Source organism: Humulus lupulus, chromosome 2 (genome assembly GCF_963169125.1).
Source record: "Humulus lupulus chromosome 2, drHumLupu1.1, whole genome shotgun sequence".
NCBI lineage: Eukaryota > Viridiplantae > Streptophyta > Magnoliopsida > Rosales > Cannabaceae > Humulus > Humulus lupulus.
Window position 1 is genome coordinate 12,109,725 of NC_084794.1, and position 72,089 is coordinate 12,181,813.

Sequence of the window (72,089 nt, forward strand, 5' to 3'; positions counted from 1 at the left end):
GAGAGACCCTTAGCTTTTGGGACATGAGCAGGAAGATGCAATTCTTGAAGCCATTGTAGCCATATTGTCTCCATTATTTTAGCTGGTTTATAACATCATGGTATATATATAAAAATATATTTTTTTCTATATAATAAGTGTGTAGATAAGGAAATTTTTTAGTTTTAATAGTTTTTTTATTTTTTTTAATATTAACTTTAACGGAATATTATTATATTTAACCGAATATTCTTATATTTAACTGTAGTTTGTAAACACTTAAATTTAAATAAAATAAAATAAGTAATTAAAAAATTAAAATATAATATTTTGAGATATTTTACAATGATAATTATTTAAAAATAATAAATAATTAAAATATGATATTTTTCAAATATTTTACAATGATAAATAATTAAAATATGATATTTTTGAGATATTTTACAATAATTATTTAAAAATAATAAAATTATACGTTTTATAACTTAAATAAAATTTAATTAAACTTAAACTCACTTATTATAATAATATCATATTGAACATATAATATAATCTACTGTGAATTAGCAACAAATTATTTTTAAAAAAAAACTAGGAAGAAACTTAAATTTAAAATCCAAAGTATAATATTTAATATTATATTAAACATATAATATATAATTTCTTGTTGTCACTCCCAAATTCAAAAATTAGAACAAACATAAACTTAAACAAAAATAAATAAATTATTTAATTAAAATTTGATATTTATTTCAAAATTTATATGACATTAATATAAATTTAATAAAGATAATTAATTAATTATACAAATAAAATAAAATTATTTATATGACATTGCAAGTTCCTTTTATCTAGTATATATATAGAGAGATAGATAGATTTAAGCAGCTACGACATGGACACTTGAATCGCGCAAACGGCCGTTGATATCTAAAGATTTTTAGAAAATATCTCTATTTAGTTATTGAGAAAATATCTAAAGCTATTTCAATTAAAAAAAAAAGTTATCTCAAATTCAAAATTCGAATCAGTCCCGAAAAACCCTTATAATATGTATTTGTATAGCTTAAATATTTGGTCACAAGCTGCAACATCCATACATATAGATCATCATGGTTAGGTCTACCAAGAGAAGAAGGCAAAAGTCAAACAACAGTGAAGAAGAAAAAGCATGTACAGAAACGGCTGCATTCAGATTCATGTCTATTGTTCCAGACGAACTACTCCTCCAAATATTAATACGTCTCACTACTCTCCGATTTCTGATCCGATGCACCCCCGTTTGCAAGAGTTGGTATCGTCTAATCGATCATCAATTTATTTGCAATTTTGTTAAATTTCTCAACCACAGACCACGACATGTAAATGTAAATGTAAATGAAGAAGATGGTGCTTATCAGATTATGCCATATACTATTTTGTTCACAAAGGTAACATTTGACAGCAGCCCAACATTTCATGAATTATTTTCCAAGGAATCAAAATATATTCATGAAAAGAAAAATACTTACGAAATTTATTTAAGTTACTTGCCATGGGGTAAATCTGTTATTCGGGCCACATCCTATGATTTGTTGCTGGTGTCACCGAAATCGAAATGGAACTTGTTTTGCATCTGCAATCTGATTACAAGAAAATGTATCCAACTACCTGCTCTTAGTCCCATGCACTTCTACATTCTAGGCCATTGTGGATTTTTGGCTAAGCCTAAGCCGAACAATGTCGGACATTATGATAGGACTACCAATATTGATGAGCAATACACTTACAAGGTTGTCTTGTTTGAACGATATTATAACAGCTTTAAAGTCTTAATCTTCTGTTCGGACATTGGAATATGGACCAGTTATCACTCGGCATATTTGCCTATCTTTTCCAGTATACCATATCCATACATTGAACACTCAGTCTCAAGTAATGTAAATGGAATGATATATTGGATTTTAGGAGAAAGAAACGTTGTCAAAGGAATATTGGCATGCAATCCATTCAGTGACGCTGCAGATCCAAAACAACTTCGTTTCATAGAGTTTCCAGTAGATTTTGTTGGTCATCAACGGAAGGTTTATAAGGAGAAAATTCGCATTGGAATTGTTCGAGGGCGGCTTCGGCTGTCGTTGGTTCAGAAGGAGGGAGTTAACTATTTTTCTTTGAGAATTTGGGAGATGAATAATGATGAGAGAATCAGTTCTGATGGTGAAATATGGCGTTTGGTGCATGAAGTTAGACTCAGGAAAACATCAAAAATGGATAAGACAATAACTGTGCATGCTTTCCATCCAAACAATCCAGATGTTATTTTCTTGTCACGAAACTTTAACTTGTACAGATATGAAGTCAGAGAAGACAAGTTTGAAATGGATAGTAGATTCCCAGCAGTCGATTATGAAACTAGTAAACAAGAAAATCTCTATAAATACATGCGTGTCTTCACTCTTCTTCACCCTCCATCTTCGATTCCATATCCTCCACATCCTTGGTCTATTAGTATTAATTAAAGCTAAGAAGCATGAAGACTTTTTTTTCTTTACTTAATTTATGTTAAATTTTCATTTATTTGTTATGATGTAAATACTATTAGTTCATATTTTTTTTCTTCTTGTTTTTTTGTTTTTGTTTTGTTACCTGGCTACTCTATTTCGAATTTCAGTAAAAAGTGTTCTTTTTTTAGTTTCATATTAAATAATTTCGATTTATTTATTATTATATCTCCCCCTTAGATACTTTTGGACCCATTGAAGGTCAAATGTTGAATAGATATAGAAAAAAATAAAGATATTTATGTGGAAAGTGAAATTCCTTATTTTAAAATTAGCAAGTGATTAGAAATAAACAACTTAATTAATTGTGAAATACTGATTAAGTTGTTTAAAGTGATTCTAGATACGAGTGTTAAGACAGAAATATACAAAAACAAGTAAAAATCAACACACGAGAATTTTTACTTGCTTTATAAATCATTTCGAATAACCTACCTCTATGAGGCCACGTCCAGAGAATAAATCAATTAGTAAATAAATAATGTGTACAAAAGCATTGACTTAAACAATGTATGACTCTCTCTTAAACTATTACCGTTGTTGTACTCTTCTCTACGTATGTGGCTTTGATGAAATGCTGATTTTGTTGAAATCCCTTGAAAGGATAGTGAGTGCTTTCTTCCTCCCAAGATGAGACTCTGATGAATCTTCTCCCAAAGATCCTTAGAAACACGTTCACAAGACATACCACCTATTACAAAGACTAAGATAGATAAATGGGCAAGTGCACTTGACACACACAAAAAAATTAAGGTGAACAACTTAATCTGTACAAAAAAACACTCCTAAAAAATAACAACAAGTGTTTACAAAAACAAAATGGAGGAAAAACAAAATGGAGGAAGTGATTTTTCCGAAGGCCTTGGCAAGGTCAGCTCTTCTAAAATCTTGCAATTAATACAAGGATATTTGCAAATTTTTTTTATTGAAAAAATCTGTCAGCCAGCACCAGGTTGATTCTCTTTCGACGAAACAGGAACCTGCTCAGTCAACATGATCATGAGTCTTAACTGGCTATAACGAATTTGGTCATTTAACTCAATATATGAAAATACTCAGTCAGAATAAATCAAATAAATTATCCTTATCACAAGATAAAATATTTGACTTTCCAAGAGCTCTTGCTATCTATTTATAGCTGTTTGTATGTTATGAAGAACCTCTCTTGCAATGTGGAGCAATAAACCTCTCTTGCAATGTGGAGCAATAAAGAAATGATTTGCAAATTTTCTTTGATTTAGAAAATTTGCTAGCCAAATTAATTTTTTGTCAACAGAAAACGAAACAGTTGAGTCAGCAAGGACATCATACTTATTTGGCAGAACGAACTTGATCATTTCTTTTGACCATGTTCATTTTTGAAAACTTCCTTATTCTTGGATCAACATAATTTCTGAAAATATTATCACAAGATAATTTAAATGCATTATTTTACCAATAAATATTAATTGTGATAAATATGGTAAACATATTTTATTCACACTAAAACAAGCTGAATCAAGTGACAATTATATCGTGAATCAATAAGAATATGCAACTAATTTTTCTCAATTACTTTAAAATATTTTGTCTGAAATAAAGTTAGTCAATAAAGATTTTTACTATTTTTTTCTTTATATTTTCTCTGCATTGTTTAGATATTATTTTTTTATTCATTAAAATAATTGAAAAAGAGAAATAAATAAAGAAAAAAAGAAAATAATAAAATATAATTAAAATGGAGAAAAAAAAGAAGAATAAATAATAAAATAATTTTGTTGGGGAGAAAGATTGAAAAACCCGAAATACAGTAAATGTAGGAAGTGATGCATTGGAAATTGAAATAAGAAACCAAAGTAATCGTTATTTTAGTTTGATATTTTGATTGCTTCAATATAATATATGTTCAGAAAATATTTTAAATACTTTTAAATTTTAAATTTTAAATTCAAAATTAGATATTTTATGTCAAAAAAATAAAAATAAAACCGTTATAATACCTTTATAAAGAGGTGTCGTTAAACTATTGGTGAATTAATATATATGAGGAATATTAAGCAATATATAAGGAATGGTCAGCAGCACAATAGCTAATAACTAAGGCATTCATATACTTGTAGATCATGATGGTTAGGTCTAGCGAGAGAATGAAAAGGCAAAAGACAAAAAACAGTGAAGAAGAAGAAGCATGTACAGAAACGTCGGCTGCGTTCAGATTCATGTCTACTGTTCCAGACCATTTACTCTTCGAAATATTAAAACGTCTCACTGATCTCCGATCTCTGATCCGATGCACCAGCGTCTGCAAAAGTTGGTATTCTCTAATCGATCATCAATTTATTTGCAATTTTGTTAAATTTCTCAACCACAGACCACGACATGTAAATGCAAATGAAGAAGATGGTGCTTATCAGATTATGCCATATACTATTTTGTTTAGAAACATAAGATATGGTTATAATATAACATTCTATGAATTATTTTCCGAGGAATCAAAAATCATTCATGAAAATCAGAGAATTAATAGTCCTGAAAGTTTGAGAGCGTATGATATTCTGGGCACATTCCATGATTTTTTGCTGGTGTCACAGCCGAAGGAGAACCGGAACGAGAAACTGTTTTGCATCTGCAATCTGCTTACAAAAAAGTGGATCCAATTACCTGTTGCTCCCGTGCACCCAAACACCATTCTCCTCGGTTCTGGATTTGTGGCTAAGCCAAACATGGAACATGGATATCATTGTGATGAACAATACACTTACAAGGTTGTCTTATTGGAACGAGATCAGATTAACAATGATTTTAGAGCTATAACCTTCTGTTCGGAAATCGGAGAATGGACTACTTCAAGGTTGTTCTCCTTGTCGGTTTTGGCCGCCTTTCGTATGATAGGAGATCCATTCCTTGAAAACTCAGTTGCAAGTAATAATGGAATCATATATTGGCTGCTGCAATCAGAAAGAAACACTATAGGAATAGTGGCATACGATCCATTCAGTAGTGCAGATCTGAAACCATTTTGTTTCATACAGTTTCCCATAGGTTTTTTTGGTCATCGAGGGAAGGTTTGTAACGAGAGAGTTTGCATTGGAATTGTTCGAGGGCGGCTACGGCTGTCGCTGGTTCAGAATGAGGGACTTAGCTATTTTTCTTTGAGAATTTGGGAGTTGAGTTATGATCAATTATGGCGTTTGGTGCATGAAGTTAGACTCAGAAAAACAACAAAGATGGACAAAACAGCTGTGCTTGCTTTCCATCCCAACAATCCAGATGCTATTTTCTTGTCACGAAATTATAATATATACAGATATGAAGTCAGAGAAAACAAGTATAAAAAGCATGGTAGATTCCCATTTTATTTAAAAAATCTCTGTAGTTACGTGCGTGTCTTCACTCTTCTGCACCCTCCATCTTCCATTCCAAATCCTCCACCGTCTTGGTATATCCATTAAAGCTCACAACATCAAGAATCTCTTCTCTCCGATCTTTTACTTCATTTTTTTCATCATGTCACTGCTATTATGTGTTCATTTTTCCTTCTAGTTTGTTACTTGGCTACTCTATTTAGTTAATTAAGTCTTCTTGTTTTAGTTTCATATTAATTAAATAATTTCGATTCATTTATTATTATATCTTTCTCTTAGGTAGCCTTGATTAATTTTTTTATTTTCTTTGGAAGATAATAGAAAATTTGATTGAGAGGGTATAATAAGTCTAATTGCTTATAAAGATAATTCAAATGACCAACTTAAGTTAATTAACCCGTATACAATGTTTGTTATCAAAGGCATATCAACCCCAACAATAGCTAAAGACCTATAAAACATGAAAAATCCACCATCATTGATAGACTTGATTTGTTAGCAGCACTCACTTGTTGCTTACTTTATAGCATCAATTAATTTATTATATTTTTATAAATTTTATTTAGAAAATATATTAATTTATTTTTACTATGTTTTTAATTGTCATCTAAATTTTAAAATAAACATTGTCACGTATTATAAATTAAGATGTTTAATATAATATATGACCTGAACATATTAAAGAAAAGGAAATTTTCCAAAATTCCACCCATATTTTATTTACTAATACATCGTTATATATATCTTATTCCATATACCCATTTATAAATATTAAATGTCTTGATCTAAAAAATCTCTCTCTTTCCCTTTCTGTCTCTACTTAAGCGGCCACTTTTTTTTACCTATCTTTTTCTCACTCTTTTCTATTATTTTCTTTAACTTCAAAAAAAAATTTCCAACCACATTCCATTAGAGATATTCTAAGATATAAAAAAAAATGCTATTTTAAAAAAATGGAAATTTTTGGGAAGTGAGATTTTTCTATTTTTTCCAATTCTGCTAGTAATTATTTTGGATTTCAGTATATGATACTGACGTGGCACTAATATTTGTGTAAATAATTTGGTTAAATGTATTTTTGTAAATACTTTGAATTCTAGGTATATAAATGTAAACTTCTCTAAAAAAAATGTATCAATTTATTTTTATTATATTTTTTTAATTATTAAATAAATTTAAATAAATAAACAATGTCATATTATAAAAGAAAATATATAATATAATGTATGACATGAACATATTAAAAAAATTAAACAAAAACATTATCTATGGTATAAAAAAAAGTTGCACATTTGTTATAATATATCACTTAATTAATTTCGTTAGAATTAAAAATTTTTATGAAATAATCAAATTTTTATTCCATGTCCAAATTTTTATTAGATAAAATCAGTCATATATTTTTAATTTTAAATGAAATAATTTGTATTATATTTAAAAGTCACTATAATTTTTTGTAGAAAGAATGATCATATCAGTAAATAGCTGTATTTGTTGATTTTTGGGGATATTATATATTCCAAGCCTAAGTGTGACTTTTCCTCCTAGTCATTTAGTTCTCATAGCACTACCAATAGCTCATATATTCTATCGTTTAAAATATATCACAAAAACCTCAATTTCTTTATTTTACATCAGATTTTGACAGTACACAATATAATAGTTTCTTTATATTTTTCTTTACATTATTTAAATATCATATCTTTAAATATTTTTTATTAATTAAAATAAGAACATAGAATAGAAAGAGAAAGATAAATAATAAAAATAATAATTAGAGAGAGAAAGAAAGAAAAAGAAATAAAATAATGAAAAAATGTTTAAAGGAGGTTTCAATCCCAACAGCTCCTCTAAAAATGAGAATTCTCTATAATTATAGAGAAAATTGTTAAACTTACAATCCAATAACTCATTTAAACTAATTTTCTAAAATAGAGTTTCTTTATATTCTTTATTTTCTTCTCTACATTTATAGATTTTTAAGAGCTCCTTTAAATATTTTTTTCTATTTTTTATTCATTTTCTTTTCTTTCTCTTTCCAAATTTATTAGTTTTTTTATTATTTTAATTATTGAAAAGGTTTGAGGATATAATATTTAGATGATGTCAATAAATATATAGAGAAGCTGATATCTAGTATATTGTAAAATTTTGATGTAAAATAGAGAAGTATGGTTTTAGTGATGTATTTTAAATGATAAAGTAGATAAGCTGCTGGGAATGCTCTTAGGGCTTGTTACACCCAGATTTCGAGAATGGGAATCTTGATCTCGAAATCCAGGTTCATAAGGTGTAAACTCGAAATAAGTAAATGTCATTATGTGGTCCATCGGTCAGAGACCTCGTGAGCTCGAATAGTATGTAGCCTCGAAGGTGTTTTGAGCCTATAAAGTGAACTCGCAACTCACAATAAGTAAGGGTTCAAACACTTGTATAAGTTTCTTGATGCATCTCTTGCCCTCAAACAAGATGGTTCGAGCTCGAGAGGTGGTGATGGCTTCGTCAATGGTTACTTGTTGGGAGCATAGGCGAAGTGAGATGATGAGCTCGTGATAGACAAATGGCCTCGAAGGCACATGGATCTAGTGTCTAAGCTAGTCGGCTATGTGTGAACGTACTTATTGTTGCAAATTCCCTATGTTTAAGGAGTATGATGTAATTAGTAATTCAATCCCACATTTTATGGGATATTACCACGTACGTAGCAAATAATGCATTTATTGGCGTTATATTATTTGATTTACAGAATATCTTCCCAAAATATATGGGAACTAATTTTGAAACCCTCTCTATAAATGGAGATGTAAACTTCATTTGTGGGGGACCGAAATATTGATATTTGGAGAGAAAAGTCTGGGCAATTATTCTCTGAAAGTTTCTAGAAAACTCCAAAAAGCTAATAATATAGACTCGTAGACTAGGCAAATTTTAACTGTTGAACCACGTAAAAAGATCTTGTTTTCATTCTTTTCATTCACTTCGTCTGGTATATTCTTGTTTAATTGCTCTTCTTTCTTAAGTTGACGAAAAACGGCGCAACAGTTTGGTGCTTTCATTGAGAGTCATTAAACAGTGCATGAGTTGTTTAGTCAGAGAGCCTCTCGGATCAGCAATGGCCGCGGCAAACAACCCCAATATACCTGAGGAGGAAATTCCTCATGATGAAGAGTACCTCCGACGGCTTGGAAAGCATCCTATGGCGGATCTCGATCCCAACAAAAGGAGTGGCTCATCCAACTCCCGGGGACCACCTGCTCCCAGGGCCAACGAGGACATGTATTATAATCCCGAGAGATACGTTCCAATTGTGGAACTTGAGAATCAAAAATTGCGCAAACAGTTAGCAGAAGCTACAAAACGCAATGAAGAGCTAGCCAGACTAGCTGCTGAAGCACAAACGCCTCCTCGAGACACTCAGGCCCTACCTCGTAGGTCTAGGGGACGTCCTTGTAAGAATGCGGCCACCAGGAGGGTGGAACAAGCACCGCCACAAACATCCCATCCTACTCAGCCGAGACCCAGGAGGGGCAACCAAGCTAAGGCTACTGCCAACTCGACTGCAGGGGCACAAACGGGAATGGGGGATAACCGAGCCCCCTCAGTGACTCAAACCCCAAATCCTGGTGCCGTGCAGAACATCCCGAAACCTGATCGGGAAAATTCGGGACCATCTAGGCCCCACAATGGGAGGCAGCCAACATCTCCTATAAGACACCCACCATCGCCAATAAGGCATCCCTCGCCAGTCTAGAGGGTTCTGCGGCCTATCCACCAAGATAGGGATCGACGGGCTAGCCGCGGACAAGGAAATGGAGGAGAAGCTGCACGAGATCGCAAGGCTCCACAACCTGCGAGAAGCCAAATGTCACGATCACAAACTGTTGAAACGAGGAGACCGGCAGGAAACCCATCTCGTAATAACCGAGCAACGAGTTATGTCAGTGAAAGCTCGGATTACACTAGGTCCGTGAGTATATACCACACAGAGCCAAGAAATGTCAGGAATCGAGGGGATCACCCTGATCTACGGGAACACTTAAACCATAATCGGGAGCATGATAATCCCCTGAACCCAGATCTGCGAGATCATCTGAACGGTCGCAAGCAGCCAGTTTACAATCCTACACCGAGATAGGGAGCTGGAGTTGTTATCAACGATAACCAGCCCCCTCAGGTCCAGGCCAGGCCTCTTATAGATCCAGTCCAAGAAAGGATTGAACAGTTGGAGAGAGCATTTAGGCTCTTGCAAAATGAGCGTAGCCGGGAAAGGGATGAAGAGTTCGATGAAGAACTCGAGTCGTTTGCCCTGCATATCTCCAACACTCCCTTTCCTCAAGGGTTTAGGACTCCTCATGTCCCGCCATTTGATGGAAATTCAAATCCCTATAGCCATCTGAGCACGTTCAACACAATTATGCGAGCCAGCAATGTAGGCTACGAGCTCAGATGTATGCTGTTCCCAGCCACTCTCACAGGACCAGCAAAAAAATGGTTCGAAAAGTTCAAAAGACATTCGATCGCATCTTGGGATCAATTGTCAAGAGATTTCAAGAAACAATTTAAAGCTATGGTCGACATTAGGCCCAAGGCTTCAGCCTTAACCAATGTCCAACATCAACCAAACGAGTCACTAAAAGGTTACCTCACAAGGTTTAACCTAGAAGTGGCTCGAGCTCGAGATGTCGATGATAGTGGTTATTTAATGGTCGTCCGAGCCGGTGTAGGTGCCTATTTGAACCATTTTACAAAACACAGGGTTCAAAAAATAATTTGTCAAAACACAAGGTCCAAACAAGTAATGAGTCAAAGCACATGGTCTAAAAAGGTATAAACCATATTATAATTATAGAGTACATTTATCCTTGTGCCGAAATTCGTACATGCTATATTTTATGACAAATTTGACATGTGGCAAATTTAGTATAGTTTTTGTCACACTATTTGAAGCAGCTTTTCTTATATGGATAAAAAAACGTTAAAATATTGAAATAATCCCTTATTTGGCACTTCATTATAGATGATTTAGTGTAACCGACATAGTAAATTACATTTTGAAAGGTAACCAAAGAAAAAAGTTACGAAAAGGTAAGTAAAATTAATAAATAATGTTTTAATTAGTAACCAACAGATAACTAAAATAGTTTAAATGGTAACAAAAAAATTACATATCGTCGGTGAATATTGGTGTTTGTGTTGCCGAGATTCATGGAAAATATGTCATATATGAAATGGTTGCCAAAAAAAAGAGATTTTAGGAGCTTGAATTATGTAGAGCATTTTTCTTATTTTGTCGTCCCACAATTTGTTGATTCGGTTGGGAAATGGCAGCTTGGAATGTTGTTTCTCTTTTTAGCTTATGAGCGGGCAAAGATAGAGGTAATAGTTTGGGTATGTAATTATTTAGTTTTTGGCATTTAGATTCATTACTTTTGTAATAAAAAATTGAGCAACAGTTTTGTAAAAAAAAAACTTATATATTGTGCATAATTATGTAAAAAAATAATGGTATATTTTATTAATATATAATTTTATGTGTTGGCATTTTAGTTTGATTACTTGAATTTTACTAAAAAGGTAACATTAGCCCAATTTGGCAAGATAAAAGAAAGCTGAATTTGGCAAAAAAAATTTGAAAAATTTAGGCCTCATCGGTAGTGTATTTGAATACATTTTTATTATTTTGAAAACTTAAAACTTGTGGACCCCACAAGAATACATAATTGGTAACTTATTTTTGGAAACTAAATCCAAAACAATATTTAGATTTTGTGTTGTAAAATTGAAAACAACCAAATCACGTTTTTTAATGTATCCAATATTTGACTCTGATTGGTAGTGATCTATCTGATTATTTATTTGACCACTGATTTGATGAAGGTTTTGTCTTCATTATAATTTCAATATATATTTTTAATGAAGATTATCTATATTTCATTATGAGTTTCTCTGATTTGTAATTATGTGCATTTTTGGTTGTAGAAGTTGTAAAATATTTGATTAGTTATAGTTCAGCATAAAAATTTGGGCATTTAGTTAATTAAAAAAATGTAACTTTAATTTAGAAAAAAAAAATCAAAATTAATAACAATGCAATATTATTATTAATTTAATCAATGCACTGTTATTAAATTTTAATTTATCAATATAATTAAATTTTACTTAATTAAATATAAAATAAATCAAAATTTAATATTATACAACTTATGTATATAAAATATATAAAATTAAAATAATATTCAGATTCAGCTGAACCAATCATATATTCAGTTTCTGTTATATTTTCAAATTTAATATCAATCACAGATTCAGTTTTTTAAAACTCAAAAACAGTTTACTGACATTGAACCAATCACATTTTCAGAAACACGTTTTTAGTCACTAAATTCAGATTTTCATTTCAGAATCTCACTTTTCAAAAATACAGTTTTCTAATCGCGAACCAATCAGACCCTTGCAAACTGTTTTTTTCATCTTAATTCCAATAATAACTGAGTTATTTTATTTATAGTTGTACCTTTATTTTATACCATTTTTAAACTTAGTCGGTCTTATTTCCACTTTCTTATCTGTCTATCCACCGTACATTTAAAGTTTATCAAGGTTTTTTTAATGGTTGTTTGCTTTCTCTCTTCTCCTTAATTTCAAAAATCTTTTCCGATCACATCACTAGTCGGTTGGGCTCAAGAGTGATACCATCGTGATCTATTCTTCAAGTTGATTATTTTGATATGTGAGAAGCATATTTTTTTTCATCGTCGTCGAAGAATATGACCAGAATAACCAACAAATAACTAAATTTTAAACGTAAACAAAATTTAATATTCCAAAATTTGTATTTTTATTTTACATTTAAAAGATATCATAGGGTGTCTTAAACAACATTAAAGATATTTTAGAAACATTTTAAGTAACTTTTTTAAAATAGATTCTTTAAGATATTGTTTGGTAACTTCTAAATAAAACATAAGAAGACTCTTTTTGGTAACTCACTAAGTTTGTTGGTTGCTTTAAATTTGTAGCATACCCAAGTCATACATCAAAAGGTAACTAATTGGTATCTTAAATGATTCTAAAAGCAACGAAAATGTAGCTTTTAAAAGTAAGTATGCAGTATATTAAATAGTACCATTTTAAAATAAGTTATTCATGGTAACTTTGAATTTTATGAGTAACTTTTTATTCTATATGATAATTAATTTCTAAAATAGACTTGAAGGTAACGTAAAAGTATATTAAATAATAAGACATGTAAATTACATGAGTGGCTAAAAAGTCTATTAAAAGTTTTCATTTAAAAATTACCGTGTAGTATAATAAATTAATTTTTATTAATAAACTATATAGTAATTTATTATGCTATATGACAACTCATTAGTTTTTAAAATAAGCTTGAAGGTTACAAAAATGTATCTTAAATAATAAGATATCATAATATAACCTAAAAATAGCTAATTGATATATTAAGATATCTACAAATATGTTTTGGAGGTAACCAAAAGGTGTTGAAATAATATGATATTAAATTGAGAGGACACTCTCTTTCTCGAGCTTTCATGGGTTACAAGATCGAATAATGCATCCAACTTACTCTATTGACAGTCCAGCCAGATGAAGAATCCAGGAAATCAAGATCAGCTTTACTTTAAGGGGCTCTTGAATCTCATGTCATCAAAAGTAGGGCGACGAACAAGGCTTAAGGGTTATTGAAGCACCTTTCTCTTCTTCACTCAAAGAGGCAATGCACTGTTTGAATGGTACTTGATTCATAAAGGATGAATATTTTGGTTAGAAGTTATACGGACTTTATAAAAGGATAAAACTTTTAATAAAATAAAAAGTGATCAATCAGTATTTTATAGGTATAGTAAGCAATCAAAATGTAACTTTTTACAACCTAAAAAAAATTTTAAAAAAATTGAGAAGCGGTATAGTATTTTATAAAAAATAACTTTTTTTTTGTTGCTAGTTGGTATCAAAACTATAGTATTTGTATGAGCATTTTATTTCTTCTTTGTTTCATTTTTGTATGAAACTAAAAAAGACATTATTGTTTGACTTGTAAAAACCTTTTATCTCTTTTTTTTTCCTTCTGAAATGCTAAATCAATCTATAAGATGCTTTATAAACATAGCTGGCATGAGAAAGAAATGGTCATGGATATTTAGACAATAAACCTTTAAAATCATAAAGGAAACAAGTGAAGTTTGAGGATGTCATCTTTTCTTTTGTTGCTAGTTATTACCAAAACTATAGCTTTGTTTGAACATTTTTCTTTTATTTGTTTTTCATCTATGTAGGAAACTAAAAAAGACACATTGTATGTATGAACCTTCTTTGTATGAACATAAAACCATAAAACCTTCTTTTTTTCATGCTGTATCAAAATTATAGCTTTGTATGAACATTTTTCTTTCTTGTTTTCTTTTCTGTCTTTGTAAGAACTCAAAAAGATCTCATGGGGATTCCGAGAATTGAACTCGGGACCTTTCGCTCCCTAAGCGAGCATCCTACCACTGGACTAAATCCCCGAATTTACATTTTCTATGAACCAAAACTCTTATGAACTGTGACAAAAATTGTTCAGTTTGGGACCACATGAAAAAAAAAATGCAGTATAGTTCTCTTCTGTAAATAGGCCGCATGCAATACTACAAGTTGTTTTTGTTTGAGTGTGTAGATATTTCAAATTTCATAACTCTAACAACTGTTTGTATTTTGTACTCTTCTCGGAGAACAAAACAACACTATGCAAGTTTCATGTATTGGCTGTGAAGCATACAATCAAACAGATTATGGACAAGTGAGAGTGGCCATTCAAACACATTATGATTAAGGATGGCCGGGCCTTAAGTCTTTCCCGTGAGTTTGATTTTGTGCTGTCACAAGAGAGAGAAATTATTTTCTGTCTATAAGACTGTAACCCAAGTTAACACTTTAATCATTTGAAGACGTACGATATTAAGTTAATAAGCCTCTCTAAATTAACAACTTATTAATAATCTTACTGTAATTTAGACAAAAAGGATAACTATGCAAACAGATTAAGAATTCTAAAGACATACAATTCACCAAGAGTACTACTTTAGGAGCGTGTAAATACAAATATATTTTTAGTGTACGTATATTACTCTAATAAGTAATAGTGAAGTGATGTGATCAAGGAATGAGCCACACACATACAGGGGAAGTGGCCTTGAAATTTAAAAAAGAAAATTGTATGTTGTATTTTTTACAATAATTCCCAATTTTTTAAAAAAAATATGTAATTGGTCCTCTTTAAATTTTTTTTTTTGCATTTTGGTCCCCTAAGTTCCTGACTTCGTTCCTGCTCGTGATTGAATATTTATTTATTATTATTAAGGTTTGTAATATAGAACGAAGTATTTTAGTATTAATTAAATTAGAAGAGTGTAAATTTATATTGAAGTAAATAAGAGAGTATCAAAATGTTATAATCCCTTTCAAATATTCTATCCAAAAAATACTTGTAATGTGAATGAGACACAATTGTATACATACACTTTAATTTATTTACTATTTTTATTATTTTAGAGCTACTACTAATGGTTTTATTAGTTTTCATGCTTTTTTTATATATACACCTTTATATAAATATTCTTATAAAATTTTAAATAATAAATTATGTTTAATAACTCCCTCCTAATCCATTTATCAGATATAATTATGGGTTATTAGGGATGGCAACAGGAGGGTATGGGTAGGGTATGCTTTGTTAGGGAGAGTGAGATGACACCACCACAATATTTAGAATCTACACAAAATTATGCTCGACAGAGACCAAAGAAAAATTGAGTTAGATGGTGCAAACCCTAGTTGTAGAACAATTTTCTTCAACATTGATGATCCTTCAAAATCCTTGTTGAACCCACCACTTTGAACTTCTTCTTATTCAATGCAAAAACACAACCAAAGACTTATACATGATTTACATCGCTGTCCTAAGTTGTAGAACAATCTTCTTCAACATTGATGTTCCTTCAAAATCCTTGTTGAACCCACCACTTTGAACTTCTTCTTATTCAATGCAAAAACACAACCAAAGGCTTATACATGATTTCCATTGCTGTCCTAATTCTCTATTTCCCAGCCACCATTGATGCTTGAGGCATTTTCTAAGAGAAAATGAGAATTGAGATAAAAACAAGCCTTAAACTCACACAAAGCACTTTCTTATGAGTTTCTTGAAAGCTAGAACGAGAAAGGGTTAGAGAGAGATTCAATCTTCCAAAACTCTATTAGGACCCTTTTATAGTGTAGACATCGTCATTAGGTCTAACCAATAGGATTAGAGATATATAACTCGTCCTTTGGAGCTTAAATTACGTGTTCGTACAGACATGTCAGACGATACGCCGCCTGCATGCTGGCGATGTATCGCCTGCCAGGCAATATGTCGCCTACTAGCAGGCGATGTATCGCCTACTGGGCTTTTGAGTCCATTTGCATTCATGCGATGCAATGCCTCTTAAGGGGGCGACGCATCACCACCCCCTCTCACTTTTGACTCCTCCAATGGTCCTAAAATTGTTCCAAATGCTACCAAATTTTGTGGGGATCCTTAGATACCTCCATGTATCACTATGGAACTAATAACACGGTTTTTAAGTGTTATGATTGGTTAAATACAAAAATAAGTGTTAAAATACAAGCAAGGTATAAACACTTAGTAAATTTCACATAGTGAAGGTGTGAAATTTGAGCTTCAATTGTAGGCACTTTAAAAATGTGTTTTGGGTCAAAGTGATGCATGGAAGTATCTAAGGGTTCCCAAAACTTTTTTTAGCATTTGGAGTAATTTTTGGACCTTTGGCAGTGTTAAAAAACAGCGAGGGTGGTGAAGTGGCGACGCATCGTCTGATGCTTAGGGTTTCAAGAAACCCTAACAGGTGATGCATCGCCTGCATGCAGGCGACACGTCACCTACTGTAGTACGTACAAGTTACGTGAAATGCTCTTAATGATGTGTTTTAAAAGTCTAATCCTATTGGTTAGACCTAATGACGGTGCCTACTCTATATAAGGGTCAAAATAGTGTTTTGGAAGACTTGATCACTGTCTCTAATCTCTCTTTACCTTCTCTCTATCTCTCTAGCTCCAAGAATATCTAGTTTTCTCCAAGAACTCTCAAAGAAAGTGCGTGACTTTGAGATTTAAGGCTTGTTAAATCTCAATCCTCATTTCCTTTTAGAAAAGGCCTCAAGCATCCATGGTGGCTAGGAAATAGAGTATTAGGACAGTGTTTTGCAATGTGTATAAGCCTTGGTTTTGTATTTTTTCTTTGTTCAAAGGGTTTGCTCAAGGTGGTGGTTTTGCCTAGGATTTTTTAAGCTTCATCAAAGTTGAAGAAGATCATTGATCTACTTGGGTTTGCAAGTTCTTTCTCAATCTTTATTTAGTCTCTATCAATTCAATTTTTGAGTAGAATCTAATTTTTGAGGTGGTGTTATATCACTCTCCCCCAACATTAAGTGCCTACAATTGAAACTCAAATTTCACATAAACACTATTTGAAATTCACTTAGTGTTTTATACCTAACTCGTATAACAACACTTCTTCTTTGTATTTAACCAATCATAACATTCTCTCACTTGGTTAAATGCAAGCCTCAACCTCTAGCTCAAACAGTTTTTGTGCATAAAGTAAAGTGTCTTTCAGCTTGAACTTTACCTTAGTGAAAATACCACAAAGTCTTATCAAAATCATTAGCAACTTAAAAGTTTGAACCAAGTATTCCTTGTGATAAAACCAGTGATATTTCGCACACCTTTACTTGATATTTTGTTTTCCCCCTTTCTCGCTTAGCACTCGTATGGTTGTATGCTTATCCTTTCATCAACTTTCCAAGGAGAAACTCCAACTCCAATGAGAGGCGGCACCACCTCTAAGTTTACATAGGTGAAGTTCTTACAACATCTTTTCTATCTTTAGAGATGCTTGTTGCACTCAACAGAACTTCATTAAAAGTTATTGGCTTAACCCTTACTCGTTGGCAACCAACACTAATCATCTCGGATGGAACTCACCAAAGTTTTAGTGTTGAAATCATTCACTTATCAATGACGTATTCTTACCCATTGAACTATTTCCCTTGTTGTTCACAAGTTTGGAGTTGGGTTTCCATCATTTGTTAATCAATTATTCTTGGAGTTTCAATCTCATCCCTTTTGAAGTGGAACTTACTAACCTATTCGCAAGAGGTTTTGTAAATGGATCTGGTAAGTTCTCACTTGTCTTAACATATGAGATCGATATGATTCCATCTTGAATCAATTCTCTCACATACTCATGTCTTAGACTTCTACGTATAGACTTCTCATTATATATGTCGTTATAGGCTCTAGCTAATGTGGCATGACTATCACAATGTATCAAGATCCTCAATACATTTTTCGCAATATTGAAAATCCACCATGATATCCCTCAGTCACTTGGCCTCTTCACCGATTGCCACAAGAGTTATAAAATCATTCTCCATGGTTGAGTGAAATATATGTTTGTTTCTTTGGGCCCCAAGAAACCGCTTCTCCTTTGAGCATAACACCCAACCGATGGTGGAAAGATTACCTCCTACACTTGATATCCAACTTGCATTAGAATATCCCTCAAGTATCTTAGGAAACTTTGAATATTAGAGGTTTGGATTCTTGGTCCTCTCAAGGTACCCTAGAACTCTCTCAATTGTCTTCCAATGTTTAATACTTGGATTGCTAGTAAACCTGCTTAGTTTGCTAACTGCATATGCAATATCCGCTCTTGTACAATGAGCGGCGTACTGTAACACCCCAAGTTGCTAATGAGGTTTAGGACCTTGATTAGCGTGCCTGGAGGGCAATAAGTGAATTAATATGATAATATATGAATTTAAATGAATATGTGATTAGAATGCATGTTTAGGTGGTATAAATATGCATGTGGGCCCCGTTCGCATGTTAGGGGTAAATTGGTAATTTTAGCTCGTTGAGGGCATAAAAGTGATAATTGTATTATGTGATTTGTACCACGTGAGTGTGATGATAATAATGTGATGCACGTGCCGAGACGGTCCTAGAGAGCTAGATAACTCAAAAGTCACAACGGGATTTCACACCCGGCTCAGGAGGAGCCTAGGGGTACTTTGGGGAATTTCGTGAGTTGAGTTGAGAATTTGTGGTTAATGGTTATTGGTGATTAGGTAACCTGAGTAACCATTAGTAACTGCTGAGAGTAACAAGTGTAGATGGAAAATGGTAGAATTGTAATATAAGTGAAAGGACAAGAGTGCCCTTGAGGTTTAGTTAGAAGAGAAATTAGATGGAAGGGTAAGATGGTCTTTTGGCAAGGATTTAGATAACTTCAGCTGAGAAGAGAATTCATACACATTTTAACACTTAGGTATATTTTGTTTTGGCTGAAAGTTTGAGGAGAAAACTAGAAAGAAAGGAAAGGAAGAAGGGAGCTGAAACTTAAGAGACCTAGGAGGAGAATCAAGTGGTTGGAGGCAATTAAACTTGATCATAAACCAAGATTTTTCTGAGGTAAGGATTTATCTTTGTTTTGTTAAGTTTCTAAGCTTGATTTTCTTAGAGTGTTAGTATGAAAATTGAAAGTTGATGTGTGGTTGTTTGGTGGATTCTTGGGGATGAAGCTTACTTGGATTCAGTTTGGGAATAAAGAGGATTTGCTTGGAGCTGGACTTGGAGAAGACTCAGGGGCGAATTTCTACTTGAGGTAAGGGTTTTATGCATCTCTGTTATGTATTAGCTGCTGTGAATCAAGTTTCTGGTTTGTTAGTTTAAGGTTCATAAAGTTTTAAGCCAATTGATGAATTGGGGATTTGATTGTGTGTTTGGGTTTATTGTTGATGTTTATGAGTTGTTAGATGGTCTATGTGGGGTTTTGAATTGAATTTGGGACTTAGGTATGCTTTGGGGTGGATTTGGGAGTGTTTTAGCTCGGGGAAAATGCAAGAGAAAACCCAGAATTATGGGCTTGCGAAGGAGCGCCGCAGCCCTGTTCTTGGGCGCCGCGGCGCGAGGCTGATTCTGGGAAGGGGGAGTGCTCTCTGACTTGCTAGGCGACGTGGCCCTCTAGGGCAGCGCTGCGGCGCTAGGCTATTTTTCAGAACATGGAATTTTGCAATTTTGAGCTTTTGCTCCGGGGGTTCGAGGGATGTTTCTAATGAATTGTTTTAGGAATTTGGGGATTCCGAGAGTGTGGGATTGGTCCCGGGAAGTGGCTTTGGATTGGTTAGTATTAAAGGATGTTTTATATGTGTTGTGACTAGGTCTCCGGAGAGGCTCGGGTTAGAGGACCGTGCTCGCGGCCTTGGTGCATCGGAAAGCTTAGGATACAGGTAAAAAAACCACTGTTCCCACAGAGCTTGTATGCAGGGCTAAGCCCAATATGTTTGAATTGTAGAGCGTAGCCCTTTGATTGAATTTGTTAGTATTCATTATATGTTTGTTATGCTGTGAATACGATTACGTAAACGTTCGGCGAGAGCCGGGAACGGCGCAGGCCGAGGTCGGCAGGGGCCGGGAACGGCGCAGGCCGAGGTCGGCAGGGGCCGGGAACGGCGCAGGCCGAGGTCGGCAGGGGCCGGGAACGGCAAAGGGCCGGGAACGGAATTTGGTACGTTGAGTGCAAGGCCGAGTACGGCAAGGGGCTGGGAGTAGCGTTGAGCACGTGGAGTGCGAGTTGCCAGGGTGAGACCCTAAAGGATACCTAGGATATCCTTACGGTGTGGACCGCGAACCCAAGGCCTGGGACGGCATGGTCGTATGTGTTTAGCCCATTGGTGGCCTGATTATATGCTAAGTGTTTGTTGTGCATATGTTATCTGCTTGTGAGGGTTTTCTTGCTGGGCTTCGGCTCACGGGTGCTCTGTGGTGCAGGTAAGGACAAGAGGAAAGTCAACCAACCATGAGTATAGAGAGCGTGAAGCGGCGTGTACATGTTTAGTTTGCCTGGCTGCCACTGCCAGTGGTTTTAGGAGACGGTCATATTAAAACTTAGATTTTGTCGTCTAGTCGACTCAAACTTGTAAATTATATATTGTAAATATTTCTAAGCAGTATCTTGGGATCCCAAGTGTCAAACACTCAACGATTTGTAGTAAATGGAATTATTTTCAAAATTTATTTCACTGTTTATGATTTAATTACACTTTTGACCTAAAAACCTCGATTAGCGAGTTAAATGCACGTTTAAACTCACTTAGTAACAGCTCTAAGGAGGTAGGGCGTTACACGTACATTAGACTCCCTAAATGCACTTGCATACTCAAGTTGAGCCACAACTCTACCATTATTCTTAAGTTTTATGCTTAAATCAAATGGTGTATTCACCTCTTTGATTTTGAGATGACTAAACTTGTCAAGAACTTTCTCAACAAAGTGAGCTTGACTTAAGAAATAACCCCCACTATTTCTTCTCACTTATATACCAAAAAGGTACCGACCTCTTCAAGGTCCTTTGTCTAGAAAGTGGAAGATAGAAACCTCGTTGTTTCTATTATGTCTCTCATCTCATTACTCAAAATCAACAACCATCAATATATAGACACACCAAGATGACATAGCCATCACAAGTCTTAGAGTATAAGCACTTGTCCACATTACTGTCTCTAAACCCATCCGAAACAATAGATTTATCACACTTCTCATGCAATTGTTTGAGTATTTGTTTTAAACCATATAATGATTCAACAAGCCTACACATTTTATGTTCATTTCCCTTTACAACAAAACCCTCTGATTGTTCCATACAGATCTCCTCATCGATATCTCCATTTAGGAATGTCGTTTTGACATTCATTTAATGAATATAAAGGCTATATATTATGATAAGGGAAATATAACTCTTATTGTGGTTGTCATATTAATTGACCCGGAGATATTTTTTATTTGCATTCACACCTTTTGGAAAGAGCTGTCAAATCAAGTTCTACTTTAGGCGAAGGAAGTATGACTGCCTTACCAATAATTAAGACCCAATCGGGAGATATAAGAAATGTATTGAATCGATTCTTTTTAATGAATAAATCTGATTGCAACTTCGAATATGTAATTCAAAGGGATCGAATAGGAAACAATTCAGTTGATTAAAAAAAAAACAAGTTGTCTACTTGAATCTCAAAATATTCCTATTTTCTATTTTTGCAATCAAATCAATTAGAAATCAAAAAAATAAAAAAGTAAGTGGACCTAACCCATTGAATCATACGTGTTAAAATTATCGATTCTTTCCTTTTGTTTAAACTTTTTAGCTACTCTTCTAGCTTTGAAGGTTTGTATGTGTATCGGTGTGATATTTCCTCTTAAATACTCACTTGTGCTCAATTGGTTTTGAACCTTGTGAATCTACCAATTTCATATATGGTTTGACATAATTGAATCCATCTCATCATTTATTGCCTCCTTCCAAGAAAGTGGAGTCTCTCTAAGACATTGCTTCTTAATAGGTTTTGGGATCATCCTCAACTTGAAGAATCATATGAGATTTCCACGTGACTTCTTCAAGTTTACCGTAGAGCATCTCTACTTGAGAACAATTCTTATTTCATCCCAACTCTTTAAGTCTCTGGCTTCTTCGAGGCAATATAGGTTGATCATAAACCTTTGGATATTTCTCTTCACGAGATTCTCCAACACTTGTGGGTTCTTGAGAGTTGCTATCACAATATAACATATTCTCAAAGAGCTCCACTTCTCTTGATTCAATTATCACATTAGACTTCAAGTCTAATAGCCTATAGTATTTGAGGCATAGCCTACAAATGCACACTTAACGGTCCTTGGACCCAACTTGGTCATTTTAGGCTCTGTGCTCTTGCAATAAGCAAGGCACCCCCACAATTTAAGATTGCCTAAGTTAGGCTTATTTCCTCTCCATAACTCATATGGAGACACATTGTTCTTTTTCATAGGAATTCGATTCAATATATGACACGCAGCAAGCAAAGTCTCACCCCATAAATTATAACACAATTTGGCATGTAAAAACATAGAGTTAATCATCTCAAGATAAGTCTTTCAGCTATTCCATTTTATTGCGGAGTGTATGGTGCAATGGATTCAGTATAATACCATGTTGTTCACAAAACATATTAAAGTCGGTTTAAAAGTATTCACCACCTCTATCACTTCTAAGAGTCTTCATTTCCCTTTCCAATTGATTTTCTACTTTAGATTTATAGATTTTAGATGCATTAAATGCCTCATCCATACTCTTAAGCAAATACACATAAGTATACTTAGAGTAACTATCTATAAAAGTTATGAAGTATCTATTCTCTCCTCTAGTCAACATGTCATTTAATTCACATAAATCGCTATGTATGAAATCTAACAAGTTGGAATATTTGTAAGTCTAGTTTAGGGTAGTTTTAGAGTGTGCTTTAGTCTTAGTTTCGAGTCAAATTGTGGGTTTTGTGCGATATTATGCTTGTGTTTGTTTTTTTCTAGATTTTTGCTATGAATTTGAGAATGGAGAGGAAATGACCAGATTTAGTGATGAAATTGGGTATTTTGGGAGCTTTTGGCCATTTTGTGTGAGTTCAGGAGAGCCGGGAACATTCGGGATGGATCTAGTGCTAAACGAAGGTTGAAAAGGCATGAAATCAAGAAATCCGGAACATGGGCCGCGACTTGGCCTATTGAGTCGCAGTTGTGAAAGGATAGAGGCATTAAGGACAAAGGATCCCAGGAGTCACGACTTGGACACTTGGATCGCAGCGCGCATGGAGGTAAAGGCGAATCAGCAAAGAGGACCAAAAAGACGCGGGCCACGACTTGGTCTATCAAGTCATGGTGCCTAAACTTCCAAAGACGGAGTGAAGTTGCACGAAAATACACGGGTTGTGACTCAGGAATGAGCAAGTCAAGGCCCGCCTCACCAAAAGGGAAAACATGTTTTGTTTAAGTGCGAATTTTAGGTCATTTGTCAAGGGTTTTTTTTTACGGGATTAGCAGCTGTTTAACTCCAATACTCTATTTTTCTGCAATTTTTATCTCAGTTTTTAGTAGCTTAATTCTATGTTTCTGAACATCTATTTTTTTATTGTGTTAGTCATGTTTGTTATGAACTAAACATCTTTTCTAGGGTTTAATGTAGTAACTTGGATATTTGTTAATTTTCTATGAAGCTCTTATAATTTTTTTCTTCTTGTACCCTCTCCCTACATGATTTGTGTTTAATGCGTGTGGATAATTGATCACTATTTACATGATTTATGATTTTTATTTGAGATTCGAGAGGGGAGAGTTGAATATTCTATAATCATATAGACATAAATTGCATATAGGACGAGAGTACCTGTATGGTTTGTGTAGCGTTTAGGGTTTCTATGCTTCATGTCTGCTATTTGTTAAAACTTATCACATATATGTAGAAAGTTTGCATATAGGTTGAGATCTTTTTATCTTGAAAAAAAATTAGGAATGTTTTAGTTAACCTACTATTATGATAGAAATTGAAGAATTATATGCGTTGATCAGTAAAATTAGCAGGTTGAAAAGTTGATTATTGAATCAGTCTTTATAATTGCACATATTATTTCAATTTTAAGTTTTAATTTAAAAATCACTCTATTTTCGACAGCCAAATAGAAAGCTATAATTGGTTATTGGTACTTGATTGATAGTCTCTGTGGGAAAGATTCTTATTTACTATCTATATTACTTGAATCAATTGCACATTATATTTTCGCTATCAAATATTTATCAACACTTGAAAAATGTTTCTTAACCATTTTAGATTTAACACATAATTCACATTTATCATGCTCATTGGTCCTCCGATGCAATGGCTATTTGATGATATATCGAGTTACCATTCAAAAAGCAATAATAGTTGTGGCTTGCCAACCTATCCAACATTTGATCAACAAACGACAAAGGAAAATGGTCCTTCCTTGTCTCCTTATTCAACTTGCGATAATCAATGCAAATTTGCCACCCTGTGATCGTATGAGTCAGGTTGAGCTCGTTATTGTCATTCTTCACCATAATCATACTACCTTTTTTAGGCACCACTTGTACTGGACTCACGCAAGCATTGTCAAAAATTGGATAGATCATATTGGCATTTAACCACTTTAAAATCTCATTTCTCACTACCTCTTTCATGGATGGATTTAGTCTTCTTTGAGCTTCAATGGAGGGCTTGCTATCATCCTCCATAAGAATTCTATGCATTGCTGTTGAAGGACTTATTCCTCTAATAGCTACCAATGTCCACCCGATAGCCAACTTATGTGCCCGGAGTTCCCTTAACAATTTCTCCACCTCCTCTTCAGAAAGAGAAGAAGACACAATCACTGACAGAGTCTCCTTCTCACCCAAATACACATAGCAAAGATGGTCTGGCAGGGACTTCAATTCTAACACTGGTGGCTTTTCAATTGATGGCATCGGGCTCTCTGGTCCTTGTCCCAACTCTTCAAATTTCCTCCCATAATATGGTTTGTAAGAGTTTATCCAATTGACATACTCCATGAAATTTTTACCATCCTCGTTATCCACATCAACTTCAGTCAATGTTAACTCAAGAGGGTTTTCCCCCAAACTAGTATCAGACACCACTCAATCTACCACATCTATATTGAACACAACTGTCACTAGCTCTCGAATACTCCATCGCCTTGAACACATTGAAAACAACTTCATATCCTTGAACCCTCAGTCTCAACTCACCTTTATGTACATCAATTAACGCTTGCTTAGTGGCCAAGAATGGTCTGCCAAGGATTATAGGAACTTTGGTGTAACGCCCCAAACTCCAGGGACCATTAAGGTGTGCCTTGTAAACAGTGCTAAACTCGTTAACCGAGTCATTTGGCCAAAAACGTGAACTAAGTATGATTAGCGGTTTAGGGATTAAAAACTTTGGTTAAGATGTAACGTTTCACTAGAATGTTTAATATATATATTGGGATCCCGAAAATAAAGTTTCAGTGTTTATTACAGAAAATATTTACAACAGGCCGTTCTAAGCAGCAAAACAGGGTTCAACCTTAGTTCCACTTTAAACCTCGGCCGTGGCGGAAGAGCAGCTGCATATGTACACGTCATCACCTAAGCTCTCCAACACAAGGATGGTCCAGCTCCCTCTTGCCTTTACCTGCACCACGTAGCACCCGTGAGCCGAAGCCCAGCAAGAAAACACAGTAAAGCATGATATAATATCAACAACGATCATAATAACCATTCAGGACTATCAGTCCAAGCAAATAGGTGACAATAGCCAAAAGTCACAATAATGAGCATCGCTCCCTCTAGCCATGTGACGATAGGGTCACCCGGGCTTAACCGATAAGTGATTCTTTCTTAAGTTTGATTAAGACAGGTGCAAGGTGATTAGTCACCAACATAACCTTCCTCACGACTCTAGAGTCGAAACTATGGACAACGTCCCTTAGCCATGTGACAAACGGTCACCGGGGTCATATACCTTGGCTATAGTCATATGGTCGTAGACCAGGCAAGCGCTTATAAGTTCTTCGACTCTAGGGTTAGTCTAGCATTAATGCCATAGAGCCATTCAATGTGTGATTCTCGACTTTAGAGTCGGTCCCTAACTAGTCAGTGCCATACACAAGCAAGTCATGCCACCAATCGTATACCACATGTTCAATATCCATAAACAAGGTATTTAGCATGCTTACTAAACAGATACCAGTACAATTAGGACCATGCACAACCATAGAGGCTCAAGCTCTGAACAATATCATACCCAGTATACAAAACATGTCCTAGTCACATGTTTCTCATGCATCATATGCAATATATCCAGCAATCCAACATGCACCAATAACAACCATGCTGTCACGTTTTATAGTCAACCAACATGCATTAAGAATAGTCATGCATGTCATACATAATAATCAACCGACATGCATCATAATATCCATGCATGTCATACTCAATAATCAACCAACATGCATCATAATAGCCATGCATGTCACATATATACAGGGTGCAGTTTTCTTACCTCAACGTCGAGCTAGAACGATTAAAAGAACGACCCTTGAGAACGATCAACTTTTAGTCCTTTAGCGGTCACCTAGTCATAACCAAATATAAGGTATCATCAATAAAAATGGTCAACATAAGTTTCCAAACCAATATCTAGCCTCCGGGACATCAATCCCCACTTAACCGGGTACTAGGATCAACCCCGAGGCCTTAAGCTAGCATCCCTAGGCTAAAAACACAATTTTGGTCAAATCTGCCCTGATGGGCTGCGGCTCACCACAGCCATGCCACGGCTCATCACCCTGACAGAGGCATATTTGCCTCAGAAGCCACCTTAGGCCGCGGCACACAAAAGCCAGGCCGTGGCTCATTACCCAGACCAGCCAAAAATCAGCAACGCACCAACTCGACCTCCCCTGCATATTCCCTTAGAACCAAGCCTTCAAACCAGTTCCAAACCTTCTCCAAACACTCAATTAAACCTCTAAACATCACCCATAATTCCCCCTCATCAAAACCCAAAGAAAACATCACCCAAACTTCTATTAATCCAAGTTTTCTACAAGAGATTTACAAGCTGAAAACCAAAGCTTAAAAACAGAGCACACCATTAAATTCATATCTGCAACTCACCTCAAACACAGTTTTGAATCCCCTTTAATGGCTAAAACAAGTTCCCTAGCTGCCACCTTTGATTTCCTAGCTCAAAACCCCAAGATGTCTCTCCAAAATTCAAAGAAAAATGAAGGGAGAAGCTTGTACGGGAGAGAGAGGAAGAGAGGATGAGGTTGGCTCTGTTTTATTCTGTTTTCCACAGCTTTCTAAACACCCAAAGCTGATATAAATCCTTAAGGTCAAAAGACCATAATGCCCTTAAGCCAAATAAACCCCTTTAAAGGCTTCCAAGGGTAAAACCGTCATTTCCTGCCTATCTCGTTAATTATAATTAACGCTCTCCAATTCCCGCTATTCTCAATATTCCCAAATACCAATAAATCATATCCCATTACCCTTTAATTCCCGGTAATGCTCTAATCATTAAATTCACCCCGAGTCTCACCCCGAGCCTCGAACTTAAACCCGTTATGACTAGACCGAACACTTACATCTCATGATCGTCTCATGTCGATTAGCTCGAACCAATCCACATTATAATGTGGCTATATTAATTAATCACAATCATGCACCCAAAGTATACAATTACGCCCACAGTGGCCAAATTACCAAAATACCCTCACGATAATAAATTCTCCCATATGCATGCATCCACCATCATATCATAATATAATTCACGTAAACATGCATATAATCATTAAATACTATAATAAATCAATTATAGCCCTCCCGGCCTCCTAATCAAGGTCCTAAACCTTATTAGGAAATTTGGGGCATTACATTTGGCATCCTCTTCCATGTCTAAAACAATGAAATCCACAGGGAATATAAACTTGTCAATCTTTACGAGCACATTCTCAATGATACCCCTCGGATGCTTGACTGAACAATCCACCAACTACAATGTGACTGTTGTAGGTCTCGCTTCTCCCAAACCAAGCCAGTGAAAAATAGAAAAGGGCATCAGATTTATACTCGCCCCCAAGTCACACAAGGCATGCTTGCACTCAAAATTTCCTATAGTGCATGGTATTGTAAAGATCCCTAGATCTGAAAGCTTTTGGGGAAGCTTCCTTTGCAAAATGGCGCTGCATTCCTCAGTTAAAGCCACAGTTTCATAATCTTCCATCTTCATTTTGTTCAATAAGATATCTTTCATGAATTTTACATAACTAGGCATTTGTTCTAAAGCTTTAGCAAATGAAATATTGATGTGTAACTTCTTAAATACCTCTAGAAACTTGGAAAAATGTTTATCAAGAGAGTTTTTGTAGCGCCCTGGATAACCAAGACCGTTACACTGTGTGTTTAAAATAGTGCAAGAGTTGCTAATCAAGTCATTTAAACAAAGTGTGAATTCAATGCCATCAACGGATTAGGAATAAAAGATTTTGGTCACAAACAGGCTATTTTCATTAAAAATGACAGTTTAATACATGGAAACTCAAAACAGGGTTTAGACGTCGTAGTTACAATAAATTCCGAGAGTTACAAATAACTCAAGCCACTCTAATGGCAAAATATACATTTTCGATTTCCGTCCCTGTACAATTCATCGACCGTGGCGGCCGAGCAGCTGACAATGTACACCTCGCCCCCAGAGCTCTCCAACTCATGGTTGATTCATCCTACCCTTGCTTTTACCTGCACCACGTAGCACCCGTGAGCCGAGGCCCAGCAAGAAAGCATGATAACATAGCAAGATCAACATCATTTATCAAATATCCCACAATGCACAACCAGGAACTCAACATTTCATAACATTTATCCAATCAGTGATAACACACAATAGATTAACAGTTTGTCATCCAAACAACCAACAAATCATGTTCATAACACAATATTCACAATCATAATCCACAGTTTATCACATCCATCAAATAATATTCAGGGTCAGCGCCCTTAGTCGCACCCTCTATTTAACACACTGTCTTCGGCTCTCTTAGGCCGCCCCAGTGTAATACTAACTGACTCCGGCCAGCTTAACCGAGCTCAGTGATAGATAAGCTGCCTCACCTACCAGTGGCTGAGCCGCGCCCTGTGCGCAAATATTGATTCTGACACTCTTAGGTCGGTTATCGCATGTCCCATGGCATAATAATACCATCCCATGACATGATATACAAATGTCGGGAGCTCTTAGTCCCATCATGTTCACATGGTTAATCACACTCACATAACAATGCATACAAGCATAGGGAACACTTAGTCCCAACCTAACCACATAATCAGGTGCAGCTTTCTTACCTTTCAATTCACTAGCTTTGATCCCTCGACTCCTTGAGCACGATCCCCCCCTCGAGCCCTAGCGCTTACCTAATCACAACCATGGCCAAAGTCATTATAAATTCCCAAGTTCAAAACCTAGCCCCGGGGCCAATCCCGAGCCCCCCGGGAAGTCCTAGTTCCACCAAACAAGGTGGTGGAACCAAACCCCAAACCCTAGGTCAAAAACCCTTGCAAACAACCCAAAAAATCCCCTTCAGAAAGCAGGGTAGCGCTACAGCGCTCTTGGGAGGGCGCTACAGCGCTACAGACAGAAGCCAAAGTCCCCTCAACATTATGACCTAGCGCTACAGCGCCCAAAGGCTAGCGCTGTAGCGCTAGTCGCAGACAGCACAGCACCATTTTTCTCTTCTGCGATTTTTCTGAAACCAACTCGAACCAAAACTCTTCCAACTCTTTCCCAAACTAAAAAACAACCTCATGACCATACTCCACTCATCCCAAGCACCCCAAACATATAGAACTTAAGCACATGCATCCACAACCTCAGAATTCACCATAGCCACTTCTAAGCTCTAAAACTCAATCAAAACCAGCTGAACAACAAAGTTAGAGTTTAGGCTTTATACCTTTGATAGAATTTCGACCACAAGCTGTCTCTAAACCTTCTTGGCTTGCCTCTCCTCAGTCTTAAGCCTGAATTCCCTAAAGTTCCATCCAATACAACTTAAGCACCATAGCTCAAAAACCAGAAACAAAAACCAAACCAGCAACTGAAGAGATTACAGAACCTTACCTCAAGTGATGGCCTAATCTTGCTAAACCCTTGCCAAATCCTCAATATTTGCTCAGTAACCTTGTGGCTTAATTGGACTAACTTTCCTCTGAGTTTTACTCCAGAAATCCTCAAGAAATTGGTGAAGAAAACATAAACCGACTTGGAGAACTCTCTCTGTTTTCCCTCCTTTCTTTTCCCTTCCTTTTCTTTCTTTTTCAGACTTCTCCAATATTCTACAAATCCCACTAACATAAATCCCTGGTATTACTTAACTTATGTAAGCCAAATGACTAGTATGCCCTCCCCATTAAGTCTAAACCCTTTAATCCACTTAAGGGCATTTTAGTCATTTTACCCAATTCCCGCTAATTCCTCGAGTGTCTCTAATATTTCCCGCTTAATTCCCGATACCTAATTAGTTATCAATATTATTCCTCAATGTCAGAATAGACTCCAGTATATAAGCTAAATTCCCATTTATACCCCTAAGCTCACCCCGAGCCAGGTATAAATCCCCGCCATGACTTTTCGCTACTTTGCTCACTAGGATCGTCTCGAGTCACAGATCACAGATATATCCATATAATAATGTGGTCTCAACATTAGCCTACCAATATACACTCAAGTACACAATTACGCTCTCAATGAGCCAAATTACCATAATACCCTCACAGCAGAGTATATAGTCCCATGCATGTCTTTATCATCATATAGTAATATGACCCACACAATCATGCATATAATCATATAATAATACAGTAAATCAATTATGGCCCTCCCGGTCTCCTAATCAAGGTCCTAAACCTTATTAGGAAATTTGGGTCGTTACAGTTTTTCTGAAGCCTTTGAGGATAAGGAATCTTGATGTGATGCTCAACAGTCATTGGTGGAGACGCTTTTTTTCGAATGAAGGCTTTCAATAACCTCCTACTCAACTGAATCAGACTTCTCCCCCACTTCTTTCTTTTTCTCTACTGTTTCCTTTGGTTTAGGCTGCTCATACCATTTTCCATTCCTCAAAGTAACTGCCTGACATTGCTCCTTCAGATTAACCATTGTATTACTAGGAAAATTCCCTTGAGGCCTAGTATTCAACATATTTGCCAACTGACCCACTTGTGTCTCTAAAATTCAGATAGAAGATCTTATCTCTACCATGAATTGAGCTTGTGTGTTGGTGAGAGTCAATAAAGCAACTTGTAATTCATTGGGGTTTTCAATTGGAACCGGTGGTCTAGGCTGCTGAGAAGATGAAGCTTGAGGCATGGGCTGCTGAACCATAGGTTGTTGAAACTGTGCTTGAAATTGCGATTACTGGCCTTGATTATTTCTCCAAGATAAATTAGGATGATTTCTCCAACCCGAATTATATGAGTTAGAGAAAGGATTGTTGTAAGGCCTCTGAAAATTCCCAACAGCTTGAACCTAAGCTTGATCCAGAGGAATATTATTACAAGGGTTTGTTGCTGTACACTGATCAAAAGAATGACCCCCACCAATTTTACAACATGTCTGTAACTGAATGAAATTGGCTGATATTGTATTCTGCTACAATTTCTTAGTCAATGTCGTAACTTGAGCAGTCAAAGCAGTGATTACATCTAATTCATGAACCCCAACTGCCTTTCTGTTACTAGTTGCATGCTTATCAGACCATTGATGGTTGTTTGTAGCCATATCTTCCAACTTGGCACTTTTACTCATAAATGTCCCTCTAGCTGTGACATTAATTATGGTGTGAGTAGTACCGCATAATCCATTGTAAAGTTGTGGACCAACATCCACTTTTCAATGTCGTGATGAGGACATTTTCTCAACATTTCCTTGAACCTCTCCCAAGAGTCATATAAAGATTCCCCCGTAAGCTAGTAAAAATTATTGATCTCCCCCCTTAATTTAGCAGCTTTTGATGGAGGAAAGAACTTGGCAAGGAATTTCTGCGCCAACTCCTCCCGAGTATTTTACAGAATTGAATTGAAGGGAGTTCAACCAACTTTTAGCTCTATCCTGCAACAAGAATGGGAATAGCCTCAATCTGATTGCATCGTCGCTCACCCCATTATACTTGAACGTTGCACATAGCTACAGAAAATTAGCTATGTGCATATGAGGATCTATTGAGGGGAGTCCACCAAACTAAACTGTGGATTGGACCATTTGTAAGATTGTTGGATTTATTTCAAAATTGTTTGCAGCAACCACCGGTGGTCTAATGCACAAATGTATTCCTGTAATAGTAGGGAGTACATAATCTCTAAGTGTTCGTGCATTTTGGCCCTGAGCGACATTAGAACCTGCATTAACATTAGGCTCATCATCCCTAACATCACCCATACTGATTTATGCCCTTTTTTTTTCTTCGGTTTTGCTTGCAAGTTTTCTCTATCTCAAGATTTAGAGGAACTAAACTGATAGCTCCCCTTCTACTGTGCATATAACAATAGTACTTGAAATGGAGATCACAAAACACACACAAACCAAATTAGAAAAATGATCAAGTAACAAACCAAATTAGAAATAAAATTAACTATTTTTATATTGATAATATTTTAGTCTTTGGCAATGGCGCCAAAAACTTGTTGCAAAAATTATGCTACGCAAGTATACGTAATCACAACTGTAGTGAAATTCGGTAAATTTGATTATCGTCCCACGAAGACTGAATATCAATTATCAAACAGTTAAATTCTTATTCTATTTGGATAATGAAGATTTGGTTTGTAGAACTTAAAGATAAACGCATAAACAAATATAAAACTTGAAATTGAATCTAAAATACTAGCACAAGAAATTAATTCAAGAAAATAACAAATTAAGGAATTTAATCTCATCAACTATCCACTATTTACTAATGCAAGATTCATAATCTTTCTTCTTTCTTAAGATAGTGAGTTTACCAAAACATTTTATATTCAGTTTATGAAATATAAAATTCAACCTAAAGGAGAATTTTCTATATTTCTATGACAAATTCACATAAAGGAAGCATTAAGATTGAAAACTCAAAAACTACACAAATAACCATGATACTATCGTTCAAGATTGAATTTATATCCGATCAATTATAGCATATTCAAACCTCACTTTTCAGATTTTGATTCAAACTCATATAGATTATATAAAAAGATGGCCAATCAATAACATATTATAACCACAAATTGAACAGATCTTAATGGAGAAGAAAAAATCATAAACTTTGCATTAATTCATAATAAAAGTTTGAGAGATTCAATTAAAAGCCCTAATACTGAAATTTGTTTATCAACATGGCAAAACAATCCATAATACGAGTTTAACACAAAGAAAGATAAAGAAGGAAAAGAACTATATATCCACTCTCTAAAATCACTCCCAAAACGTTATTCTTGCCTCCTCTGATAAAAACTACTCTCAAAGTCGCACTCAGTCATCTTTTATTAAGATCCTTAATGAATTTCTACGAAAAGACCTTTTCACCCCTCTCAAAATGCTCGTTTGCGACATTCGTACGAACAATAGCGCAGGGGCACTAGTTTGGCGGCGTTGGTGCACTTGTAAAATTGTAAAAAATGATATATGGAACTTTGCAGCGCAGGGGTGCTTCTTTAGACCGCTTGTGAATGTTTGGCACAGCGTAGGGGCGCTTGGAATGCACCGTTGGGGCGCTACATCCTGAGCCAAAACTTCTCTCTGGAGCTCCATAGCGCAGAGGCGCTACAACATAGCGCAGGTGCGCTATAAAAAATACACTTAGTCTTCAATAAGCTTCCAAAAATCTCTCCAAAAAGTCCACTCACGACCCGTCAACAACCATCAAGACCACAATCACCTCACAATGACCAAATTCATCCTTCTTCGAACAAATTTCTTCTCATTTCACTCTATCTCATTAGTTAGACTAGTAAAACCTGAAACAAGAAGAAACCAACATAATTTTGTACAAAAAAAACTTAATTACCTCAAACTTTTCCTAAAACAAATACATTAAAGCGAGTTAAAACTCGCTTATCACTCATTCACATCACAATTAATCAATTCACATTTAGCAACTCTTTTAATTGTGCTATAACCTATACGAGCAAGTCTATTATGGCACAACGTAATCGAACTAGAAGTAATCACATTACACGAATTAGATGTCATATTATTATAGTCATCATCAAGAGTACAAAGTTTTATCATCCCATCACATGAATAACTCTTTTCCACAAAAGTGTCCAATGTAGTCAAAATGAGTTTATTGAATTCAAACTCCATTTTGATACCGGATCTACTCAATAGACTTCCACTTACAATGTTTCTAGTCATATAGGGAACATAGAAAACATTAGTTACGATCACTTTCTTTCCATTGGTGAATAACACATCAATGCAGCTCCTTCCAAGTATCTTGGATCTTTTTTCATTTCCCATTTGGACTTCAAGTCCCTCCTTTGCACTTTCAAAGGTTTTTTAAAATAATTTTATCGTAGGTTGCATAAATGGTGGCACAAGTATCATACCACCATCCTTGCACCTTTCCTTAGGTTGCATTAACTTCATTCAAGGTTGCAATGATCTCAACATCAATTGCATTGACATGTTTACCTTCTCTTAAGGTTGAATTAGTTTCATCACTATACGCATAAACTATGTCAATTTCCTTTAGAGTTATCATACATTCCTCATTAAATGCATTAGTCTCAACATCAATTGCATTGACATGTTTACCTTCTCTTAAGGTTGCATTAGTCTTATCACTATACGCATAAACTATGTCAATTTCCTTTAGAGTTATCATACATTCCTCATTAAATGCATTAGTCTCAATTAGGGTTGCAATGCATTCCTCATTGAATACATTAAATTTAATTAAGGTAAAAAATATCTCATCATCAATTAAAGTGACCCAATTAAATTCATTTAGAAATGCAATGATATCAACATCAATTGTCTTAACCCTAATATTATTATGTTTAATTTTACAATTACCATATCTCACATGAACAATAACTTTACAAACAAAATAAGTATAACAATAACCGCTGAATTGTTCATTAACATTCATCATTGTACTTTTAAATAAACAATAAACTCAAACTCACAAAAATATGACAGCAAACAAATTTCATTCAAATTCTTGAAATCTACACATTTAGAATTAATGAATTTGATGATATCGTTCTCCTTGAGTATGTAATCCCATTGAGTTATCTCATCCTTTGTTGATGAAGACTTTAGATCCATATTCACATTCATGTAATGCATATCAAAATATAATTTTCTTTGATTTCTCATGGTTATGTGTTCAACACAAATCAAATTCTAGTTGTAGAAGATGAACAAATTTCCCTCGTTGTTGATTATGAAAACACAAAAAGAAAGTAATTAGAACTAGAGATTTTAATTGTTTGAGATATAAGACTTTATACTTTCTAAATCAATAATAAATAATGAGAATAATTCAATGTTACAAACCCTAGATTCTAATCAAGAACTTTATTCAAAGTATGAATGCAAATCTTGATAATCAAATAACCATATTCAAAGTATGTATACGAATCTTGATAAATTAAAGATTAAATCATTAAATCATTAATTTAGAATCATTTAATAATCAAAACTAACAATAATGAACACAATTAAATAAGTAAATCACAATAGAAATTACAAAGTTAAGACTTAGATTCTTCCATGATGTTGTATATCAGATAATAAAGAATTATAATGTTAGGGGAGAGTGAGATTACACCACTACAATATTTAGAATCTACAAAAAAATTATGCTTGACAAAGAATAAAGAAAGATTTAGTTAGATGATGCAAACCCTAATTGTAGAACAATCTTCTTCAATCTTGATGATCCTTCAAAACCCTTGTTGAATCCACCACTTTGAACTTCTTATTCAATGAAAAAACACAACCAAAGGCTTAAACACAATTTGCATCGTTGACCCAATTCTCTATTTCCTAGACACCATTGATGCTTGATGCCTTTTCTAAGAGGAAATGAGAATTGAGATTGAATCAACCTTAAACTCACAAATTCAAGCACTTTCTTTATGAGTTTCTTGGGGAAAACTTGAGATTCTCGAAAGCTAGAGAGAGAGAGGGAGTTGGAGAGAGATTTGAGAGAGTGATTCAGTCTTCCGAAACTCTATTAGGACCATTTTATAGTGTAGGCAACGTCATTAGGTCTAACCAATAGGATCATAGATAAATAACTCATCATTTGGAGCTTAAATTACGTGTTTGTATGGACATATGAGGAGATATGTCACCTACTAGCAGGCGATGTATCACCTGCAAGGGCTTTTGAGTCCTTTTGCATTTAGGTGATGCAACGCCTCTTAGAGGCGACGCATCGCCACCCCCTCTGACTTTTGACCACTCCAATGGTCCTAAAATTGTTCCAAATGCTACCAAACTTTTTAGGGATCCTTAGATACCTCCATGTATCATTTTGACACGAAAATACAGTTTTTGAGTGCCTACGATTGAAACTCAAATTTCAAATGTACACTATGTGAAATTCACTAAGTGTTTTATACCTAACTCGTATAAGAATACTTATTCTTTGCATTTAATCAATCATACACATGCCTATTCCACGACCCTACTCTATGTAAAAAGCTCTACCCATACCCTGCCCTCTTACCCTATAATTTTTTTGTGGGTAGGGTACGAGTATTACCATAACGGATATAGGGTACCCACGGGTAACCCTACACTAATAAAATTTAAAATAAAAATATTTGAAAGAAAAAAATCAACACACTATACTTAGAAATCTAAATGAGATATAGTATGTATTAAGTATATTAAGGATAATAAACACTAGTAACATCGAATACCTTATTTATACTTATAAAATTAATAAAAATATAATATAACGTATTAGAGATTCTAAATGTTAATTTGATATATTATACATCTATACCTGTTTAAATTAATATATATAATATACACTATACTAAAGATCCTAAATACTATACACTACATTATATTTATATTTAGAATATGTATGAAGCATATATTAATTTATTTTACAAATTTACAAGTATTTAATTTTTAGTATATAAATTATAATTAAAAATGTCTATTAATTATTTTTAGTGTATATTATATGATATGTATTTATATTTAAAAATATATATTAATATTTGTATATATCTTTTAATTTATCATATATTTTTTAAAATATATTAAATTTCAATATACTCAAATAAATTTATATAAATATACATGCAAATTAAGTACAAATATATATATATATATATAATTGGGTAGGGTAGGGTAATAGAGTTGAGTACACCAATACTCATACCCTACCCTATACCCGCGTCAGGTACATGTTTTCATACCCTCACCCTAGTATAAACCCTAATATAGGTAATACCCTGCTCATTAGGGAGGGTATCCATGGGTAAATGAGTTTTTGAATAAAATTGTCATCCCTATGGGTTATCAAGTGGTGCTAGCAGCTTATGCAAGGCCATGGCTACTTATATGTTGTGTCATCTTAAAAAGCAAATTACATGAAGCATATTCCTTTTGCCTGATTCCAGCCCAAGTTTTCATACTCCTTATCTAGAAGTGAATTCTGGATACTAGAGATTTGATACAAAATGATGCTTGTAAGAAGATTGGTAATGGTAAGGGTCCCACCCACTCTATCCTAAATTCAAGCCTTTACCTCATGGTTTTCCTAGATGGGGGCTTTATGTATCCAAGACTCTTGGGTGTGGACACTGAATAATAGTGAAACATTCTCCTTTAACTCAACTTACAACTACCTCATCTCTAGATGTTTAAGCACACAATCTTAAATCTGGATTTGGAAAAAGCTGACTAGAGTCCATGAGAGGCATAAAATACTTTGGTGGTAGGTCCTTCACAAAGGGCTCTCGGTCCACGCCTATCTTGCAAAAAATTTCCAAAATGAGGATCATAAATGCCCTTTGTGCAATGCCTCAAGCAGGATCAGAACTGAGTTGTTGGAGGCCCTATACAAAATATGTTATATTTAAAAAATATTATATATAAAGTGACAATTTTTAAAATTTTGGGGCCTTTATATATGTAAAAAAAAAAGGCATTTTTCTAAATTTTGGGGCCTCATTGTGTGGGGACCCTAAGCATAGGCCTGGCCCGCCTGTGCCCAGGGTCGGGCCTGACCTTAAGTCTATAGCTATGAGTCATAACTGGCTATCTTCTTGCAAAGATTGGTTAAAGTGGATTCAGAACTCAACCATGTCCAGGATGATGACAATGTAGACTGTCTAATGCTTTTTAATCATTGACTAATCCTTTAATTCCTAGTTTATAATATTGGAGAATGATTGTGCTTGATACCTATCTTTGTTTGGCGACCTTAGGCCAAAGGGATATCCCTTTGCATTTAACCATGTAAATTCTTTTTTTGTATCCATCATGAGTATCTATCTTTTGTTGAATGAAAATGATGTTGATATTTATTTATTTTATTTTAAAAAATTGTAGCAAGAATGGCAAATAAGTGAGTGTGTGACTGAGAAAAAATATTTTTATTTTACTTTTAAATAAAATATGAAATATCTTTAGACTCATTTGGTAACACTAACACTATGTTTGGTAGAGAAGATCGAGGGGTGGATGGAGTGGGGTGGAGAGAGAGATAAATGGAGAGGGAGAATTCCTTATTTGGAAAGAGGGAGAGATGGAGGGAGAGGGTCTCCCTCCAAACCATTAAAATTCCTTTTTTGGAAGGATTCAAGAAAAAGACAACTAAAATATGTAAACTACCATTATTATTCTTTTAAAAAAGTAACAAATATTTATGCTACAAAAGATAATATGATAATTTGAATAATTAATCTCCTCTCCATCCTTCCAGCTTCATCCCCCATACCAAACAACATAATCTCTATCATTCCTAAACTCCACATCCATCCTACTCCCCCTCCTTCCTACCAAACATAGCCTAAGATTGAAATAAGAGAACTTCTTCTTATTACAAAAATATTTTGTTAAAGGGTATTTACAGCGAAAATACTTAAGTTTTATATTTTGTAGCACTTAAATACCTAATTATTTTTTCAAGGGCTAAAAAAACTTTTGTCAACATTTTTTTCAGCCGTAGGTACTTGATCGTTAAATGTCAGTCAACGCCTATGTGTCAACCTCTTATTGGTCCAAATCAATTATTTTTAATTTTTAATTTACAAAATTTATTTAAATATTAATTGTTAAAAATTAAAATTTATTTTAAAAATGAAAAAAATAATTAAAATTCCTAAAAAAAACAATTAAAAACATAACCTTTTGTTTAAAAAAATTTACATGAAATATAATAAATCAAAACATTAAAATTAAAATTAAATAAAATCTTTAAACTAAATACAAGTAAACCCTAAATTCTAAAATCTCTAATACACAAAACATCACATAATACACAACCCAATTCTGGATTCAATGGACGACGACATATGCCACAGAGCTAGGGAGAGTGGCTGAGGCGACGATGGAGAGCTGGGCAGAGGATAGGCTTTCTCGAAATCAGTGAGGATGGACTTTCTCCTTTCCTTCTCTCTCTATCTCGACGTCGGCTTCATTGGCAGCTGCAGTAAGCGGGTTGATGAACTGATCTTAGGTTGGGGTTTGGGGTATGGCTGGAATGAAGGTCTGGGTCTGTGATGGCTTTGGGGAAGACAGAGGTCCCTGCTTCACGATGGTCGACATGCGTTCACGAGCTCGAGAGCTTTAGATCTTCGACAAGGGTGGACAAGTGCAGATGTTCAAAAACTTCAACACTTCATGTGACAATCAGAACCCCGTGATCCGTAAGGGGAAAGACCGGGTAAGCTGTGCAATCTCACACGGCCTGGGGAAGGTCAAGCGTGATGATTCTAAGGCTGTGGAGGTATGGGACTACACAGTTGAAGATGACTTAAATGGATTGATGGATACAACCTATATCAACAAGATGCATCTTCTTTTCGGTAGCCCATCACTTGAGAACTCCAAAGTCAAGCGTGCTTGACCTGGGGTAATCTAGGGATGGGTGACCTCCTGAGAAGTTTTCCTAGGAAGCACGTGAGTGAGGACAAAGCACGCTGAAAAGACTCGTGTTGGTTTGTAGGGCCAGTAATCATTCCAGAAAGCAGCCATAGTGACGTGGGGCGTCACAAATGGTATCAGAGCCTTGACCCAGCCGAAAGTGTGGCCGATGGGGACGTCGAGCCTGTAAGGGGGGGTGATTGTGACAGTCAGAACCCCGTGATCCGTAAGGGGAAAGACCGGGTAAGCTGTGCAATCCCACACGGCCTGGGGAAGGTCAAGCGTGATGATTCTAAGGCTGACTACATAGTTGAAGATGACTTAAATGGATTGATGGGTACTACCTATATCAACAAGATGCATCTTCTTTTCGGTAGCCCATCACTTGAGAACTCCAAAGTTAAGCGTGCTTGACCTGGGGTAATCTAGGGATGGGTGACTTCTTGGGAAGTTTTCCTAGGAAGCATGTGAGTGAGGACAAAGCACGCTGAAAAGACTCGTGTTGGTTTGTAGGGCTAGTCGTCATTCCAGAAAGCACCCATAGTGACGTGGGGCGTCACACTTCAGATCTTTGACATGTCTGATTTGTTGAGTTTCTTTTATTGTGATTATGAACATGGATTTTCACTCTATTTTTGTTTCAAAAAATGGATGAGCAACTATGTAATGTGATGTCCGAATCTCATAATTGAGATTTTTTTGTGATTTTTTATGGTAATATTACATTGATGTTATGCATTTGGCAATGAAAGTTTGAATCATTCGATATTGGGTAATATAGATGAACAATAATATTGTTGAATTTATGTTTGGAAGTTTGGGTAAAGTTATAATTTTGTATGTGTTTGGAAGAAAAGTAGAGATAAACACCAATTTTTGTTTTTGTTTTGATAACTTTGATGTGTAGAAAAGGGAGGAACACATTCAACATTCAAGAACACAATTAATGTTTAAGTTTTAAAATTCTTTAAACTAGTTTTTATTTTACATTAATATTAATTTTAAATCATATTTTATAATTTTAAATACGTTTTAATTTTTTATTATTTAAATGAATTTTATAAATACAAAATAAAAAAAATTGACTTGAACCAATAAGAATTTGACATGCAGGCACTGAGTTGTCACTTCATGGCGAGGTACATAAGTCTATCAAGAAAGTGTGACGAAATGTATTTTTGCCGCAAAAATAGATATTTAAGTGCTACAACATACAAAACTTAAATATTTTCACTGCAAAGAATCCTTTTGTTAATTATATTTGTAGTTTTGAAAATTTAAGGATCCTTTAAATTCCAATAGTACATCTTTCTTTGGTAACTTTTTAAAAGATGGTCCCCTTCTAACTTTGCTCTCATCCTTGTGGTATGAATGTTCATCCTTATTACTTTAGATGTAGATATGTTGTATTGAATCTATTCCCCATGCTTTTTAGTCCTTTAAAGTTTTTGAATAGACGTGTATCTTGCATTTGAGTAATCTTCATACAAATTGCTTTTAAGCTAGGCAAATTTTACTTAATCTTAATTTTTTTATGGGAGTTTCTCTATTGTGTTTTTAGCTACTTTTCCTGAAAAATTTATCTTTTGTATTTTCTTTTAATAGTATTGTATATTAAAAAAAATATTTTAAAAAATTAATTTGGATAATTGTTGATTTAAAAAAAAATTATAAATAAAAAAATAATGAGTTACCCTTAAGGTTTTGTTGACAATGAGTGCCCCTCTCATGTGTGTCATCTTCACAAGTCTTTTTGTGATTTAAGATAGTGTTTTTGAGAGCCTAACACATCTATGTTCATTTTGCGCTATTCTTAAGTAGGATATGCACACATGACATGACATGGAATTGGTGAGGAGTTTCCTTTGTTTCCGACTCCATTAATAATTTTAATTCCTGTCCCCATGATCGAGGCTAAAACTATTCTCCACACCCATGGCATCTGTTCAATACTTTCTGAAATTCCGTTTTTTTTATGATTACCAACTTAATTATTCAATTTAAATAATTAATTGTTGAACTGTTACAGAAATGTATAAACAGACACAAAGACTGTTTGAACAGAAACCAGATATGTTTAAACAGTTTATCACCAGAAGATAAAAACGAACATAAGGTAAAAAACACACGAAATTATACGTGGTATCAGCAATCTTTGCAGATTGCTACTAGTACACGAGGCCACGCCCTGAGAATGAAATTTATTAGAAGAATATCTAAACGATTACAAAACTAAATTGACTTGTACAAATAAAGACTTCCTTTTGAATTTGTCGCAACTGTTGTAATCTAAACTCCTAATCAAATTTCTTAAGTGCTAAGATCTTGAACTCCCTTCAAATCATAACACTTGCACTTTTCCTCCCGAAAAGTGACTCAATAACAAGACTTCTCCCGAAGCTTGATGAACAATGTCCAAGTGTGTTCAACCTGCACTATTAATACAAAGAAAATAATACAGAAGTACACTGTAATAAACCACTAAGAAGATCGACTCAAGTTCTTCACATAAAAAGTCTCTCTAAAACTTGAAAATATATGGAAAATAATACACCAAGAGAGATGATCAAAAACCAACGACCTAAGGATGATTATATACCCTCTAGAATCCCTTTAGGTCGTGAAAAACAAATCAGAAACCAATCAGCCAATAAATGGAAAATCTTCCCAAACAGGAAAGTCAGAATCTGTTCAAACAGACTGTCAATCCGTTCAAACAGATTCATTGAACCTAGACGGTTTTTAAACCCAGTTTCCTTAAATAAATAAGGAAACAATATATACATTATCTCTGCAACGTGTACACGATTTCTGGACAACCAAATCAGATCAAGAAATAAAAATAAATAACAATAATTTCCATATAAACAAATTTCAAGAAAATATATTCTTTTATAAGAAATTATATATTTATTTTATTAACATATATAGAATAATCTGATTAGAAAATATTTCACAACAAATACATGAAACTACCAATTTCAAAAATACCACACAATATATTTCAAAAATATATTGCATAATTAATTTTGTCAATTTTATCATGCCTGTAAAATTTTTTACACTTTCCATTCATTATGGTTCTTTGTTAGGTGATTGCTAAAATATAACACTTTAACTCTCTATCTGATATTTCTGATGCTGTCAACAAGTTTTGCCATAATTTTTTATTATCTTTTTGTTTTTTAAAATTTAATCTATAATGCAATGCTTGCTGATTTATAAATATTTTTAATAAATATAAATTACTTTTAAAATTCATCCAAATATTACTAAAAAAAAATAATTTTTAGTCAATTTCGAAGGCATGTCAAACAAAATATTTTTTATTCCCATCTTCACTTTTTTTTTTATACCCACTTTTCTTTCTACTTTTCCAATGTTCTTTTATTTTTACCTTTTTCTCCTTTGTACTAAACCTAGCTAATTGACTATCCCCGTCTAAGCTCTAAAAAGAATTATAACTAAACGAGACCCACTCACTCAACTCAAAGTCTCAACCCAAAAAAGACCACGCACGATTATTATCCTAATCTCACGGTGAATCTCGCATCCACGATCGAGCCACACCAAACCGTCGATTAACGACTTGTGATCCTTCTGTACACGTGGCACTCGATTAAGCTAGCTGTGGTGGAATTACATGACTGGCGGTAAGATTAGCAGGCATCTATGACTTTACGATTACTAAATGAGTAATAAAATTCGAAAAAATAATTGCTCAAAAAAAAAAACGAAAAAAGAATTATAATTATATTTAAGTAATTAAAAAAAGATCTGGAGAGAGAGAAAAGGGATTATTATAATTGAATATTGTATTATAAATATATATATAGAGAGAGAGAGAAAGAGAGAGAACGCACAGCATAGAACGAAAGGGTTTTTGTGGTGTTTGGTTGATCGGGAAATTTTGTGTGAGAGCCGCAAAGGAGTGTAGAGTGTTTTTCAAGAGCGAGAAAGTGAGGGAGATTTTTTTCTTTCTTTGAATTTGAGAAAAGGAAAGAAGAGAACTAGTAAGAGAGACTGGTATGGGTAGTGAGAGCAAGAACGGAACCGGCTTAGGGGAGTTGTCGCCGGCCACGAGGAAGATGATACAGAATCTTAAGGAGATTGTCAGTAACTGTCCCGAAACAGAGATCTACGCCGTTCTTCGAGAATGTAATATGGACCCAGATGACGCCGTTCATCGCCTACTTTCTCAAGGTTTCTTTATTATCTTTGCTTTCTCTTTCACGCTTATCTTTTTAGGGTTTCCTAGGTGCAGGTAGAGTACTAGGTCTTTTATTTTCCCTTATCTGTGTTTGGTTGAACGGAAAAAGTGGGAGAAGATAAGAGAAAATATTGAATGTGGTGGGATTTTTTTCTACACTAATTATATTTTAAATAATGTTATACTTTAAGGTGAGGGTTTTTTTTTACACAATAAAGATCATTTTTTTTTTGGGGACTGTATGAGATTTTTGTTTGTTCTCTATAATTGAATATGTTTTTTGAGGCTATAACCAAAGGTCGGCAAGGGGATATATTGATATGTTCTTAGACTTTATTTTTCTTATTCATTCATTTTTTTTTATATATTTGCTGTTGCTACTGATATGGGTTTTGTATGTTGTTTAAAAAATTCCCCATACTCTGCGTTAAAACAATGTATTTAGGAGTTTTGAAGATTTTATGTTTTAGTAATTATTGAAGTTTTAATTTTATTTTCAATTGAATTAGTAACTTCAATTGTGTAGATACTTTTCACGAAGTGAAGAGCAAACGTGAAAGAAGAAAAGAGGTACAATATGAAAACACGTGTAGTTAGTTTTATTTCCTTCCCCTTTCGTTTCTTTTTCTTTTCTTTATTTTTTCTTATTCTTTATCATGTTTGGACTTAACAAGTGATACAAAGATTTTTCTTTGGGAAGTATTCCGAGTTGTGGCTGAATTAGATTGATAATTAGACGGATGCTTTAGTTATGAAGAATTAGGATTCATCATCTCTAACTAGATTTCAAAAGAAATTGTTTCAAGTGCTCTACGTGCATTTTGTATTTGTTTACTTTCCAGTGTGCTACTAGATAGTAGTTAGATTGAGATGATTAATATGGTCCTCTCTAATCTTTGTTACCGCTTGGAAATTTATTTTTAAATCACTGCGTTTCATAATTTGATATTTATATAAATTTGTAGTAATATATATATGTATATATATATATAATACCAAACTAATTTTATTACAATGAAAGATTATAGCTTAATAGAGTTTTGGCTACAATCTTTTTCTCAATCAACCAAATTAGTAACAAGTCATGCCATTAAATAAAAGGAGGAAGGAGATAATCATAAAGATGATACTAAATTAATACAAAAAGTTTAATGCCTGCCAAGAAGCTCTAACCATGGTTGAGAAGCTAGAAATATATTGGCTTCAACAAGAAAGTGTTGGTACCCGGAAGTTCAAAATTTTGAGAACAATTTTAAAGAATATATTGTCTCAGATAATTTTAGATAAATATGAGGCAAATTTTATTCTTATTTACCCAAATTAGGACCAGACTTTTTTTTTTCTCCATGATTACATAGAAGTTATTTTGTTATAGAGTACTGCTTTGTGATTACATAGAATTATTCTAATATATAGTATTATTTTAAGGAGAAACATTTTACCGCGTGTAATATATATATATATATATATACTGATTCTGTTTTTCTCTCTATAAAATATTTTTAGATGAAGGAGACACAGGAGTTAAGGCCACGATTTACATATAGTGGTTCTACTCGTGGAGCTAGAAGTGCTAGCGAACGTAATGGATGGAGTGGATCATCTCAAGCCAATTATGAGGGTATCTTTAACCAATTGTTCAATATCACTGTTTTGCATATTCATGCTTCATGGCTGATTCTATCTCACCTTATATAATTTTTAATTTTCTTTGTGGAATTCTATTTGTTAGAAGGTAATGTTGCACACAAAGGAGATAATGTGTTAGTTGCTCCGTCGTCATCTTATTTGACTGCTCATGTGAAAGGAGAAACTTTAAACCATCAACCTTCATTTTACAGGTTGGTTGCAATGTTCTGTAATGAAATTTTTGTCTATGGTTCCTTTGTGCTTTTTCATAGCTATTGCAGGATAGTAGAGTGAGATTTAAAATTGATGTGTTAAATGCTTCATTTATTTGGTTGCCTTACATGCTGAAGTTATTATGTGTACTGAGCAATATCTGTTAAGAAAGTGACAGAGATTTTTTTTTAATTGCGGCCCAAGTGTAGAAATATGGTGGTAGAAAGGGCAAAGGAGGGGGTCCTTCCTTCATTTTGTGTGTTTTCATTTTAGCAATAGCACAATGTACTGATCAATTATTTATGGACTCACTGGGGAAGTGTCAAGTATGGATAAGTAAAATGGAAAACACCATATTGCTATGAGTATGCACATGGTTTTATTTAAGGTAAATCCTTTACTGCTAAGATATTAACATTGAGGAATAAAACCGTCTCTTCATAATTTTTCACTTAAACACTGAATGCTAATTGTTTGCTTTTCAAGACTGTGGCACTAGATTCTATATTGTACTAAAGTATATATTTTTCATTATTTGTTTTAAGCACCCGCACACCTTAATATATGTAATACGTTTATTTGATTGCTCACAATTGGCAAAGTTTCTATGTTTGAGTAATTTTTTAATATCTGCTGCAGTGATTCTTTATATACTGATAGTAGAGGACAGTCAATAGGAACAGGTGATGGCATCTTCCACACTTTGGAACCCTCTCCTGCACAACAGGTTGTATGGTCAGGGACAAGTGCTGGACATCTTTCTATGGCTGATATTGTGAGGCTGGGTAGACCCTCCTCTAAGCATTCACATATCTCATCTGAGACGACATCTTACACACGGCAGGATGTAGTTACAACAAACTTAGATCATTACCATGAAAAACCCTCCCAAGCATCAATAACTACCCAAGCAGAATTGCACCGTGATTTGCATCCTCAAAATGCTTTGAATGCAACAGGAATGATCAACAAGTCAGACACTACTGTTGGCCATAATGCTTTTCTAGAAGAGCAGTCGACAGCTTCTAGTTTGTTAGCAAACTTCGATGCATCTGCTGTCCCAGATTCTGATAAGTATGTTAGTCAATCCAACTTATACGGTAATGAATCTGAACTATCTAGGAACAGTGGCTTAGAAAACATCCTAGCATCTGAGGAACGTGATGCTGATCAAATTCCTAATTCAGATGACATTGTGTCTTCTAATGCTTCCAGTAGACAGAAAAATGTTACGTCTTCTGTTGGAGTTTCTCATTCTGATTTGACGGAAACAGGAAGTGGTTCAAATTCATCTGATGCTTTGGCTGATAATGATGTTGCGAAGTTTCAACACCTAAGTTTAGGAAAGGAGGACTCAGAAAATAATTTAATCCTTCCCAGTCATTTGCAAGCATTTACAGCTGATTGCTCACATTTGAGTTTTGGTACATATAAATCGGGAAAAAGTTCTGCATCAATTGGGTTATTACCATCTAATGAGCTAAATGGTGATCTGCAAGAAGCCTCGACAATGTTAGGTGATTTTCCCGCTGGTCACTTGGAGACAAGGTATGAGGGATTTTACTTGGTTTTAATATATTTTTCTTCATCGTCATGTCTTCGATTTGTTTATTTGTTTTTTTTTTTGTGACACAGGAATATAGAATATAATAATGGTGATGACTCAATTGGATCCTTGTATAATACGCATAGAGAAATTGCGGATGCTAGAAATTATGATTTACAGTCAGAGCTGATGAAGCAGGATGTCAATGTAGCAACTCCTGCAAATGAAACTGAATTCATCAACCCTTCTTTGCATGATTACAATGCCGTTGAACGATCAGCTCCTGAGTTGTCATATGCAAGGACAGAGCCAAACGTTAGAAATATTTCAGTCCAGAATGAAAGAGTATGCTGCTAATTATAAATGATAGTATTCTATACAATTTGCATTTGCTAATCATTAATGGCTGATCTTGTTGGTTCATCTTATTGAGAAGTGGTTGTTCTTGCTTGTTTACCATTTTACCATTTTTAGATGATACCTAACCAATGAAAAACAATACGTGGACAAGTAAAATCTACAAGATTGAATACATTTAACCAATGAAAAACAATACGTGGACAAGTAAAACCTACAAGATTGAATACATTTAACAAAACAATTGGAGTTAAAGATCTCTTGTCGTTGACTGGATTTGATATGCACAGCTGTTTCTTGATCTGTATCTTGAGTGCATTGTGCACTTTTCTCCTTTTAATGAGTTAATGATTCATTTTTTTTCACCCATATACTATCAGTATCAAAGTTAATCTTGTTTACATCACTGATGTAGGTGAATGTATTTTATATATGTTATGACATCAGTGTCTGGAGCTGTTATTTGATATACTCAAGTGGCTTTTTCTTGTTCCTTTTAACTCACTAGATTTTTAATATTTTTATTTTTAATAGTATATATGTTCTAATATTTTTATTTTTAATATTTTTCTTGTTTTTATATATGTTCTATCTTGAAACCTTTATTGGTTTTTTTAAATATATATTTTTAATTTTTAATGCAGACAATGTCAAAAAACACACTAGTTAACCTAGTGCAACATTTTCAATCATTACAAGCTCCTAATAATCTTCAAGGGCAGTTCCATGTGACACAATCTTTACCTTCCAGGCACAGCAATGTAGACCCATCCATAAGCAATCCAAACATCCCCTTTTCAGAGGTGAGCTAGGAATCGTCTTTTGTGATTGACTACGATGTGATTTATCCAATTTAATGTTCAAGCAGTGATTACCAAATTTGTACCCATATTAGTTGGTAACCCATATAGAACAGTATCTATAGCTTGTAATTGGCAAAAACTTTTATTATTCTTAACCAATGCTCTAGTTTCAGTTTCTCAATTTTGCTTTTATTTCATTTTTTAGGTTGGTAAGGATTAAGATGTTATATGACCACATATCTATACGTATTTGTTATTTTTTTTGACTTCCAACAAGATGTAAATTTTATTTCATTATGTCTTAATTATGATTTTGATTTTGCATTTTGTGTGGTGGTCTCACTCATAATAAATGTGATGTCTTTCTATGCAAGTTTATTAAGTGATCTTTTGGGTTAAATTATTATATGTTGATATAACAGCATAGGAATCCACTGGGCACCACCATTTCTTCATCAGTGCCATCTTCTGTACTCCCTCAGCAACGGGTGGCAAATTACCTTCCTGTGGAACAACCATCCAACAACATAGTGGGCTATTCTGGCTTACCTCAGAGTTATTCACATTTGCCGTCAGCTTTCCCGCCTGCATATGGAGGTGGTGATGAGTTCCAGCAATCCCTGGCTGATATGAAGTACAGCCTTCCAGATTATGGAACTTCAGCGAACAGATATCCTGGGGGTACTCCTACTGGCTATGGAACTTATGGAGTGTCTAACAATGATCCTGGACGTTATATGCACTCTTCATCTGCATCTCCTATGATTGCTAATGGTAGCTATGGTGATGTCTATAACCCACGATTCAAGGATGGAAATCAATTTACTCCACTTCAACAGGTACATAGTAAATGCATTGTCTTTTTCATCTCTGTGGGGCTTTTTGGTTTCTCATGTTTATTGAAATGGCATGCACTGTCAGATGATTTGCTTGTTTCTTATTATCATTTGCCTTGAATGGAACCTTATATATTTGATGACCTTTTACTGCCACTATTATTTTATGTGAATTTATATCCTGTAATTACCAGAGTACCAGCCCTTCTACATTGAATTACGGACCTGGTTCAAGAATGCCATCAGCTGTTCAAGAAGGTGCTTACTACAGCTCACTAGGACAGAACCAGCAATATGCTGGATTTCGACATGTCCAGCAGCAGCAGCCCTCACAGCAATACGGATCTTTAGAATACTCTGACCTCTATCGTTCGCAAACAGGAATGACCCGTGAACATCAGCAGCGTAACTTTGGCGGTTTGACCAATGGTGCTTTGGATCTTTCGTCTCAGCAATTGAACCAATTGCAGCAATTTTGGCAACAAAACCACTGAGTTTCTTAATGTTATTTAATTGCTGTCTTTTTTCATGGGGATTTTTGAGCGAGTTTGGGGTTTAACTAAGTGTTCAATACAGTACTGATCTTGTGATGGTTTTTTGTGTCTAGCTCTGTCCAATTGTACATAATCGGAAGAGTTATTCAAGCACTGGCTGCCCCGTTGTATCTTACGAAACTTCACATTGGGGCATGATTTTTGAATTTAGAGCTAGCTTTCTATTTCAAATTTCCCCAATGAAGAAAGCTTTGTGATAGAACAGTTTTCTAACTTAAGTGGGTTTCTTCTATATAGATATTTTGAAGTCATATATGACCATTTTCTAGTAATATGATTTGTCGTTTTTAGTACTATCTTTGCATCCATTTTTATGGTTTTATCACCAAATCGGGACATGGTTCCTCAGATAAAACAAACGATGGCTGGTGTAGGTAGCTTCAAGACTTAAAAAACTTTAAATGTGTACTTTGTGTATCATTTATCTCGTGTAGAATATATATTAGATTTTGGGTTATCTGTTAGGAAAGACAATTGACATGGAAAATTCAGTTGAAAGGTAGGCTGTGAGAGTAACACGGTAAATTATATTAAACAATTGGGTTTGGTAGTACTTAACCATCTCCTAATTCCGAATCATTCGTTCAGGTTCTTGTGATAAAATTATTGGCACAAATGCAAGTATTTATACGCTTGTCCTGAACACAGTTCTCACTGTATCTTTCTGGTAAATTTTCCTAAAAAGGACAAAGTTGTGTTCCTTTCGAGTGTATAAATGGCAGGTGGTGTAGATCAAGCTGTCCCTTCTGTTGTGTCTAAAACTGCCATTGACAGGAGCCAAGAACCGGACAAAACTAACCACCACAAACCTGGTATTGAGGCATTGCTGATGGCCCAGAAAATACCAAAGGCAGTTACACCGGTTTCTTCTGCTGCCGACAGGGAGTCCATTAGACGGCCTCGAGGCAGACCTGCAGGCTCCAAAAACAAACCCAAACCGCCCATCATCGTCACCCGTGACAGCGCAAATGCGCTTCGGGCACATGCCATGGAAGTGAGCTCCGGTTGTGATGTGAGTGAGAGCTTAGCCAACTTTGCCAGGAGGAAGCAGCGAGGCATTTGCATACTCAGCGGAAGTGGATGTGTAACTAATGTCACGCTTCGGCAACCAGCCTCATCTGGTGCCATCGTAACCCTTCATGGCAGGTTTGAGATTCTCTCGTTGCTGGGTTCAATCCTGCCTCCTCCGGCCCCACCTGGGATAACAGGCCTGACAATCTACTTGGCCGGGGCTCAGGGCCAGGTTGTAGGTGGAGGTGTTGTTGGCTCGCTCATTGCCTCAGGCCCTGTCGTGATCATGGCTGCATCGTTCATGAACGCCACGTTTGATCGCTTACCGTTGGATGAGGATGAAGTAGCTGCAGCTCTGCAGAATCAGCACTATCAAAATGGTCGTCATCATCCCTTGGATGTCTCGGATCTATATGGGATGCCTCAGAACTTGCTCACCAATGGTAATATGCCTCCTGAGGTCTTCTCCTGGGCTTCATGCCGAACCATGTCAAAGACTCAAGTTTGATTTGGAGAATTTCACCATGTCTCATTACTGATGGTGTTTTTATTCTGCGTCGCTCTGTTATCTGTCCAGCAAATATATAAAGCTTTCTGAGTAGACTTTTAGCTTCACTTATTAGATAATACCTGTTATACTACCACTTGCATTTGTTTTCAATATCTCTTTTTTTTTGTGTGTGGCTATAAAAATATCTCCTGTATCATTGTATTAACCAAGTGTGAATCAAAAGATTTAATATTCCTTCTTAATACTTTGGACACCTTTAGTCGGCTAACTGATGAAATATATATTATAATTTAGGACGAAACTATATACAATTCCTTTATATTAACAAGAAGTGGGTCGTTTAGTTTTGTGAATCCTAAATTACAATTTACAAACAAGGAGTTTATCAACTCCTCTTTTTTAACTGTCATGGAATATCAATTCTTACTAATTCAAGAGTGAGTAAATCTCTTTCGCTCTAGGATGTGTCCTTCCAAAAGCTACAAATTCGTGAACTTCTCCATCCACTTCAATCAGACTACACCCTGGTTCTTTTTCTACCCTCTTCTCCTTCATGGAGAGCCTTTGCTCAATTGCCTCCTCAAATTGATTTGAACCAGCATAAAGGTTCGACATTAGGACATAAGCAGAACTCTCACAGGGATCCAATTCAATCACTCGCTCTGCCGCTCGTTGCGCCATCTCAATGTTTCCATGCTTCCTGCAAGCTGAGAGCAATGACCCCCAAATAATGGCATCTGCTTTTATTGGCATACTTAAGATTACTTTTTCTGCTTCTTCAACAAATCCAGCTTGGCCTAACACATCAACCATGCAACTATAGTGTCTTATTGATGGTTCAATCTTATATTTCTCAATCATTAGAGAGAATAAGTCCGTAGCTTTATCAACCATGCCAGAGTGACTACAAGCCATGAGGACAGCAAGAAAACTCACACCATCCGGTTCAAGATTAGAGGACTCAAATTTTGAGAACAATTCAATTGCTTCTTCCTCCCAACCATTCAAGGCCAGACCCATAATCATGGAGTTCCAACAAGATAATCCCAGTTTAGGAGCTGTCTCAAACACATGAAGAGCTTCACTAATACTCCCACATTTACAATACATGACTATAATTGCTGTGACAACTATTACATTCAATTCAATTTCGTTTTTTCTTATGTAATCATGAATCCACTTCCCTTGCCTGATTGCTCCTAAGCGACCAGAGGCGTTTAACAAGCTTACCATAGTATACTCACTAGGCTTTATTCTCTCCTGCTGCATTTTTCCAAAAAGCTCTAAAGCCTCGAAGAATCTCTCATTCCTAACATACCCGGTAATCATAGTATTCCAAGAAATGGGATTTCTTAATGGCATTCTATCAAACAGCCTTACAGCCTCATCAACTTCTCCACATTTAGAAAGACCCATAATCATAGAATTCCAAGAAACAACATCTAACTCAGAACTTTCATCAAACAGTTTTCTTGCTTCCCTCAAAAATCCACAATCGGCATACATATGTATAATGGTGTTCCGTACATACCTATCACTTCCAAGACCCAATTTTACTACTCTCCCATGAAGCTGGGCCCCAACAGAAGCCTGCCCAAGTCGAGTATAGGCCTTAAAAACTGAAGGGTAAGTCAATGTTTGAGGATCAAATGGGGAGCTGACCAACATGTCAATGAAGAGAGAGATTGCCATTTGAGGAGTTGAGCTTTGAGCGAAGCCTCTGATGATTGTGTTCCAAATGAAAGGATTTGGGTCTTGGATGTGCTTGAAAACCATTAAAGCGTAGCTCATGTTTCCGGCCGGGGAGGCGCAGAAGGCCAAGACGCGGCTGGCGGCGACTTTATCTTTGACCAACCCGGTTTTGATGAGCGGTGCATGAATCTTTTGGAGGTCGGACATGGTGGCGCAGCGTTTTTCTAGGATGGAGAGGTAAGGTTGGTCTGAGATGAATTGGGTAATGGAAGTTGATGCTGATGATAAGGAAGCCATATTGGTCGTGGTTGTTGTTTTTCTTCTTTTTATTTTGACTGTTGTGAGTATAATCGGCCTCTGTGACAGACCTTTCAATTTTAAATTATTTGGTATTAAGTGGATATGCTTATTCTCAAACCCGAGAAAATGTTATTAGAATTCCATTTTTTTTTTGTTTTATCAGGAGTAATGCTAGACATTTAAATTGTGTTACACTGTTTACACGTAATAAGGCTCCATTTTTAAAAACACATATTAGAATATGTTATTTGTAAATTTTTTTCAACTGTTCATTGTAGTTATAATATATATCCTCTAAATTTTTAAAAAATTATTAATAATTTATTGTGTTAAAAATAAGTTTGTATTTTTTTTAACAAGTATGATAAACTGTATATCAAGAAATATAAAAGAATCTTTTTTCGGCACTATAATTTATTTGAAATCTTTTAAAAAATTTGCAGGAAAGATATTATAACTACAACGAACAACTCTATGAAAAAACACTCCCACATGTATTTTTTGAGATGGAGGTTCACTAAGAAGCTAAAACAAGAATTTGGCCATAATGCCCCTCAATACTTAATGTGTATTTAATTTTAACTATATATATTTTTAAATTAACTACATCATTTTTAATGACATTAAATATACATAATTGTGTGTAAAAAATGTTTGTGTTTTCCAATCATTACTTTCAAATTTTTAAGTTACATTCGGGAACAAATACACTACAATGTCTTGCTAATTTTTTTAACAAATTAATATATGGAAAATTTGCATATATCACTAAAAGTTAAGAAAATTTTATATTTTTACAATTTTTTGGAGTTTTTTTTTTTTTATTTTTACTGTTCAAACATTTTTTTTCTTCAGTTATACTACTTCTTCCCTTCGCCGGAGAAGAAGCCATTTGTTGGGAGAGGCGATGGGTCTAGGCTTGCGTAGAAGGTTGTTAGGCTCAGATGTTGGTGGAATTGCGCCTGCAAGGGGTCGAACGACGACAAAATCGTACCAGTTACCATGAGAATGGGTTTAGCCAGCAAAAGCTTGGAGAAATCAAAAATTGTTGCAAGTGCGTTTCAGGTTGAAGTGAAGATCAAGACTTGGAATATGACTTAGCTTACAGGCTAATTACATGAAGCCACGTTGTACTAAGGTCAAACATATCACATGTTCTACTGTTTTCACAGTCCAACATATGGTTGCGTGCCATTTTCTAAGACATAGTGAGGTGGTAATAACACCATTTTAAAAAAAAGGTAATGACACCATTTAAAAAAAAAGGATTTATATATAATGAATATGTTTATTTATTAATTTATATTTATATAGGTCATAAATAAGTTATGTGATTTTCTCAACTTATATATACATATTATCAACTTTTTTGTTTGTTTTAGTTTTTAGTTTTTAGTATATTGTATATTAATTTAATTTATGTTTTTTTTAAGTATACATATAATTTTAGTTTATATTTAATATATATTGGATTGTTTTTATATTATTTTTTTAGTTGTTTAGATTTATATATAATTGTTTTCAGATTGTTTTTAGTTTGTTATATTTATGTATATCTGTTGTCACATTACATTTTAGTAGTTGTTTTAAGTTTATATATATATATATAGTTGTTCTGTTGTTGTGTTAATGTCTAATTGTTATTTAGTTGTTTCAGATATATTTTGATTTTGTATAAAAAAAAATATGTTAGTATATGCAATGGGTTGATGTCTAGTTATTGTCCGATTGTTGTTTTGAAGTTGTTTTTAAATGTGTTAGTATTTAGTGAGTTAATGTTTAATTGTTGTCAAATTATTATTTTTTAGTTGTTTGATTGATACTGTATTTTTTAAAATATAAAACTGAAAATAGTATTTTAAAAAAAAAAATCAGAGACCGTAAAAAATAAAAAAACAAAAAAAATATATTTTTGAAAAAACCTCTTAATATATTTGCATATTGTATTTTGCCAATAAAATTAAGTGAAGCGTGAACTTCTAGGTTTGTACTTAATTAATTACTATGTAAATGGTTTATACGGTCATTGTATTTTTAGTTAATTTCACCAAAGACTTTGTTTTAAAGAATATATTAATACGTATTTTGTCAAATGTTAAAATAATGAGATTCTGAACATAAATTTAGTGAAAATATTTTCAAATCCAACCCTTGATGCTAGTGGCAGACCCATAAATTTTGTTCACTCAGTGCGAAAATTTAAAAAAATTTAAAGGATATAAATGTCAAAATTTACATGAAAATGACTAAATTGTAAAAAACATATTAATTTTTTTTAAAAGAAAATTCAGTGTGGGCATCAGCCCACCCTAGGCTCCATGTGGGTCCGTCAATGCTCGACACTCATCACAGATACGTACATTTTTCAAATCAATGAGCCTGTAAATAAAACTTAACTTCAAAAATATTTTGACAAGAATTTAGATTCAAAAATTTATTTTTAACCATTTAACAAAATAAATGATCAAAAAATATATTTTTTAAAATATAAGTGTACTAAGCCAAAATATAAGAAGCAAAAATAGTATAAACCCTTATTTAAACAATTATATTTTATAAATTTTAATTATATTATATAAAACATTTTCTTTTATATGTATTACCTTTTATATGGTTTTTCTCACTAAGATTAATTAATCATTTAACAATTTTAAATTCACAATTCTTGAACATTAAGCATTCAAAGTTGAAAATTTAATAACTATGGTTAAATTATAATTAGATTTCCGGATTTTATTGGATCAATTTAGAAATACACTGTAGATTGAATTAGATTTAATATCTGAAATCCGTATTTAGCACAAATATGATGAAATACATCACAAAAAAATCTACTAAGCATTATTCTTAGTCAAATTTATTATTTTCTTTAATCTATAGAACCTTCAAGCAGTACATACATAACACACATGTTAAAAACTTTTCATTTAAAGTATATATTAAAGAAATAATATATAATTGAAAAAATTATGGATTTTAGTTCGATCTATTACCTATTAAAAGCCATCACTAGCGACTCTCAGATCATATTTTCTAGAGCTATGTAAAATATTTCATCGGAAAAAGGAAAATGTCAGAGAGAAAACTTTGTTAAAATACTGTCACATCTTAGAATTGACCAAAGAAAAAGAAAGTTGATTTATTAACATTACTTAATCAATGAGTTTAATTCCAAAAGGCTAAGAATCTATTTGTCTAAAGAGAAGAAAAGAAAAGAAAGAACAGGGGCATGGAATTTTACTAGCTACCATAACTGAAAGCATGAAAGGCAACTACCATCTACCACTCCACCACCACCCCATGAAAATGGCCAAACAAAACTTGTAACACCATGCATTAATGTGGTTGGTAACTCTTCTCTTTCTTCTCTTCACCAGCTCAAATGAGACACTTTCGTCCTTGCAACAAGTAATAACATTTCTTTCTTTCTTTCTTTCTTTCTGAGCTGAAATGGACACTCAGAAAGCAGACATTGCACCTTTTCAGATACTTTCTAACTACCCTTTTCAATTGTTAACCAAGCAATCTCTAACAACAACAACAAAAGCAACAAATTAGTGAGATATTGTGCATGTTTAATTATATATTATGATTCCTAATCTTCTATTACCTTTGTTACTTTGCCTACGAGCCTTTTTGTTTTTGTTTTGTTTTTGCATAATGGGAAGTGACAAACGACATTATGATATTACCATGTCGAGGAGGACTAGAAGGCCATTCCAGGTGAGAGATGAGAAGGGAATCTCTCCAAAGAGCGAAGGAGAAGAGAGTGATCGAAAGAGCTTGAAGCAACTCATCGATGGGGACGAAAAAGCGCAGGCGTTTTCGAGCGATGAACCCAGCAGAGTCAAGAGTTCTCTTGGAGAACACTTGGTCGTGGAAGGAGAAGGAGAAGGAGAAGGACAGAAGCTGCAACTGCAGATAGTTGGAGTGCAGCACCAGAAAGAGGGTATGAAGCTGAAGAAAATGGTGAGTCATTATGCTAAAGTTCTAGGCCATTTGATCAAGAAAAATAAGGACTCTTCTAAGAAAAAGCCAACTCTCATGTTAAAATTCTAAGATTTTGATATTTCTCACACACACATATATATATATACATATAAATATATATATGATACATGTATGAATGTACTTGAGCTTTGAGCTGGGAGCTTTTTTTTTTTCCAGATGAATGCCATATATGCTTTTTTTTTTCACCATTGTTTATGGAAGGCTGTGATGTGCGTATATATGTAAAAATATCTGTATGCTATATCCAATGATCTATAACGAATTTTGTGCAATAATTTTTTCTAATATTTTTGGTGATTGAAATGACCAACTATGAACAGAGCTCACTTGTAAGTGCTTTACGAAAAAAGAAGCATTTTCAAGAACCCTTTTTTACCACTTGGGAGAACTTTACCATCAGCAATTTGGTTGTGAAATCTGATTTTCGAACAAAGGTAGATAGATCACTTTATGGAAAGTTTTCGCTCAAAGCTGAGCCCCTAAAACAGCTATCTCTGTCTCTCTCTTCATTGACATGTTGGTCAGTTCACCTTTTGATCCTCAAACATTGACTCACCCTTCAGTTTTTAAGGACTATACTCGACTTGGGCAGGCTTATGTTGGGGCCCAGCTTTGTGGGAAAGTGGAAAAATTTGGGGATTAGAAGTGATCTGTTTTGAATGTATATGCCAATTGTGGGTTTAGGAGTGAAGCAAGAAAAGTGTTTGATGAAAGTTCTGAGTTAGATGTTGTATTTTGGAATTCTATAATCATGGGTTTTTTCTAAATGTGAAGAAATTTATGAAGTTATTAGGGTATTTGATAGGATGCCATCCAAAAATCTCATTTATTTTGGATTACTTTATTAGTGGGCATGTTAGCAATGGGAGGTTCTTTTAGCCTAGTGACTAGTGAGTTTTCTATGGAAAACTTGTTAAATACTTCCCGTTTCTTAAAAGCAATCAGGCAAGGGAAGTGGATTCATCATTACTTTATCAGGCAAATGAATTTGAATTGAATGTATTAGTTCTTTTTAGCTTTTACTACCATTGACGAGTCAGACTTAATAATAGATAAAGAAACACAAAAGTTTATAGCAAATCGAAAATCTTCCCTAATAGAAAGCAGTTCACTATTAAGTACCACACCAGGACGATCAATCCATCAATACCAATAATGTCAAGTTCTCCAGCAATAATGACATCAACATTATGCTTAATAGAGCCAAAGCTAGGGCCACACTAACCCACTAGAGGGGAAGGTGTTGGGGCAGAAGTGAGGTGTTCAATCTGACATTTTACATTTTGGAACTCATAAAATATCTCAGTGCTCATTATGCAATACATAGTTCCTTGCTCGAAAAAATAAAATAAAAAAGATGCCGTTTTGTCTCTTCCAAATTGACCATAGCAACACGCCACCTCAAACTTCTACAGAGAGAGGGACAAAACAAGAGTAACCTCTATCTTCACCAAGGGCTACAATGAGTCAGCTCCCAACAGTCTAGGCAAGTCTAAGTCCAAAGGCCATCCAACTCCTCACACCCAAACAAGCAATGAGCCATAGATTAGTTGGCCAACCCACAACAACAGTAGATGGGGTTGATAGGGATATTACGCTTTACCAAGTTTGATGAGGCTAATAGGCCATCATACTAAGCACACCACACAAAGATCTTCACCTTCTGTGGTATATTGCAACTCCACATGCGATTTGACCACTTGGTCAGATCACCCTTTAACTCTCCACACCCCTCAAGGCAAAAGCCAAATCCAAGGGGAATCCAGAGACGATGGAGTCCCAATCTATAGGGGAAAATAGTTGTTTGATGAGCCATACATTCCATATCCCATGACCAACCATAAGATCTATAATGCAAAAGTTACCATCTCCCATTGATGTGACAGGATGAAATGGATAAGGTTGGACCAACCAAGGGTCCTTAAAAACTATGATATTCCTAGTCCTACCATCCCCCACACGCCAACGTATTCTAAGCACCTTACCCCAATGAATACTCTTCCATAACCACGAACTCCCATTATTGTCATTGGCCTCAAGAAAGCAAGAGTCTTTAAAGTACTTTCCTTTAAGAACACGACTTAGCTAATGACGCAGGGTAATGAATAAGAGGCCACATGTGTTTGACACTACACAAGAGAAAAATATATTGAATTGAATGTTGTAATAGTTGTCACAGAAATTATAGACATGTGTTGTTAATGTAGGAGGATTAGTAAAGCTCTTCATGTGTTTGAGACACACCTCCTAAATTGGCCCAACGAGCGGCGGAGCTAGTGATCAAATTGGATCCCAGTGAGAGTTCTGTTTATGTACTAATCTCGAACCTCTATGCTGGTTCCAGCCAATTCGAGGAAGCAATTGAGCAAAAGCTTTCGATGAAGAAAAAGAGCTAGGATTCAGTCTGGTTGAAGTGGATGGAGAAGTTGGCATAGAGTTTATAGGTTTTGGAGAGTGAGAGACATAGTAGAAGTAGCTGTAAACTGTAGTAAGAGAGCAACATGATGATGAAACCATACTGCTATGGTTCTTGTTTTTCTCAATATGATCAAAATATAATCTACTTTGTGTGTGTGTGAGAGAGAGAGACCTTCATCAAAAATGTAAAACATAGTTTTTTTCGTTTTGTTTTATTTTGATGAAATGGAATAGAAAAACAGAATAAAAAATGAAAACAGAGAGAGAGAGAGGATAGGCGATTGAAATTTCTGTATCACATTATAACGTTTAAGGCTATCAATAGTGTTACAATTAGATTGGCTTGACATAATATAAGACACGTTAATTTGAAACAACCATTGTAAATGTGTCATGTACAATTTGTTCATATGATTATGATATTGTGCTAATATAGTGGTGTGCTAATATAGTGGGATTCGATAGTCATAACAAAGCAAATACATACATAAATACATAAATAGTAGTATAATGACAAATTTTGAGAATACATATATGCATTCTTTGAACTAATTTTTGTATGTTTAGCATTAATAAACTTGAATTCGACTAACATCAGTTAATTTAATAGACCGTCAAACTGTAATTATGCATGTGACACGTGGCTAGATAACAAATTGCTTAAAAAATGAACAGAATGTAACCAAAGAGCATGTTTGCAATAATTTTTATAGTTCTAGGGCATTTTTGTCACAAAAACTAGTTCAAAGGGCAAAATTCTACCAAGAAAAATAATTATTTGTCTTACGAAAAATTAAAGGGTGTTAGTGGTGCGCAAATTGGTGACACACTATACACTAGCCAATGTCCACTCTCAGTTCGTTTCAAAGGCAATTATGGAACCTTACTTAAGTAATTGTGATGGGAATGCATTTAACAATTTGATTTGAAGAAAATAATGAAACAACACTAAGAGGCATGTTATTGTGTGCACTTCTCATTTTAAAATAACATTAAAGCAAACTTTGCTAATCTAATAAATGATATTTAATGAGACATTTAGAAATTAAAACCAACTTCTTCCCTTCCCACATGGTGCTCACTCACTCTAACAAAAGCTAGGAGAGGACCGTTTGTGAGGAAAAGTATGCAATTTTCAAAGATAAGGTGTGAAAAAGCAAGATATATCAATATGAAAAGGAAGCTTGTGATAGCTAGCTATTAAGAAAAAGAAAAGAAATTACCATGGTAGTTTCTTAAGCTTAGCACCGAATATAATTAATTTGTACTCCAATACTAGTCTCAATCAAAATATTCCCACTAAATGTTAATGGAAGCAACAATCAAGAAGGGCCTTTATTTTCAGCCTAAAGAATCAAGGAAGGTATAGCTACTAGGAATATAAAATTCACATAGGTATATTTGGAATCCAATTGGTCAAAAGTGCAGGCCTAAGATTAATAGTCTTGGAAGATCCACTTAAGTTGAGGACCAAGGTTTCACCAATCCAATACACCTTCTTTTATATATTTCATAAACTAATCTTGGTCCCCTCTCCATTACCATCCTCTACAAGATAATTAATTCTCTCCTAATAATTTTTTTTTCCTTTTTTCAATTTCTTCATATGATGTTATTGTACAAAACCAACTTGATTGATTATAAACAGAGCTTGGGGGATTGGCCTCATTATGGTGTTACTGATAATGGTTACCAAAACTGTTGAGTAGTGCTTCAGGACAAGTAGTCAGAACTGAGCTCCTATTATCACCACTCTTTTTATTATTTATATTTATATATTTTAAAAAAAAAACAAAAACACAAAGGTAATCATTCTTAAATTCATGTCAAAGTCAAAAACACTTCCTTGACCAAATAGAACAGCAATACATGGATAAATTATGCTCATGCAATTTGGTTATGGGCACCAACATAATAATCTTCCACCTAAGCCTTGGCCAAGCAATCAATCAATCCAATCTCAAAAAGAAAATATGGAGAGAGAGAGAGACAGAGAAAGAGAGGAGGTGTTTAGCTTTATAAAAGAAAGAAAGAAGAGAAGGAAAAAGGGTAGGGAAGAAGTCAGAGAACTGAGGCTTAGACTCTTGCTTTTAGTAACCTGGGCATGAGTTGAGGGGTCCAATATTCTTAGAGTTCTTTGTCATTGTTCCTCTAATCAAGTAAGTCGGTTCACTTGATAACTTATTTTATTATGTAGTTGTTTCATATATATATCTTAACTGTATTATTAATTGAATTGAACTCACATGGATTAACATATATTTCTTAGGAGGAAAGAATCATAACATCACCTACTTCTAAACAAAGTTTTACTTGAAAGAGAAAACTATAAAGACCACTCTCCTTTTAGTCATTACTATTTTAGCAGTGTCAGTCTGTATCACATATTTTAGTGTAGGGCTCACTCACCCCTTAATGGAAGGTGAGGATCAATTGTCAGATAATATAAACCAAACCAAACCGAACCATTTTCTCAAACTATGCAACTGTTGGAAAAAACCCTTATATCATGGTTTGGTTTGGGTAATGGCTACTCCTCCTACTAGAGTGAGTGAGGGAGTGAGTGAGTCAATATCATCAAACAGAAAAAGAAGAGGCACAATAAAGAGAAAGGCAAATGCACACATCATCACCATCATTACAATCATCACTTACCAGCCCACATACCAAACCTAAATTACAAACAATTCTCTCTCTCTCTCTCCACCTTTTATTTCAACCCTTCTTCCCCACCTTTTCCCTCCTTTTTGCAATTGCACCCTCTCTTGCTTGCACCCTCATACACCCATCCATGTCTCCTTTCCCTTTCTCTCTCTCTTTCAAAAGGGTGTTCTTATTCAACAAGATTTCTATATTTAAGTACAAGAGAAGAGATATAAATTCCTCTTCTTTTCCACAACTTCATTGATGAGTTTCTTCTCTCCCTTGTAACACCTTTTCTTCTCTGTCCTGTTTCTATACCAAAGAAGAAGAAGAAGAAAAAAGATTTCTTTGATTTCAGAAGTAGGAGTTGAAGGCAGGAAGAAGCAGAAGAAGAGCTAAACAATGGGCATGAGAGGAAGAAGACTTAATTATTGTCATATTGTGATTTTCCTATTGGGTCCTTGCCTTTGTTCAGGTGACTTGTTTTGTCTTGTTTCAATTATGTACTTTGGTTTCAATTATATAATTTTCTATTATTATGTGCTTGTTTTAAAAAAATTAATATTGTGTTTGGTTTTTTTCCCCTCCTACTCTATCCCAATACAGATTTGATTTTTATATCCAGTTCAGTTAAGTCCAACTTCTTTTTCTTTCTTTCTTTCCCTTTATTTTTTTTTTCCCTTTGCATCTTTCTCTCTTTTGACTGGCGAAATTGATGCTTCAATCCTTTATTATATAACTTGTAGATAGCTTCTAAAGATTCTGCCAAGTTCTTTTCTTTCTTCTTTCTTCTTTATTCATTTCTATCATAATGTGCAACGAGAGATGAGAATTCAATGTTCTATATCTAAAGTTAGCCAATTTTAATGGTGGGTTCTTATTGTTTGCTTCATAACTTTAGTGTCTCCAAGTGTTTAGCCCTTCACCGTGAGTTTTCTTTTGAGTGTTGTATTCTTCTCTTTTTTGGGTATCGAATTTCACTGCCGAATCTGATACCAATGAGACTATTCAATCTAAGAATAGGACTCTTCTTTTTACTTTAATTGCTTATTATTATTTTAATTCAAACTTGCAATAATTGCTGAAGTTTCAATTCAAACTTTAACCCTCTTTCACCACATGTATTAATAAGTCACGGACAGTAAAATATATTTTCCAACTTTTCTTTAAAGCTTTTTCATTGAAACCAGTTAGTTCATGCAGATAAATGAGTACATCTTGAAATTAGCACTCTTTTTCTCACCTCGAAGACACCTAAATTGAACACTCTCCAGTTAACTTTTTACAGATATTTATATACATATATATATTTTTCTCGAATTCCAAAAAGAAACTTTTCCACCTGGTATTGGTAAGCAGTCATTTCTGATGGTATTGCTATTTGCATCCTTCAGCTGGATTAAACTTAGGCCACCTAACTATCCAAAATGGTAAAAAATATATATATGTATATATATATATATATATATAAAGACCTATTGGTGTGTGGTGACCTTTGGAAAGAAAAAACAAATTCACTTGTTTCATTGTTTGTTAAGTGTCCATTTTTAACTGTGTGAACAGAACTATAGATGTATGAAATTTCTAGTCTCCTACAAAAGAAACAAAACACTGTTTGGTTTTTGTTTTATGCTACATTATTTATTGCATGAAGACAAGTTCAAATCAGAATCCTTTATTTGTTTATTGTTTTATTTTTGTCAAAAGAAGAGGTTTTTGTAATAATTGGATTTCATGATCCCTATTCAGATTTGGCACCATTACCTTTCTCTACATTGTTAACACTCTTAGCAAAAAAAGAGTTATTCTTAAAATAAAATAAAAAAACAACAGAACATATAAAAATTAAAGCTAAATTTAATTTGCTTTGAAGTACAGGTTTAAGGGTAACTGTCAAGGAAGGCATTGGACACATCAAAGTTGTAAATCATGAAGAGAAAAAACCAAAGTTTACTTCCCAAATATCCACCACTCAAAAGGACATTACAACACCAATAACAACTGTTCCAACATTAACTCCAACCAATCCCACCACTTCATCCATACCAATTGTGAACCCGAATTCGAATCCAGATTCGAGCTCTCCTTTTACCATGACACCTACTCTCACTCCAACCACTACTACTACTACCACTGCTGCAACCCCTGCTTCTTTAGGTTCAAGTTGGTGTGTTTCTAGTCCAAGTGTGTCACAAACTTCATTACAAGTTGCTTTGGACTATGCTTGTGGATATGGTGGTGCTGATTGTTCTGCAATTCAGCCTGGTGGAAGTTGTTACAATCCGAATAACATCCGAGACCATGCTTCTTATGCATTCAACAGCTATTACCAGAAGAACCCAGTTCCAAATAGCTGCAATTTTGCTGGAACGGCTGTTGTCACTAGCACTAATCCAAGTGAGATGTCTTCTTATGCTATGCTTTTTATTTTTATTCTTAGTCTAAAAATATTGTTTGGGACTACTAATGGCTTGTACTGATAAAAATCCTAGAAGATATGTCTGTGTTGGCCTCTAAATTGACTTCTGTTGGAATATGTTTTACACACCTTGTTTTTTTAACAAAAAAAAATTATGAGTTGATGTCTAGTTATTTTTATCTGTTAGTCAGTCCATTTGCGGAATTAAAGGGTGTGTGTCTTCTTCTACTTTAGTGTGAAATAGAACAAAAAGTGATATTTGACAAATTCAACCGTGATGCCAGAAATTATCCACTTCAGAGGGATAAAAAGTCAAGGTTCCTATATGTTAAGAGATACTCCTATGGCCAATTTCAACAGTGTTCATTATTGTTTTCTTCTTATTTTAACCTTTGTTTCTTATTTTCACAATTTTTTTTTTTCTTGACCAGGTACAGGGACGTGTCTATTCCCATCCACTAGGTAACATTGTCACTCAGCTCAGCTGTATAATTTTATCTATACCAATTATGTAAGGAAAAAAAATGACTTGTTTTTTAAATGTTGGACTTGCAGTACTAGTTCTTCAGTGTTGAACACAACAAATTCAAGTGGCTCAACAGTTTTTGGTGCAGTACCATCTGGTCCCCCCCCACCACCTACATCTGCAGCAGCAGTTGCTGACTCAAGTACTAGTTTCCCACATTTGTTCATCATGACATGTTTCTTGGTGTTTCTACCCAAATAATAGTCACAACAAGTAAAAAAAAAAGACCATTTCTTTGAAGATTTTAACCTGCCCATCTGGTATTTTTGGGACTTATTTTTGTGCATACTGAGAAAGCATTTCTGGATCTTGATATTGCTGATTAACTGAAGACAGGTTTGAAGCTTTAGATTCCTCCAAGTAAGATTGATTTACACTTATAAATGGGAGAGAAAGAGAGAGACAGAGACAGAGACAAATACAAATAGACACAAGTATTGGGTTCTTGTAGATTTAACTATAGTTTTTCTTCTGCTTTTCCTTTTTTTTTTTTGTTTTTTTTTTTTTTGGTAGATTAGAGAAATAATATTTACCTGAAACAAGCTAGCCAGCTAGCCTTTGTAAATCTATGGGAATGAAATGTTTTGTTCGATGCTGATAATGTTGTACCCTCATTATTAAACATGGATTTGAAAGGTTTCCAAACCACTAAGTGCATGTTTTGTGTGTAAGACAAAATGTATACAATAATACAAGAATATTTTATATTGAATAATTAAGTCTTTAACCAAGGCTCGTATATTATTCAACTTCCCTAGCACTACCCCACTTTATACTCACGTTCAACTATGAATTGCCATTATTCAAATGTCTGTTTTGAGAGCTTATGCAATAATAGTTTTTATCTTATTAGTTAATTATGATGTCTCATTCTTAAAATATATATATATATATAAACATGGTTTAAGATTACATCTTATCTGCTTAAAAGTGATCAGTTAGTCTTTAAAAAAAAATTAAATATGGACAGATTACATTATATATGATACCTTTTGCATAATTTTATTCTATTGCTTCACTTATATATGTAACAATTATTGTCATTCTAATATCTTTTTTGTCTCCCATTTATTATTTTCAATGAAATTATTATAGAATATTCCTTTCAGAGTCATATGAGGATTGGATTGAAAATCTGAACTTTCCTCTTGTGCTGATTAGTTAGATAAGTGTTCCATCATCCAATTTAATCCGAGTAATAATGATATGTGCACATACATTTTACACTAAAATACTATATTTATGTGGCAAAAAATTTCAACCAATCATTTTGATTTTAAGACAAGTCATACCGAGTTAAAATGCATTGCACATAAGTGTATATGTTTTGGTATAAAAAATATGTGTTCATATCATTACTCATAAAATAATATTTTAAAATTTTATAGATATTAAAGTATTTGCGACAAAAATAAAAATATATATAACATAATAAAAATATTTTGAAATTATTAAACAACAGCTGGAAAAAAAGCCTATTTTAATACTTAATTTGATTCATTTATGAACTTTAAATTTCAAATGTGAATATTGTGTTTTGCCTTATTATGTAAAGTTTTATTATTTTTTTGTTGTATAATTAGTTATTAATTACTATTATTTTTAACAATAAATTATGAGTTTTGGTAAGAAAATAAAAAAATTAATAAATACTTTAAAATTAAAAAAGTAATTGATTTAATATATATCTATATTTGTTTTTAAATAAACCCATCATAAATTTTTAAAATTTCTCTTAATGCATCTTCTTAAAAAAGAAAAAGTTTTGTATAAAATTACCGTTATTAGTAAATTAAAAAAATCTACCTCTATAAATATTTATTGTTTTTTAAAAAAATAATCTTTAAAGAACAAAAAAATCAATCACAATTTTTAATTTGATTTTTAACTCATAATAAAAAATATATACAATTATAAATAATTTAAAATTAAAAACTCTATTTTATTATTTGTAATTAAAATTACAATATTAACTTTTATACTTGTAATAAAAATTGTAAATGTTAAAAAAATATTTCTTAATTAAAAGGATAAAGTATATAACATATAAATGGTATATTATCTATTTTGGAGGTGCTAACTATTTTATTTTTTAACGAAGATATATGTTTATGTCAATATGTACAATATATATACACATATATATATTTATAGTAATAATCAAATAATAAAGAGAGGTGATGAGAGGAAAAGCAACAATAGATGTTGATAAGAGAGTTGTTTTATGAAGAGTGATTTATGGAAGGATTAGAAGGTGATATTTTAATGGGTTTGTACTTTTGAGAAATTATAGTAAACGAACCAAAATCAATGGAATCAAGAAGCTAATGTCTTCAATTTTAAAATTGTAGAAAAATAATAATTTTACATTGTTAATTATCTAAATTGTCATTTTTTATAATTGTTTTAATTTATTTAGGAGCGTATGATTTAATATAGTGGTATAGAGATATTAGTTTTATTTAATTAGTTTTTATTTTAAAGTTATATTGGTTTTTTAAGTTTTTTTTATAGGTTATTGATATATTATTTTCAATCAGTGTGTACGTTTTTTGTGGTATGATATATCATTTTTTTATGATATTTAGTTTCTATCTTATTATACATAGTGGTGGTATATAATTTTATATCATGGTATATACATTTTAATGGTAGTATATAATTTTGATAGCATATTATATACAATTTTGAATAATAATTTGTAAGTTTTGTTGGTATATTATTTTTCAACTCAGTATATGTATTTTGTGGTATTGTATATCATTCAACAACCCATAAAAAATAAAAAAAAATCAAAATAATTTTAAAATAAAAACTAATATACATATACCATAATATTAAAATATTTAGAATAAAATAGTAATTTGCTAAATGATATATTTGTTAATATGTAATATTAAAAATGTAGTTAGACTATTTTACTATAAAATTAAAAACATGGATATTTAATTACTTTTACACACCATTAAGGGTCATTTTGCACCAAACTCTTGTACTTTTTTGGACCATGTATGTTTTGTCTCATTATCTATTTGGATTCTGTGTTTTGACAAATTACTTTTTGGACCATATGTTTTGTAAAATGGTTTAAATAGACCTCTAAACTTGATTTTGATGAACAAAAAATTGAATATAACAACACAGTTTTAGGCAGAATGATTGTGTTTTTGTTTTATAAGTTGTTAGTTCGGTTAATTATATTCGTGATTTTGTTTCAAAAACTTTGATTAAAATCAGATTTAAGGGTCTATTTTAATTATTTAACAAAACATAGGGTCCAAAACAATAATTTGTCAAAACACAAAGTCCAAACAAGTAATGAGACAACAAAATATTAAATTAGTGACATTTTAATTAGTAACATTTATCAAAAACTATTACAATAATACTATTTTAGTGACATTTGAATTAGTAACATTTTAAAAAAAATGTCAATATTGATTTATTTTAGTAACATTTGATCAAAAATGTCATTAATTTGTGAATATTTAATATAAGTAGCATTTGAAAAATGTCACTAATATATATATTTAATTAGTGTCAAAATTTTATATGTATATATATTTATCAAATTGAAATGGTTTTGAAACAGTTTAAAAAAGATACGTACAAAAGGCCACTTTAGGAAATTCTGATTATAATGGAGGAGCGGGGGATTTGAAACAGTTTTTCTAACTAGTTAAGTGAACCTTGTTAATTATCTAATATACATCAAATTTTTTACTGAATATACATTTGAGAATGACGATTTTTTTGTTTGTTTCTTCCTCTTCATTATTATCTACTCAAATTGTTAGTCCATATTATATACATTCATCATGTACTATCTCTTCTTCAAATTTTCAAAATAACATGTTGTCATTTTCTATGCAATTACAGATCTAAGATTAGTTGCTCCACAACATCTAAGGGAGTGTTTGTAAACGAAAATGGTTTAATGTTAATTTTTTAGAGTTGTGATTATAATATATAGATAATTAATTTTAATTTTTGTAGAGTATATGCACAATATTCGAGAAATGAATACATTGGAGAATTTATAAAACTGACTGGAGGTTATTGTTCAAGACAACCCGAAAGTCATGAATCTGAATTTATATATAGTACTTAATCATCTATTCTATATATACTTGTCAATTTTGGTAGTGGTTAGATAAAAATGTATTTGATATATTTTTAAATTGTGTGGTAGGTTAGATTAATATGATTAGAAGTTTATTATTTTTTGTTTTCAATTGTATATATGTTAAGTTAAATAAAAATTTTGTTTTGAATTATATATAAGTTAGGTTATATAAATAATATGTTTATAATATGCTTTTGTTGTTTATTTGTGAGTTCAAATGATTATATTAAATTTTATGTATGTTCTGGGACTGATTTATATGTTTTTATGCAGATTTTAAATTTTGAGGTAGACTAGATTACAGTCGTTAGATTTAAAGTTAGTGTGATTTAATTAATAAATTTTAATGCAATTAATAAAAATTAATTAAAACATTATAAAGTATAAATTAAAATAATAATTTTACAAGTATAAAACTTTATTAATATTTTTTTTATAAAGTAAGTAGAAATTAAAATAATAATCTTTAATGGTAAATTAATAAATTTGTAAAAGGCTTGGAACCGCTGGGAAGTGCCTCCTCTTTCTATGAAGTTCTTATTGGGTGTATGGAGATTCTTGAGAAAAAAGAGGTGGAGGAATTTTTGGTGTTGTGTTGGAGAATTTGGTATCGTTGTAACCAATTTGTTCATGATAATAAGTTTCTTAATGACGGTATGGTGGGTCCTTGGGCTCTGAATTTTCTATGGCGTTATCAAGAGGCTCAAAACCAAACCCGAACTGAGGAAGGTGGTGGTGGGTCCTCTGCGCATCCTACTGTTGCGCAAGTGGTTCCCTTGGCTGATGGAGAGATGTGTGTTCATGTAGATGCTGGTTTAGATGGTGATAAAGGGATGGTGGGTATGGGGGCGGTGGTGGTTGATAGCTTGGGGTTTGTTCGTTGCTCTGCTGCAACTCCATTGACGGCATCATTAGCGCCTCATGTCGCTAAAGCAGCTGCTGCCCTCCAAGGGATGCTTCTCTGTATTCGCCCTGGCTTCCTTCGTATTCGGATTAGTACAGACTGTCTTCGTGTTTGCCAAAGCATTGCCCGTAAGGAGGCTAATAATTCAGAATATGGCATTGTTCTCCAAGACATTTATCAAGCATGGAGTTCTTTCTCGTCTATTTCCATTGGACATTGTAATAGAGCTAGTAATTCTACAGCTCATTCCTTAGCAAAACTTGCATTATCTCTTGATTCTCCTAGAGTTTGGTGGCCTGACTTGCCTTCATGTCTGTGGCCTTAAAACTATTTATGTTTGATGTTTTTGCTTCATCTTGGCTGTTTGCCCAATAAAATTCTATGAATTTCACTCAAAATAAATAAATTTATAATCAAATATTTTTTTATTTAATTAATTTTATAATATATTCATAGAATTTGATAATATATGTAGAGAAAATAGGTAATTAAGTTAACTTTACTCTTAAAATTAAGTTAAAATTAAAATAATAAAACTTTATTGTTATTTTTTTTAAATAAGAAGTGAAAATTATAATAAGAATTTGATAATTATTAAAGAACATAATAGTAATTATAATGAAATATTTGTTTATATAATAAAACTTTACAATACATTCACAACTAAAAATAATATATATTCATAAAATTTGATAATATATATTCATCAGATTTCACAATTTCCTTGAAAAAATTAGTGTTTTGGTGATAAAAAAATTATTAGCAAATAAATGTAGTTTTTTATGATTATCACATTGTGATAATTTATTTTCCACTTGAATCAGTTATAACGATTGACAAGAGTTGGATAACTAATAGACGACGTAACTCTAATGAATTTTGGAATGGTCTTCAAGCATTTATGCAAATGGCCAAGAATCATGTGA

The 72,089-nt window shown here is 33.7% G+C and overlaps 6 protein-coding genes and 2 non-coding genes across 9 annotated transcripts; 6 read left to right on the forward strand and 2 right to left on the reverse strand.

Moving 5' to 3' along the window:
• Positions 1-14,319: 14,319 nt before the first annotated feature.
• Positions 14,320-14,391, reverse strand: TRNAP-AGG (transfer RNA proline (anticodon AGG)). The gene has a single exon. It is a non-coding gene; the product is annotated as a tRNA-Pro (tRNA).
• Positions 14,392-32,249: 17,858 nt separating this feature from the next.
• LOC133820631 (small nucleolar RNA R71) lies at positions 32,250-32,356 on the forward strand. Its single transcript, XR_009887036.1, has one exon. It is a non-coding gene; the product is annotated as a small nucleolar RNA R71 (small nucleolar RNA).
• Positions 32,357-44,280: 11,924 nt separating this feature from the next.
• Positions 44,281-50,874, forward strand: LOC133817290 (uncharacterized). Of its 2 annotated transcripts, none has more exons than XM_062249764.1 (9): positions 44,281-44,657; positions 45,191-45,234; positions 46,171-46,285; positions 46,397-46,505; positions 47,146-48,054; positions 48,142-48,397; positions 49,054-49,212; positions 49,635-50,051; positions 50,243-50,874. In XM_062249764.1, the coding sequence occupies exons 1-9, from the start codon at positions 44,483-44,485 to the stop codon at positions 50,540-50,542; spliced, it is 2,484 nt and encodes an 827-aa protein (XP_062105748.1). In that variant the 5' UTR covers positions 44,281-44,482; the 3' UTR covers positions 50,543-50,874. The 2 variants fall into 2 exon arrangements, with proteins under 2 accessions (XP_062105748.1, XP_062105749.1); XM_062249765.1 differs by having other exon boundaries at positions 46,400-46,505.
• A 186-nt stretch (positions 50,875-51,060) lies between these two features.
• Positions 51,061-52,377, forward strand: LOC133817292 (AT-hook motif nuclear-localized protein 16). Its single transcript, XM_062249766.1, has one exon. The coding sequence runs from the start codon at positions 51,318-51,320 to the stop codon at positions 52,119-52,121; it is 804 nt and encodes a 267-aa protein (XP_062105750.1). The 5' UTR covers positions 51,061-51,317; the 3' UTR covers positions 52,122-52,377.
• A 62-nt stretch (positions 52,378-52,439) lies between these two features.
• Positions 52,440-54,113, reverse strand: LOC133813916 (pentatricopeptide repeat-containing protein At2g42920, chloroplastic). Its single transcript, XM_062246946.1, has one exon. The coding sequence runs from the start codon at positions 54,111-54,113 to the stop codon at positions 52,551-52,553; it is 1,563 nt and encodes a 520-aa protein (XP_062102930.1). The 3' UTR covers positions 52,440-52,550.
• A 3,211-nt stretch (positions 54,114-57,324) lies between these two features.
• Positions 57,325-59,147, forward strand: LOC133815837 (uncharacterized). The gene is made up of 2 exons (XM_062248626.1): positions 57,325-58,085; positions 58,448-59,147. The coding sequence occupies exons 1-2, from the start codon at positions 57,705-57,707 to the stop codon at positions 58,676-58,678; spliced, it is 612 nt and encodes a 203-aa protein (XP_062104610.1). The 5' UTR covers positions 57,325-57,704; the 3' UTR covers positions 58,679-59,147.
• Positions 59,148-62,779: 3,632 nt separating this feature from the next.
• On the forward strand, positions 62,780-66,785 carry LOC133817293 (PLASMODESMATA CALLOSE-BINDING PROTEIN 2-like). The gene is made up of 4 exons (XM_062249767.1): positions 62,780-63,663; positions 65,067-65,585; positions 66,039-66,069; positions 66,163-66,785. The coding sequence occupies exons 1-4, from the start codon at positions 63,591-63,593 to the stop codon at positions 66,332-66,334; spliced, it is 795 nt and encodes a 264-aa protein (XP_062105751.1). The 5' UTR covers positions 62,780-63,590; the 3' UTR covers positions 66,335-66,785.
• Positions 66,786-70,807: 4,022 nt separating this feature from the next.
• Positions 70,808-71,488, forward strand: LOC133813917 (uncharacterized). The gene has a single exon (XM_062246947.1). It carries the CDS (start codon positions 70,808-70,810, stop codon positions 71,486-71,488), a length of 681 nt encoding a protein of 226 aa, XP_062102931.1.
• Positions 71,489-72,089: the final 601 nt, after the last annotated feature.

Excerpts from the sequence above, each read along its gene's own strand:
- LOC133817293 (XM_062249767.1), top strand. The coding sequence starts at position 63,591 with ATGGGCATGAGAGGAAGAAGACTTAATTATTGTCATATTGTGATTTTC. Across the intron at positions 63,664-65,066 it reads GGGTCCTTGCCTTTGTTCAG|GTTTAAGGGTAACTGTCAAG; the intron begins GTGACTTGTTTT and ends TTTGAAGTACAG. Across the intron at positions 66,070-66,162 it reads TGTCTATTCCCATCCACTAG|TACTAGTTCTTCAGTGTTGA; the intron begins GTAACATTGTCA and ends TTGGACTTGCAG.
- LOC133813917 (XM_062246947.1), top strand. The coding sequence starts at position 70,808 with ATGGAGATTCTTGAGAAAAAAGAGGTGGAGGAATTTTTGGTGTTGTGT.
- LOC133813916 (XM_062246946.1), bottom strand. The coding sequence starts at position 54,113 with ATGGCTTCCTTATCATCAGCATCAACTTCCATTACCCAATTCATCTCA.
- LOC133817290 (XM_062249764.1), top strand. The coding sequence starts at position 44,483 with ATGGGTAGTGAGAGCAAGAACGGAACCGGCTTAGGGGAGTTGTCGCCG. Across the intron at positions 45,235-46,170 it reads AACGTGAAAGAAGAAAAGAG|ATGAAGGAGACACAGGAGTT; the intron begins GTACAATATGAA and ends AAATATTTTTAG. Across the intron at positions 50,052-50,242 it reads AATTTACTCCACTTCAACAG|AGTACCAGCCCTTCTACATT; the intron begins GTACATAGTAAA and ends TGTAATTACCAG.
- LOC133817292 (XM_062249766.1), top strand. The coding sequence starts at position 51,318 with ATGGCAGGTGGTGTAGATCAAGCTGTCCCTTCTGTTGTGTCTAAAACT.
- LOC133815837 (XM_062248626.1), top strand. The coding sequence starts at position 57,705 with ATGATTCCTAATCTTCTATTACCTTTGTTACTTTGCCTACGAGCCTTT. Across the intron at positions 58,086-58,447 it reads GTATGAAGCTGAAGAAAATG|AGCTCACTTGTAAGTGCTTT; the intron begins GTGAGTCATTAT and ends AACTATGAACAG.